This window comes from Haliotis rubra, unplaced genomic scaffold, assembly GCF_003918875.1.
Source record: "Haliotis rubra isolate DU_JTF1 unplaced genomic scaffold, ASM391887v1 Scf338, whole genome shotgun sequence".
Classification (NCBI taxonomy): domain Eukaryota; kingdom Metazoa; phylum Mollusca; class Gastropoda; order Lepetellida; family Haliotidae; genus Haliotis; species Haliotis rubra.
Window position 1 is genome coordinate 937,871 of NW_025767011.1, and position 72,089 is coordinate 1,009,959.

Consider the following 72,089-nt stretch of genomic DNA (forward strand, 5'->3'; position numbering starts at 1 on the left):
AAATGTACTGTAAGTCCCCATGGTCCCTAGTATGGTGATCTACCTTCAGTAGTTAGCAATCTACAGCCTGTTTTTATATTGTATTGTCATTTCTAGTTCCAATATTTTAGATTTAATTGCTAGTTTTAAATGGATATCTGTGATACACTAGTTGTTTTACTGTTCTTCGTCAACAGGTTTTTTAATTTCTAACTTTATTCATCTTTAATATAATTATAAAATGTTCTCGTCACGATATGGCTGAAATATTGCCGATGTGACGATAAATATTAACTCACTTTGATTTCACTAAAATGTGTGAAAATGAAATTACATGAACCAAGTAATTCACATGGTGGAAACATATGATCATCTTGCCTGAGCACAGGTAACATGAAGGTTTATGAACCGTTCATATACATACCTATGAAATCCGGTATGATACATAAATATCCAAGGTGTGTAAATATTTGCAAATTTGATATTTCACATGTGTTTCTCCACCTAAGTAAATTCACATGTTTCCAACCCGAGGAAACTTAGAACGAAATCGGAAATTTCAGCACCCATTGAAATTCAAAGGAATGCTTTGGAAATACTGTATGATCATGTATTTACAAGGGTATCTGTTTTGCAATTCATGTTTGGAAATCCCTGGCAATCCGGTCAGGGCATACATGAACGAGGTGCATGTGCATACCAACATGTACGATGAGCATATGTTTCAAAGGTATAGATTCATATGAAATATATGCCCGAAGTTAGGAAATATGTGAAAACATACGTAAATCCGGTCATGGCACGTATTTCCTACTGTATTTACGTTTATTTCAATGGTTTACTATCGGGCTTTTGGTCCTGTGATGCTGCGCAGCTAACAATATGAATCAAGCAAAATGGCTATATTTGTTTGAATAATAGTTATCGTTTATCATAAAAGAGAATGAAACGTTGTAATGATTGTAATAATGTATCTCAAAGATAACCCCACAAACGGGTAATTCGTGTCTTATATATCAATTACTCCACGAAAGTTTTGTTAAGATAAACTGATTACTAAACCAAATTAATTACTTTGAATACTTCTTAGTCCTTTCATGGCTGGTTTGTCCGTTGTCAACGAGGGCGATGGAGACGCCATTGATCCGCCATCACATGACCGAGTTCTGTCTAGAAGAAACGTTTGCGCATCGCGGAGGAGAAGAGGTTCTAGTTTTCCCGAAGCATACGGAAATTACCGAGGTCTTGCGAATGATCACTTCTGAAACAACGTCGCCGATTGCACAACTAAATCTGATTGCAACCAATCATGAATTCTGAACATTCGCACGATGAAAGGGCCGTATTGGAACAGAGGTTCGCAGGCAGATATGACAAGTAACTTCTGTGTGAAGAGAATGCGGGCAGTCATGCCACCTATATATTTCGAGATATTTAATACGATGGCTGATTTAAGCTTTTCTGTGGGTATCATACTCTTTCGCATAAACCTTATGAAATACAGACATGCACGAAGCTAATCTATAGATGAGACATATTCGACACACATGAAAAAGCATAAATATCTGACATTGAGATAGCCCCTTATACCTGTAGGCAACACATGCATTTCATGCCAGGTGAGTCGACGGTCCGTCGTCATACCTAGCTGAGCGACCTAATTACCGTCTACAGTCTGATCTATTGTTTTCAGCAACTGTTCGAATTTTTCGAAGTTTTGCCCGATTTTACGAGTAAGCATGCTTTTCTGGATATCTTATTAAGCATCCTACTGAACGTCCAATTAGGCCGATATGGCTTATTTCAACACATGCTATTTGCAATTGTGTAAATTGTAGGGATACAGAGTAAAAAACCTAAAAGCAGTTTTTTAGGAAAAGTTGTTGAATGTTAATCGTTGATGTTATTTGTTATTATCAGGTATTGTCCTTACGGCGTTTCTGACAACTGAGAGATAACATTTGGTGTTGTACTGTACTTAACCAGCCCCGGGGCGACAGCGGGACACGACACTACAACACTACGACAGCACGGCGACAGACACAACAGTACGGCAAGGCAATAGACATTACAACACAGTGAGGGTAAGACACGGTATTACTTAAAAGCCACAGACACAACAAAACGGCAGAGCAATAGACATTACAACACAGTGAGGGTACGTCACGTTATTACATCACAGCCACAGAACGTCTCGAAGAACTGTTAACTTTTACTATTATGAGACCTTACAGAGAGTCATTTCATCATCATATAAGCCGATGTAGTTAAAGCGTTCGCTCGTCACGCCGAGGACACAGGTTCGATTGCCCACATGGGTACAATGTGTGATGCCCATTTCTTTTGTCCCCAGATGTCACATGGCTCGACCTTGGGTAATATGAATTGTTGAAATATTACTCAATGTGAAATGCAAGAAGATCCAAGTTTCTTGTCATCATTGACTCTATATTAAAACCCCAATTCGGATATCAGACTATCAACAACGGAATGGACAGTTTGAAGGAGTCAAACCCAAAAGGCAAAACCTTTTTGAATCAGACATAATGAATATACCCCCAATACCATTTATGTTTGAAGTTTAAAGAATATATTTATTTTTTTAAAACTTTCTTGACTAGATCGATTAAAATATCTCTATATGCAAGTAAATTATATGTTTATCAACTACAATTTCATGTATACTGAACGAGGTAAAGTTTTTTATTAAAAGGTAATATGAAGTTTATTTTGTAAGAAACATTGCGATATCTTAGCTTTTTGTGAATAAAGTCAATTTTTGCCAAACTTGTGAAAAAATGGATTTCGATTGCCGCCCGATATTCAAACTAAAACTGGATTTTACATATTGCGTTAATTGTTTATACATTAGGTTTAAAATTGTTTTTTCATTTTGCGTTAGGTGTTAAAGAAAACCACTTGTCGATTTTTCCTAATTGGTTTGAAATAACATGCATGCTGTAGTAATGTTTCCATTAATGACTGTTGACAGCAATCAAAACATATTTAAAATTGTTCAAACATATATTTGTGAATCAAAACGATTTCTTAATTATTGCAATTGTTCCACTCTTTCCCATCTTTCTGTTCTTCTCTATCCATCTTGTAGAATGAATGTAAATAATATTATGTAAATACTTTGGAGAGGGTGTACTAAGTTGTATAACTTGTACCCAATCCTTTTCTCATGAATAAAATATGTTTAAAACAATGTTTCCAATTCTAACTCATTGTGTATTGGGGGTTCGAATTAATTGCAATTGGTACCTGGCATTGAGATGGATGCTCTGGCGATTCGACTTCGGACCTAGCAACTGATCTAGGAGAGAGTGCCAGTAGTTATGATTTGACTATGTATATGAAACAACGATGGACTGTTTTAGGGGATACTGGAATGGTTCCTAAATGCATGCATCTTGACCCACCATAACTTCAACTTGCTGAAACTCATGGTGCCCTACAAATTTTAAGGCTCCTATAATAATGTACAGCTATCTGGCTGGTTGGCTGGCTACGTTATGTAATGATAGTTTTGGCCCAAACTTTTTATGATCCATTGTTATTGCGGGAGTAACAAATATGGTTAGAATGACTGTCTCTGTCTCCCTATCGCTAGGTGTACAGCACGTATAGATAAGTAGCTCACTCGCTCATCCCTGTCAGAGGTCCTCATGGTGTGAATGTAACAGAGCTGGATTTACAATACCGAGGTCCCGAGTTTGATACGTAGTCGCAGCCGAAACGTTTGCGACTTGGATGTGATAGTGACAGGAGAATATATAGGCCCAGTCACAGTAACATATCATACTACAACTAATAACAGACACACACACAAATCATGAGAATTATTCAACAGTGGGCGACCTGTGAGGGACTGTGTAGTGAGGTACGATCATCAACTCCTCTCTGACTAATCCTCTCGGCAGTCTGTCTTTCAAGTAAGACAAGTTCGGTTCGCCATCTTTGATGTCAACCAGGTCTACGTTGTACGTTTTCATAGACCATATCGGATCGGTGGCGCGTTTTCTGCTGTCTCCCTAGTATTCTCCTGGCTGGTACAAGTACCTAATGCTGACCCGATCCGGTCTCTGTTTTATCGTGAGATGTGCTGCTGCCGACGACGATTCAACAGATTTCATTTCTATGGCTTCGACGGGTCTCTTTTCGTTTCTGTTTTTTGGGGTCTATTAAATCCTGTGAGTACTGATATGAGAACAGGCGTTTGGCTAAGGTGCGATTGAATCTCTTGATGATGGCTTGGCTGCAGTGAGCTCCGGCCACACCTCGTCTCACCTGGACTTTGTGTTTGGCCAGCATCTGCGACACAGCTCCCATGAACTCGCGTCCGGGATCGATTTGCAATAAGGCAGGCCAGGTCAAGCGACTGCGTTTGTAAATGCGTTCAAAGGCTTTGGCAACTTCATTCAAATCTTTGGTCGTCAACGGTTTGGCTTTCTTGCAGCGACTGGCGACGTCGACGATTGTCAGGGCGTACTTGTAGGTTTTGCACCTCACCCTGTCGTGAAGTAGAAACAGGAGGTCGGCTTGGTGGATGTGATTCGGTGTCGAAATGTCGAATTTTCTTCTCAGGATGTACCGAGGCGCCGGCAGGTTGACATGCCTGGTGCTTGATGTGCTTTTTCACCAATCAGAAGGCTTTTCACCATTCTGATTTCGTCCTCGTCTGCTTTCTTGATGGAATACATCTTGGGTCTCAAGCCGACGTACTCAGCGATCGGCGGGCCAGCGCATTCGTCTTTCATCTTGCCGAGCACTTTTTTTGATGACTTGGCTGTGCATAGGGTGATCTTTAAGGAAGTCGCTGGTTTCGTACAGGTGCATGTTTTTCTTCATGTCCTCGTGCATGATCCTGGTGTGAATTTCCATCAGCAGGGAATCTGTGTCCGTGTACAGCACTTCGCACTTGTCTCTGTACTGTTTCTTTAGCTCGTTGTAGTAGAAATCGTATATCAAGTGTTTGGATAAGTTGACGATGCTCTTCCCCACGTAAACAGGCCGGTTGAATTGGATGTGGTTTTTGTTCATATGCAGCGCTGCCAAGTCGTCGTTGAATAGCTTGCTTTGGTTGAACGTCGGGCTGGCTATAAGCTTCCTGAGTTTTTCTTCCTTGCTGGATCTGACCAGCTTCACGCTAACACGTTTTCTCAACTCGTCTGAACACGAGTCTGTTCATGAGCTTGTACAAGTCGCTGGTGGTCAGCTCTCATAAATCCCTGTTCGTTCTGACTTTGATCGAACTGGAGCGCCCTGTGTATTTTCGTGAGTTTCATTCTTAGCGACAAGTACAGTTACAGGTTACGATAGTGAACGACGTATTTTGTCTTGTTCATCAAGTTTGGCACGAGATTTTCGATGTTAGCCAGCTTATTGTTTCCAGCAAGTTTCGTTGATATTCGGACATCCAGTCTGGGTTCACCATAAATCGTTCGGGAGCTAGTGGAAAGCTGTTGTGCGATTCGTGTAATTCTGCTGGGTATTCCACGTCCGCTTTGAATATGTAACCTTTGTTCGAATCCATCACGATGCTATTCACTTCGATATTGGATGGGCAGACCCATTCTATTCCCCCGGTGGGTAGATACTGACTCATGGCCCAGTCATACATGATGTTGGTGTCGAGATAGAAGATGTGTTTGGTGGGTTTGCTCTCGATTGACCGGGAACATAATTGTTGTTGGCTTTGGCGTACCGTTTGGAGGTCATGGAAATCCCGCCTCACAGGCCTTTCTCCACAATCAAGTGCATGTTCGTAATCCGTGAATAGTTTCAGTTCCACGCTGGTCTTTTTCGACAAGGCGTCCCAAAAGAGACTGGGGGGTGTTAATATACCAGCTGAGTCCAGGCCATACTGTTTTGAGCACGTTTTCCTTAATATCTGGAACAACGTCGGCCAGCAGCAGCACGTCCGTTTTCAAGTACAGGTCGTGGTAGTCACCTAAATGTTTACAGCCCGGTTTGTCCCACACGTTGACGGCATGTGCATAATCGTCCGGGGTGATGGCCGAGTCGGTTAAGTTGCTGTAAAAGTGGTCAATGGGAGGTAATTTTGTCTTGTCAAACTTTGACCAATCGTCCATGTTTTTGTAGGGGTAGACGCCCTTCCTCAGCAGCAGAATCATGAATAAATTGATCGTCTTGCATAGTCCGTCATTTGGGAGGGAGCTGATCCTGTGAATGATCGTCGTGTTCCCTTCGTGTCCGAAGACGTTATGGCTATGTGTTTATTCTGTTTTTCGATTTTGGTGATCTGGGAGATGGGAGTGGGTTCCAAATGTGCGTTGGCCGGAAACAAAGCAGATCTGATCACTACCCGCATGCAATCGTTGCCTTTGTTTTTGCCGTTGACCATGCCTTGTTTTTTCTTGTAGAATGGTGGCAAGTCCAGGTATGATCCGCCTTTGAACGGCATGTAGTTCACTACGTCCGAGTGGTTCACTACGTCCTGCTCACGACCCCAACCCGAACCCATGTGTGTGTAGCATTCCAGCGATTCTAGTATTTTTTGCAACGAGGTGTCGATGGACGCGTCAATGGATTCGTGTTGAATTGTGACTTCTTGTTTGCTTCTGAAGTAAGGCTGGAAGTGCTCGGTGGTGACGTCCGTCTGCTGTTTTTCCAGCGACATTTTCACCTTGAGTTGAAATTTGAGGCTTCCCAGATTGTTCAGTTCCTCGTCGACTTTGTCGGTGACCAGCCGTTTGATGTCGTCGACATCTATGTTTTTGTCCAAGTCCAGCCTCCAGCCTCTCAAATACTTACTTCATCCGCTTGAACCGTAGTCCAATGGATTTGTGTTTCTCCAGCGGTTTGACAAGCTTTCCTCATGCGCGAATAACCTCTGAGCCAACGTTCCTTCACTTGAAGCTTGAGTTGTTTCACCGTGGGGGTAGGAGGTTGTTCGTCGACATGGTTTTTCATGTCGAGCAATCTCAACAGCTGAGGTTTCTTCAAACAGGAGTAACTGATCACTCCACGTTCTTTTGCAATCCATTTCAGTTCTCGAACAGTAAGCATTGTTGCTTTATCCATATGCGAAGTCAAATCTCTAATAAGTTTTGATTTTCGCTATGTTCATGTGCGAAGTGAAATCTCTAATAGGTTTGATTTTTCGCTATGTTCAGATGTGATGTCAAATCTCTAATAGGTTTGAGTTTTGACCAAGCACCAGGAAGATCAGTTCCTGGTCTTTCTGTTTCAGGGAAGGCGCGTAATACTGAGATACGTTGGGTTCGCCGCCGAGAGGTTCGAGTTGTTTGCCAGTGAGCAGGTGGCATTCTTGCATGGCGTCGTTGACATTCTTGAACGTTTTGGTGGCGTGGCTTTCGCGCGCATGTTGGTCATTGCTGAAATCTGTGCTCTGCATGCATTTTTTTACCTCCTCGGCTTGAGCGGCCTGCAGTTTCTCTCCAGGGTGTGACGTTTATTTTATGTTCTGCTTCGATTACGGGTGTGTTGGAAGTTTGTAATTGGGAAAAAAGGTAATTGCTGCCGGAAAATGTGAGGGCATTGACTAATGACACCGCCGACGACCATTGCTATTGTGGCCATCTTTAATGTTATTACGATATGTTTTTTATTTCAATATGTTTTCCGGAATGAAGCCTTGCTTGTCGCAAGTCCCAAGTCAAACACGAGCATGCCCATGTCTTGCAGGTTGAAATCTAGCTTGGGTGCCGGTTGTTTGGTGATCATTTTGCTCAATCGAGCGTAGCCTATGGCCAGACCGCTGACCATGAACGGCATGATACAAGTCATTGACGAACGTTTTTCCATCAGTTGTTGACATTTTTTTTTATAACATGATGTGAGGGTTTACTTCTAACTGAGGTGCAGGTACCGCTGCCCGGGGTGGTGGTGGTGTCGGTGTCTGTTTCAATTTGTACAGCAATGCGGTGATGACAGTGGTAATGCATGCTGTAGCCGCTATGGTGTACAGGGTCCATTGACGAGTTTTTATTTTTTCTGCTTTTTAACTAACCAGGCTTTGCAACCGGTGGTTACTTTTTGGGAATCTTTTTTTCTGGATACGGTATCAATCACTTGTTGTTGTTCCTCCATTGTCATCAGTCGTTGTTCGGGGACAGAATCCTCCTCTGACATCTTGTATATTGTTATCATTATTTTCTTCTTTAAATTGACAATGCTTTGCTGTGATGATCGCCGCGGTCAACAGAGCCAAAAAGATGTTGTATCTGTGGAACAGACCGCAGCTGATGGTGCTCAAAGCATGTTCGATGAACGGATCTTTCTCGAGATCTTCCCACAGGTGAAGTTGACATTCCGGCGGAATGGGAAGGAAGTATGACGCCAATCTACCGGCATAGATCTGCATCATGACCAACCCTATGGTTTCCTTCATTTCGGCGGAGCGTCTGGCTTCGTATCTCGCGTACAGCTTGTCGACTTCGGGGGGCATTTTGTGAATTTTATCAGGCGTGTGGTAGCCCCCACCCAGGTATTGTTTGGCTTTGCCGCTGACCGCGAGCACCACCAGTCTCTCTCGCTTGTCATTGTCATTTTCATTATTATCATCATCCAACACTTGTTTGAGCAGTTGGTCGCACTCCATCTTATAACAATAATGTCGCAATGCACGCGAAACACATCGAGATGAAAGTCAAGTTGCATACAATGAGAGTTTCGAACATCGTTTTGCTTAAGGTTTGCTAGAATTTTGCTAGAGTTTTGCTAGAATTTAGCTTAAGCTAGCAGACTTTATATGCTACAGGCTGGTTGTTTTCAACAGGAGTTTGGTGTGTTTTGTTTTGGCGAGCTGTTTCTTCTCTCTCGTTCTTGTTCTTGGTTGGTCGGGACCACGTCGTTTTCTCGCAAGCAGTCCTCGAATGAATCCCTGTCCTTGCAGTGAAACAGGGCGACCCATCGTGTCTGTTCCCGTAAATCTTTCAGCACCGAGTTGAATTTCTGTGTCAGAACCCGAACGCTGTGCTTTGTGTGTCGGCCCGAGAAAGGTACGACAGCGCGTCTCGTTTTTTAACCATCTCCTTGTTGGCACTGCTGTCGTCCAGGATGAACAGCATTGATTCCCCTTTCAGCTTGTCGTGGTAAGCGCACAACCAGTTTTGCAAGCGAGTTCCAGGATCGACTCTGCGTAACGTCCGCTTCTGTCATCACCCACAGTCTCTCCTTGTAGGTCTTGTTCACCCGTAAAGTGGGACAGATAATGACAATGTAGTCGAACACGTCACGATAGTAACCTTCCAGCATGTCCAGCATGAATGCCGTCTTGCCGCATCCTGTCTGGTAAATCAATAAATGGCTTGCATGAATCTTCCATTGCCTATATTGAGTTGCGCGTCCATGATCATGTACAAATATGAATTTAACTTGCTGGCAGGTTCTGCGCCTTCTTGGCGATTTGGATGGTGATCCTCTCGCTGCCGTTGTCGATGCAACGTCCGCTGCCATGCAGCCTGTCATCGTCCGTGGATCGCATGTCCAAACACAGCACGTAATGCTTTTCCAGGTAGTCACCAATCGTCACGTAGGTGAAACCCAGTTCTTTGACGATGTCGTTGACTTCAGACGAGTGTCACTTGATGGCTGGTAGTCACTGCTGATGTGCTTGCATGCCTTCACTGAACAGTTGGATGGGCACACCTGCGTGATCTCAGGATTTCAAGTGAGTTCGCTGTTTCTTCAAATGGCTCGTATGTCTTTCATTGATCAAGCCTGCACCTTCAGGTTGATGTTCCGAAGTGTCTCGCTGTGAAGGTCGTCCTGTGTCGCAGCATGCAGTCGTAGAGGATGGACAGCTTTCCAGAGTACTGTTCCTGTTATTGACGTCCGGGTTCAAGCCCAACTTTTGATCATTGATGGCGATGACTATTACGTTGTTGTAGCCCACCACTCTGTTCACCCTCAGTTGCATATCACTCGGAGCCATGTACAGTCCCATGCGGAACACGTAGTCCACTTTCGACCTGGTGTATTCCAGCGCATTTTCATAGCATGGGATGGTACTCGGCAAATCGACCGGAGATGCGATAGCATCCTCAACATTGGGCACAAACTGTTTCTGCGTGTCGTAATCCGTCCCTTCATGATGATGATGGTAGAACGCGTTTGCATCTGCGCGTGCAGCAAGGCCCACACGTACGTTTGAATCGAATCGTTCAATCGACACCAGCATGAGTAAACCCTTTCGAAGTTTCCAATCGTCCGTGGGTCCCTGCTCAAACCTGCAAACGCGGTAATCCTTGCTGTTGTTGAAAGCCATGTAATCGTCCTTCCACTCGTTATTCATGACATACCGCATTCCATCCCTTGTCCTGAGGAATCAGGGCACTGATCTCTTTCAAAATACGTCTGATCTGGTAGTACATGTGAAACGAGAACACGGATTAACTCAGTTTATCGCGACGAGTGTCGTTCAACGTCACACCACACCTGGTCATCGCCCACCACACGGCAAACTTCAATTGATTCTGCCAGAACTGCATCGGGTCGTTGAACCAAGCGTGTACCGTTTCACATTCAACACCAAAAACCTATACTTTTTAAATACATTGATAAATCAAGTTCAAAATTATAAACCATCCTTTGCATCCACCACGATATTCGTTTGCATCAATGTAGCAGCACTTGTATTATCACTTTTAGGATAAAACACTCCCGGCGTGTACTTGGGTGTAGTAGACATATTGAATGTATATTGTAGTGTCTTGTATTTATATATGTAGCATGTTTATCATGCTCCCCGGAATCACGAACAGTGAGTCCGTTCAACTGATGCCTGTGATTGATATCGCGTCGGGTCAGCTCAAAGTCGTGCTTTGGGATATCATCTACTACCCACGATGGACTAACATCAGCGGAAACAACTACAGGCTGTTCGTAAACGACAACATCAACCAATTAAGGGACGGCTACTACAGTGTGTGCTCGCTGAAAGACGAAATATTCAAACCCATGGGAGCCAAACTGAAAATGAACGACTCAAACAGCACGGGCGTGTTGGTCAATAACGGAGAAAACACTTTGAAACTCAGCTATTGGCAAGAACGCTCGAAACATGGAACGAAATAGAACTGAAAGCCACCGTGACCGGGACGAAAATTACCCGACCTTGCTCTGTACCACGAACTGTGTGTTCATCTCGATCAGCTGAGCATGACGGACAATGCTCGAAGTGCCCGCCAAAAGCAGCAGCGGATCCGCAACAACATCAGCACCCTAAGCGATTTTGTCAACACCAAAGGAGCGGTCAGCAATGAGCGGTACGACATCGTCCGCAATGAAGAGGTCAAATGGGCGATTTCCATAGCCTTTGACGGCAAGCTGTTTGACCTGAATGACGTTGAGACCACGGTCATCGCTTGAAACATGCCTTACACTTTCGTATTCATCGAGGACAACAAATGGGTCTTCGTGCCGTCTCGAATCGACTGGATCATCAACATCACGCTAGGCTCTCCCCTCATTTTTATGGAAAACAAATACCACTACCTAAGAGAAGTCATGAACGAGGGAATGATGCTCGTGGCTTACATCCCGATGCAAAGACGCAGCATGATCCTCAGCCCACTCTCGCAAAAAATGAGCATACACGCTATCGGGGAAACCCGCGATGCAAAACGTAAGTTTGCAAATGGTTTCGGAATTCGACAAATTGGTCAACATCATGGAAAATCTGCCGCTGAATTCAACGCTGATCATCCAAGTCTTCCTCGGTGAACCACCGTCGGCATTGCGCGAAGTCAAAATGGTGAGAGGGATCAAACTTCGGTGGTCCGAGAAACAAAAAACATTGGTTTGCTCTGTTTATGTGGCGGTGAGCGTGAAGGCGTAGACTAGCCTGCAGGGAGTCACCGTTACTGTGGAAGACACGATATGGCACGCCAAAAGTTTCCTACCCGACAACATACATTTCATGGGCTTGAAGTGCACGTCCGAGAATTTATCCGAAAACCAATCGTAATACATTATATAACTATATGCACACGCGCGCACACACACACACACACACACACACACACACATGCACACATGCTAGATGAACCAACGACCCACCGTCACGCTAGCTGATCTCAGGGACACAGAGGGATTCGATCTGCCCGGCGAGGAGAACGCCTTGTATGCCAACGTGTACAAAAGACGAGAAGTTGTCTTCGAATCTCAGTTGAACTGGATTATTAATCTTGTCCTGACCTACCCCTATCTTACCATGGAAAATAATGGTTATATCATCCCGCTAAAAAATAATGGGTTACTGATGGGGAGGTTTGAGCCTGGAACAACGTGGACGTACGTAGTACCATTACCAGATCAAACGGCTAATATGTTAGTCCCTGAGGGGAAAAGCACAACAGTATTTTTAGTGTATCCAGAATATACTCATGTGCTGACACGTGGTTCAGTGTGATACAAGGTTCCACACTTATGATCGAAGTCTTTCTTAGAAATGCTCCTGGAGTAGATATAAAACTTCTGATTGGGTTAAAAATACGCTGGCATGATTGCCATCAATGAAAACGTTGTCGTATTTGCATACAACCAGGAATACCCCCCACTGCAAACCTAGATATCATGATTTTTCAAGGGGATCTAATTAAACTCGAGACCATTTATATACACGAACACTTGTTCCTCATCAGCTTAAAGTATATTCATCAAACATTGATGGAGGACCAATTAAATACTATTTCATGAAAAAGGCATACATGTATACAGAGAATGGGACTGTACCCGGTCATGGATGAAGTGGCAAAAACACTGGAAACCGTAGACGGGTTTCGTTTGAAACAGGTATGCGACATCAAACAACAACGGTCGGCATTGCATAAAAAATATCACAGGGCTGTAAATTCTGTGGACGGTGTGTCGACACCGCACTTATGGCAACCAGCATGGTATTAGGCACGGCAGGTGTCGGGTTGTTATCCACCATCGTGGCCACACCCATGGTGCTAGGCATCGAAATAACAGCCAGAGTGGCAGGGTTGACGGGATTGTCCCTTAAGTACGTTTCTCGCAGACTGGAACGTAAAGCGTTGAAACACGACAAAATTAGAATTCTAGCCGAAGCAAAGTTCAACACAATAATCGACCATATTTCCACCGCTCTCACCGATAGCAAAATATCGAAGGAAGATTTTCATTTGGTGCTCTCAGAAATCACCAAATACCACAGAACGAAGCAAGGATTCACAATAAATTGTTTCGCAGACATCAACATCATGTAGCCAGCCAGCCGGTCGTCTGTACAAGCCAAACTGAGACCGAGACACACACTCACACTGCGACTGGCTCACAGCGCTCACTCAGTGCTACTGAGATGGGCAGCGAGGCGAGCCCGGGGAACTGCCGAGAGCTGCGGGGTGATTTAGATTCAGAAGGCTCTCGCCTCGCTACTTTATAACAAGTACGACAATACTTTGGATAGTTAGCCTTTCACCAGACAGACACATGCTCACTAAAATGTGATTATTTCCTAAACTATTCAACCGATTTTCATGAAATTTTGCATGCATCTCAACAGTTGCCTACACTATAAGAAAACGGGATTGGAACACTCTAGATGACTTCATTAGGCTAATTAAGACTTAATTACGACATTACGTTGGACATTTAGCCTTTTGCCAGACACAATGCTCGCTTAAAAGTCATTATTTCACAAACAATTCCAACGATTTTCGTGTATGCACATCCGCGAGTAGTATACACAATAGCGGAACGGGATTAGGGAATTCACAAGGGCTCAAGTTTTAAAAATTGAGCCCTTGGGAAGGACCAGTTCCCGTTCCGCTATTTTGTATACTACTATAGTACAACACGCCATTAACCACCTTAAAAGAATCCTTATTCCGGTACCACCTCATATACGCACATTTCTCGAGGAGCGTGCGCTCCTTGACAGGTACCATATATGTCCCTTCCGAGAGTTGTTTGATAACAGAGAAAGTTACCTTGTCCATAATGCCAATACCTTTCCTGCTGCATTTTACAGAGATCAGCAACAACAGGAACACCACGATGTATCCGTGTGTTTTCATTGTGACAATATCAACGTGGGTTTTCCCGGAAGATGGAAATCAATTCGAGGTTGAAAGATCATAACTGTCATTCCAGAAGTCCATATTTTGGATCGCATGATTTTACGAACGTTTCAATTAATATGTATACCACATTATTTACTCGAAATTATCAAGTAATCCCTATTTTATCATGATTTGTTGCACTCAATTTGTGTAATTTGAGGCAAAATTAAAAACACACTATTTGTCTGCCTACCACAAAAAGTAACTAATACATTAAGTTAAAAGGTACAATTTTTAATGGGACATGATGAATACAAACCACCTGACCATTTGTATAAAAATATAACTATGAAGAATACAATGATTTCTTTTGATACGGTCGAATATAGATTATGATATAAAGTATCTCTATATCATATAATTATCGGCTTAACCTTGATGTTTAATGACCTTATAGATCAGATTTAAATTAAATTGGAAATGAGGTTAATTTTGACAGAAATATTGCAATATCTTAGCTATTTTGAATATTCTGTTAATCTTTTACAAATTACGTTTATGTTTTTACATTTTGCGTTAGGTGTTTACGTATAGCCTTAAAGACATTTTAACATTTTGCGTTAATATTTTACATATTGCGTTATTTTCATGTTTTGCGGTAAGCTTTTACATATTGCGTTAGTTTTTACATATTGTCTTGATTTTGCATATTGAGGTTGTACAACTGTACGTAACACTATGCACAGAGATATAGTGTGAGAGCTATAGGGAGACGGTGGTTTTGATAGGGATCTCAAGGCGGAGAATGTAAGTGTAGGCATATTTTATCTCTGAAAGTAATTTGGCATACAAGAATTATTGGATCAGTAATTCTGATTTCTGAAGAGTAGCAACTGGTTTTGCCCTGTTTTAACGAACTCTGGTGTGATAGCAGGACCCGCCAATAAACCATTATACGACAATACGACAGGGAAGTACAGTCTATCCAACCGTCACAGTAACGAGACAGTTTGATAGATTGGTAGCTGTTTTACTCCGAACTCAGCAATATTCCAACTATAGGGCAGCGGTCTGTAAATAATCGAGTCTGGACCAGTCAATCCAGTGATCAACCGCATGGGAAATGTACCACACTATTGGGATACGATGTCAATCAAGTCAGCGAGCTCTGACCAACCGATCCCGTTAGTCGTCTCCTACGACAAGTATGGGTTACTGAAGACCAATTCTAACCCGGATCTTCACGGGTTATACCAATGGCACAGATCTCAATCTATAACAGTAATTTCTGTCGTTACCAAATCTTACAGTCATCACATCTCCCTTGTGTTTCCCCATTCGCTATCTGTTCACTCGCTGTAACAATGTTACAATAAACATGTTGAAATATGTTGTCTGTTACCACTAGCAACGACCAGAAACAACATGACTTAGAGTTCGTCAGTATGTAGACATTGCTTATTATAATTGTTGAAAACCAAAGTAGAATCTGGGTTACATAGGTTACATAGGTCCGAGACATATTTATCATACGAGTCGATGAGTATCTTCGCTGGTTTGTTTTATTGTGTGTGATTTTAACCGAGGACGTAGGACACAATGCTTAAAGTCAGCCACTGGAATGTCCGTCTTCGGGATGCAGTCATATTCTGTGATGTTGCTGCACGCGTTGTTAAAATGATTCTCGTTATTTTAAATAAGTCAGTCCATCATTGAGCAAATATGGACATGTTACAAGCAAGTGTAACAATTAGGAAAATCTGTAATTAGTTAGGATTCTACTGAAATCCGTGTCAAACACATCTGGTGTGTTTGATTCTTTTGGGATGCCAGCAGGACAAAAGCATATATGTTACAGTGAATATGTAAAACCAGGAACTATGTATAATCCCTGAAATATTCAATGATTATGTATAATATCTGATTCACTTTGTGATTATGCATAATCACTGATATTTTCAGAGATTATAGATAATCACGGAAACATATGCTAGAATTTTAAACATATTCTTGTAAAGTGTGAGGTACTTTCATCCAAAAATGTGGAATTATACTTTTGTATTAAGCAGGACTGATACTTTTCACCAGCCTTGTAGCAACAGTTACAGCATCTATTTGCCTGGCACCACTCGACCCAAGCACAAATGCACTTTATAAAGCCTTGTGCACCGCAGGCTTGAGAAGATAATACTGATATGCGGACTCCTTAGTTGATGATTCAGCTTCCAAGAATTCACTTATGGTCTTTTGATATCCTTCTCTTGGAATCAATATTCGCTTGTTGTAAAATTCATACAGGTGACCTCTGAAACAGAACTCTCAGACTTTTTAGATGTGAACTTTTCTGAAGTGCGGTTGTCATTTTATACTGTTTCGAATTGAACCCTGTCCTCAAATGAGTCAATCTCAAATTCTCTCATCGGCACAACCCATTGTTGCCCTTGTTGAATGGATAAATTCATACAGGTGACTTCTGAAACCAAACTCTCGCAGAGTCCATTTTAGATGCTCAGTTCTCAAATGAGTCAAAAGCTCAAATTCTCTCATCAGCAAAGCCCATTGTTGCCATAAACATCTTACAATCACACTCCGTTCGTTATCGGTAAGAAGGAATTTTTAATTCAATTACCAGAAGTAGAAAACAAACAAACCCAATTCCTCCTTGCTGAACTGACCCTTTCAGCCCAGCTTGCTATTAATGCATTGTTTTTACTCAAATTAGTCAATCTCAAATTCTCAGTAATGAAGGGTTTTTAATTCGACTCGATTCTTTATTCAGTAAAGACTTGGGCTTTATGCCCCTCGACATAATTTTACACTGTACACAGGAAAGAATATTGTTTTTCACTGAATTATACATAAATTTTACATTTACAAAAGGAGTGAGTGAGTTAAAATTTAACGTCAAATCGGCAATATTGCAGCCATGTCGTGACGAGGATTCGAATAAGAAATAAAGCCGTATTGAATAATGTCAAGTTATAAAACCCTGTCAACGAAGGACAGTAAAATAACTAGAGGATCACAGATATAGATATAAAACTAGTATGAAAAACTAAACACTTTTAACTACAGAAGACAATACAATATGAAAACAGGCTACATATTGCCCATAACTGAAGAAAGATCACCATACTAGGGACCATGGGGATTTACAGTACATTTGCTTCCTGCATGGACCCAAGCTGGATTTATATCATCCCTACAGCTACTAACAATCTGAGTTAACTTCCAATCATAAAATATTTATTCATTTACAAATCATTTAACAAATCTAATTCTTTTAAAAATGCAATAGTTAAATGAGAACTTATATTATTAAAAAGATCCTTCATAGTTTGTGATTTGAAATAGTTACCCCTTGTGATGGAATATTCAACACATTTAAGCAAGACATGCTTGAACGTGATTCTTTCATCACAAGGGATACAAAACGGAGGATCTTCACCTTTCAATAAATATTCGTGAGTATATCTAGTATGGCCAATGCGATATCATCTCATAATGACCTCTTCAAAACTGGACTGACAACCAAAATAGGTGTAACAGATATAGGGTTTTATTTCATGTAATTTATTGATACGTATTTTGGTGTCCCACTCCTGCATCGGATCACGGATGTTAATTCTAATGCTAGCTTGTAATCAGAGAATGGAATAAGAAGTGGTATCACTCATTTGTTGAGTGCTGCCTTAGCAGCAAGATCGGCCATTGTGTTCCCAGAAATGCCATCATGGCTAGGTAACCAACAAAAGAAGATGTCGCATTGGCCAGTAGCAAAATCGTTATACAATTCAATAATTTCTATTATAAGTGGATATTTACAAGAAAGATTTTTAATGGCCTGAAGGCATGAAAGAGAATCGGAAACGATTATGTATTGTTTATATTTACGGTGTTTATTAATATATTTACGAGTTGTTATATGGCGTTAGCTTCTGCTGTGAAAATAGAGCTGTTGTTGGGCAATCGAGAAAATATTGTTTTGGATCCAATGACAGTGATACAAGCAGCTGCGCAGCCATCCTTGGACCCATCTGTAAATAAGGATTTGTATGTATTATATTTACTTTTAAATTGATTATACTCTTCTTTATATTGTAATTCGTTTGTTTCCGATTTTTTTAAATGTTGTCAGTGTTAGATCAACTTCTGGTGTAACCAACTGCCAAAGAGGAGAAAAAAGCATACGGGAAGGAGATATATTTTCTAGCTCAATGCCAGCAGCAGAAAGGAAAGGTTTGACTCTTAGTCCCAGAGGCGGAACAAGAGTAGACTTTTTATTGTATAGATCCTCATAAAGAGGATTAAAAACACAGATAAATGCAGGATATGATTCATTAGAATATAGTTTTGTTATGTACTGCAAGGATAATTTTATATGGCGTTCTCCAACAAGACGTCGACACCCACTACATGGACGCCACGTTCTACTCCTAAGATCTACACAGAGATCGACCAGAGACTCACAAGACTGAAGGACCAACTGACAACTGGAATCATGACCCCCATGGATTTCCTCTCAGCTGCTGGACATTTGATTAAGTTGGCGCAAATGACTCAAACAGCTTGAATGACATCAGAAATGTATATTTGTATATTTGTATGTTTGTATATTTGTACATTTGTAATAATTCATGTTGATTAATGATGTAATATATTATTTAGAATGTAATGTAATGTCATCTCAATTAATAAATCAATAATATGTAAAGTAATGTAATGTGATTTTGTGTGAAGAAATGAAAATGATGATATAATTAAATCCTATAAAATGTCATTTAAAAGTCTGTGTTCTGTATTCACTGTAGGCATTAGAGCACAATGACGTGGGACCTACCACTTTAGTGAAAGGGTAGAGGCAGTACAATTTGTAACCACTGGTGCGTAAAATTGTTTATTTAAGACTGTAGGCGTTATTCCCTGTAGGCATTAGTAGACTCCACCGCTCTAAATATAAGCCTTCACAAACAGGGGTCGGAGGCTTGTTTGATCAATCCACAAGTTTTGATAATGGTATCCCGCCGTGATATTGATGGAAAATATCAAAGCTGCGTAAAAAAAATAAACTCACGCGCTCAATAACAAATACAGAAGAATGTATGATACAGTTCAAACATTGTTTATTTTACAGAATATTCGAACACAGTTACAACTGTATTCAATACGGGCTACACACACTATTGTGACAATAAACTAAAGCAAGCACATTGTCTTTCACTTTCAGTTTAGACTTGATAAGACATCCTCGAGTGACAACGAGTACAAAAATAGATTACCGTCATAAATATTCCGGTTTTTAATAATATGCAAGTATGCTAGTTCACAGGTTCACGTACATTGAGTAATATATCCGTGAAATCACATGCTAGGAAATCACTGCTTCGATGACCGTCAGAAACGCAACCTTTTCTATTTACAGGTTCATAACTTTATTCTCAGTCGTGGTGTATTTATACAGATAAATGGTCTCGACACATATGTATCTAATACATCCTTTCATATGTATTCATGCATACGTTGTGGTCATTAGTGTTAATAGAAATAAGCTGTTCAGTGAATCGTAGTAAGGTAATGCCTATAGTATATGTCCCTCAGTAAACGTTACCCGTGACGGTCCGGGTTAGAATGTAACTTCAGTAACCCATCCTTGTTACTGGGCGACTAACGGGATCGGGTGGTCAGGCTCGCTGACTTGGTTGAAATATGTCATCGGTTCCCAATTGCGCATATCGATGCTCATGATGTTAATCACTGGATTGTCTGGTCCAGACTCGATTATTTACAAACCGCCGCCATATACATGTAACTGAAATATGGCTGAGTGCGGCGTAAAACTAAACTCACCCACTCAGTCAGTAAATGTGATGCATGGTATGCTTATGGTTTTCCAGCTTATAGTCATGTCTCTAGTATATATTTATAGTGAGAGTTTAGTTTTACGCCACTCTTAGGAATATTCCAAACATATCACAACGGGGACACCAGAAATGAGCTTCACAAATTGTACCCATGGGGGGAATCAAACCCAGCTCTTCAGCGTGACGGTATACATATTACAACCAAAAAGTATGGGAACACCCTAAAATTTGATAGTCATATAAATATGAATGTGGTGAGGTCATATATACTCCAAGGTTAATGCAACTTTTTGAGTTCTTAAGGGGCACTTTAATCGACATGTTGGAACATGCAGTGAATCAAACTGATTCAATATTCGTTGAGTTTGAGTGAAATGAAATATCATCCAAAACAGCGAAAGACAAGGGTGCTGAAACACACCGGCACCATGTTTGATTCAAACGCCCAAACACAACAGCCTAGTCCATGTGGAAGACAGACTTTCCATGAAGCTTGTGGCAGCGGTTGCAGCTTGTGGCAATGTTTGAATCAAAATGAGTACTATATAGTTGTCCGACATAGAATAGTATTTTCATTTATCTTCACTTAAACATCAGCGTTTGGAAATGGAACCAGACTGTGTGGTGGTAAGACAGAGGAAATGTGTTGAACGTGACAATGTCAAGCTGAGTATTAATGTGATATTAGCAATATTTAGGATGAAGTCGGTTGCGTTTTTCCTTTTTTTGTGATTGGACTCTGCAATGCTCCCATTTATCGTAATGGGCAAGTTCATCCTCTAGTTCTTGATTGTGGGGCTCATCGATTATAATAATAATAATAATGTTAAAATTTGTATAGCGCCTGAATCCAAGGTTTGCTCGAAGGCGCTTGGTCGAATGCCCTGTGGAAAAGAACTGTTTTTAGTTCTTTTTTGAATGGAATGATGTCTGACAAGTTTTTCAAGTTTTCAGGTAGTTGGTTCCATAACAGAGGACCTGCTTTGGCGAAAGCTCTATCGCCATAACTCGCTCTGCGGGTAGAGGGCACTACTGCTTGTTTTGGAGAGGCTGATCTCAGGGTTCACGATGGTTGATACCATGACACTATGACTTTGTGTTGGCATGCTAATGTGAGAAGAATAATACTCTGCATTTTCTCTTGGCGTTTCAGAAAAATAGATAATTGGAGATACAGTTCACTAAAAGAGTAATAAAAATGGCGTCCCTTGGACAACCGAGCCACAGCCATCCACTTACTTCGTCTAGCCAGACAGGACCTTGCAACTTTGGATCAGGTGAGTTGGAGTTTAAGCGAGGACTGTTCAGTCACTGGGGTATGTACGACGGTAAGTGTAGTGTGACAAAATATTAATTCAAAATTGTGTGTTTATCTCTTGTTGGATGTTGAATACTGTGTCAATAATATTCGAGGAATATGACAGCGGTCTGTAAATAACCAAGGCTGACTCAGACAATCCAGTGATTGAAATTATGATCATCGATCCATGGAATTGTGGGTATTCCAAATTTGTACATACAAATTTACAAGCAAACATGCTTGACGTTTTGAGATCTTAAGAATTAAGATGCGAATCTAGTATTCCGTTAGTGAATGGATATCACAATGCAAATGTCTAACCTGTGTAGATCTTGTGTTTGTCTGTTTGTTTCTTGTTGAATGCTGTATCATCACCTGTGAAGATCCGGGTTAGAATTGGTCTTCAGCAACCCATGCTTGCCGTAAGAGGCGACTATCGGGTTGGGATAGTCATGCCTGCTGACTTACAGACTCGAGTGTGTTTTACTCGACACCATATTCGCTACTTTAGTAGATTTTCTTCCGCTCCCGTCTGACTACAAAACATCCTGCTTTATAGTATTCTTTTGTCTCCAAGTTCCAAGCAAGAGAAATACATTTGTATCGCTAATAGTTGTGTTCCTGTGGCAGCCATGATATAGTGGAGTTCCAATGTGTTATTAACCACGGACTACATGTTATGAGTGAGATATCTGTTTATTTCCATATCTTGGTGGAAGAAGACACTCTGTAATAACAATAATATACACGATATACATAACATAAAATCACATTATTATGATGAACATGTCATCATAATAAATATAGTGCATAAATGTGCCTATCAACGATCATATACAGGTATTACGCGATACAATATAACACAGGTGACTTACGTTATCACGTGATGTTTACAGTGATATACAAAATGAGTGTTGCCATAAAAATATATAGTATAATGATTAATTAGACTGCAGATACCGTACAAAGAAACATATCCTGTGGGTGACCCGAGAGTGTGTCTGCACATCCAGCAGCCGGACAGTCAACGCATGCAATAATCCCATATAAGTACCACACATTGATCAATCTTATGTATCAATCTTACATGATACAGAAAAAAGTTACCAAACAAGAACTACTAGCCAGCATATTGACTGGACATATAGAAAACAACCATAAGCACATTCATACAAGTTAAATGGTATATTGTGTATTGCCTTTTATTTTGTTATCATGGGCATATTTATACCTATTTTGTGTAATGATTAATATTATGGTTCAATTTACTATGTATGTAACAATTAAAATGTATAATAACTAACCTTTGATTCTGAACTATAACTTCTATCCAGTACTCATGCAATGAAAGTGTAGTACAATTAGTTAGTAAGGTGGCGGGTGGCATGCATATTTGAAATAAGACCAATTAACTGAGAAGCTACTGAAACAAAGATGCCAAAGACAATAACATAAAAAAACTAATACAAATACCTTTAAACAGAAAATAAGCCAGCCCTGTGACACAGAACTGTACCTAAAACACAAAGACAAGAGGCAGCTGAACTGACAACTAATTGCAACTTAAATACATAAAGAAGTCGTCGTCTGCGAGACCACTATATCCTGATATAAGATAATGATGATTAGTTACTCATTTACGTACACAATATACAACCACTTAATTCATCCCTGTTACATTCCTACTTTCTTTACTTGATGAAATACCCCACAAACGTAGCCCTACTGAACATGCATGATGTATGTGAATCGAATCCTTCGACAGTTATTGTACACAGGCGCCTTAAAAAGTTCGATTAGAAAAAAATAAAATGCAAATTAACATTCTTCCCGCCTTTCATGTTTTTTGTCTATTTATTTATTGCGGTCTTACCTTCACAAGCTCGGCATGCTAATATTTGAAATTACCCCAGTTCCCATCCCGGGGAACGAGCATTGCTCTGAATAAGTGAGTGAGTTTGGCTTAACACGAGTTTCAACAGTATTTATCTCTCAGTTACATCACGGATTGTCAGTTCGATGTAGGATGAGCCACCAATATAGGTTTCTGGCACGCTCAGGGGACGTAACTCCATTGCGACGACTGAGCTACCCGTGATCCCAGTTCAAGATGACTGTATAGGTACTTGTCGAGTGTCGCAATATCGCGTTCTCACGTTCTTCTGTTTTTGAAAATAATTGCCTTGAACTGTATGGGCAATTGGCACAAAATCACGAGAACGCAAGATTGCGAGATGTGTCAAGTGTCGCAATCTCCCGTTCTCGCGTTATCGTGTTTTTGAAAATCGTTACATAGGAATGTATGGGCAATGGGCACAAAAGCACGAGAACGCGAGATTGCGAGATTTGTTGAGTGTCGCAATCTCGCGTTCTCGCGTTGTCGTATTTTTGAAAATCGTTACAGAGAACTGTATGGTTGATTGGCACAAAAGCACGAGAACGCGAGATCGCGAGATCGCGAGATTTGTCAAATGTCGCAATCTCGCGATCTCTCGTTCTCGTGCTTTTGTGCCAATTGCTCATGTACTTCTATGTAACGATTTTGAAAGGGACACTGATCCAGAGCGATTAATGGTTCTCGCCAACAGTCTAATTACAAATCTTAGCTGCAAGCTGGTCAGTACCTGCTCCCCCGACCGTAACGGACTGGGGGACTTGGTTACTGTCCACCTTGGCGGAATTTCTTCAACATAAAGAGTGGGACGTTAGGAAGGGCGGATGCAAATATCAGATGTCGTTATTTGAAAATATCCCCGGTAGTTCTTATAAAGTACCCCAGCAGTGTAGGCATTTCGTATTTTCTAATGCCTGGATTTAATGTTGTCATGTAAAGATATGATGTCTATTACCTATGATATTAAAAACATTGAAATATTATTGGAATCCGTAATCTAAACAACCCCACGTTGACATTGCTAGAAAAATCTGAAAACTGACTTGGGTAAATAGGTATATACAGTTTTTAACTTAAGTACACAGCAAATGCTTATGTGTATTTCTTATGCAACAATGACGTTCCGTTTGTATCCTCAAAACAGTGTCGGCCATAAGTTTACTACTACTACTACTACTACTACTACTTTTATACTACTACTCCCCAGCTGTAACCCGTGTTTGGTGATATAAAACCTACACATGCTATTTGTCACCATTCACTTCATGTTAAGTGAATGAATCTATAATAGATATCATTAGTGATAATCAAATCTTTATTTCCAATACTGTGAGGCCACGGGCCTATAAGTACAAAAACACCTCATCTGTGCAGACATGAAACATAATGATAACAATGAAAGCATGTACAACATATACAATCTTGATATGACAAAATTGATTTCCTTTCTTCGAATGCATAAAACAAATATTTAGCACGTTTGAGTGGCATTTTAGAAGTTGAGACGTACAATATGGAACACGTTTTTTTATGGATAACAACTTTCTTTGCTTGACAACGGTACAAGAATCTGTATCGAAACGTCGCACTCACGAAATAAAGAAGTTGTTATCCATAAAAACTTGTTCCATAAATATTTAGAAGTATTCAAGGAAATGTCTACATTTTTGAATGATAACAACGAATTAAATTTTAGCATATTGGGGGAAACATAGAATTGCAACAAAAGATATTTACGTCTTAATTCAGTGTAGGCTGGACAGATAAGTAAGAAGTGATATTCATTTTCAATTACGTTAAAGTTACACATTTTGCATTTTCTTTGTTCCCGGGGAATGTTAACACCACTTAGATTACCCGACAAATGTTCCCATTTCGCATTTCTCGTGTATGGAGTAAATACTCAACATTATAAATTGAGGTCTGATGCGACAAATGAATTACATGTTATGTAATATGCCCATGGAAGTGCAGGAAGAGGAATTATCACCTGAATTATAAAAACAAACATCGATCAAAGGATTAATCGATAATACGCTGATTGATTAATTACTTTTATCTTGCACATTGGGATTTGTCAAAAGCTAGTGTTCATGTAATGCTACGTTTACACTAGGCCAGGATTATGTCCATCTGGCGAACCAAATGTCGTAGTAGATCTTCATGATCGTGGAACATTTTGTACATTTTTCCCAAACTTGACGCTCTTTTCCGATTTTATAAGCTCTGATAGGATCTGTTACGCATTCTTACGACTGGATATCCGATCAGTTACTCTTCAATGAAGTTGTGTTGCGATTATTTGACGATCTGTTGCGATCATTTCACGATCTGTAGCGACTTTTTACGACCATCACGATTTGAGTATACGATCTGTTGCGATTTCGTACGCTTTGAAACGTTCATAACGATCTGCTGCCTTTTGTTACCGTCTGTTTAGACAAAGAAGGGAGATTAAACACGATTGTAACACTATTCTCGGACAGCATGAGTTACTTTGGAGCCCTTTCCTTTCCCCTGGCCCTTTTTCGATCCCATCTCTTAAATTCGTGATAGATCGGGGACGCTATTCGTAGTACAGCGTGTTAAAAAGTTCATAGAATGCATCGAATAGTAAAACAAATAGAGCGAGATATATTGTGTACAAGGTGACATAGAGCAGGAGATCTTAATAGAATCGTAATAGATCATAATATATCCTAATAGATCTTTATAGAATCGCAATGTTAGAATCATGGGACAATGGAAACTAACATCTGCCTGACTGGTACTCGTTATTACGATGTATTACGATCATCCAGACACGTCCCATTGCGCTTTTCCACGCTTTTATACGATTTTTTCCGATGCTCACACTCTACTACGCAGGACCGCTTTCTGAAGCGATAGCTTAAACTATAGGCATGATCGTAGCCAAATCTGAATATGTTTAATTTTTTTGCCACGGTTATCAAGATTCTTCACGATCATGGAGATCTCTTGCGATCACGACGACTTGGATCTGGGATCTCTCACGCTTTATGAGATGAGCTACGATTTTCAAAATATATCCGCATCGTGGCCTAATCGTGGCCTAATCTCGGCCTAGTGTAAACGCAGCATTAGTAGATTTACTAATTTATACTGAATAGACCCTGCCGTAAAGTGCCTATGTAAAAAACAAAGTCCTTCCTTCAAATGATTAACCGCCAATTAGTTCATTGATTGCTCATTATTGGCTAACTAAATTACCTTTTTTTAAAAATGGCGGACATCATCCAATTAGTTGCCAGGTGTTCTATCTTGGGTGACCAATGAGACTATACACCGGTGTGAAAGACCTTAAACGATATATCGCTTTTTCGCATATTAGACTGTTAAAAGATACATGACATGGAACAGGATTCTTTGCTAGCTGCAGATGAATGGCATATCGTGCCTTTATGTGGATATTGATAGATACATTCCTCCAACATGGTGATAGCCTGGCATTGTTTCTGTAACTTTAGTCTGTTGTAATTTTAATATTTGCATTTAACACGTCACAATTTAATTCTGGACTCACAAAACCCCCTGAAACTCTCCGCAATGTGGGCACTTTCTGACAAGGGATTTGACAAAATTTAACATGCAGCTGTTATGAAGATATGCCAAGGATATGAATGAAAAAGGATATGAATCAAAACTTTAAATTTAAACTCGCTCGCCCATGGGCGAACAGTGGCCATGTTTTGGAGATTGTAAATGAATGAGTGTATGCTTAAAAGAATCATGACACAAATTTCAACTCATTTTGACTTAATTAGGCTAATTTAGAGTAATATTAAAAAATCTCGCCCATGGGCGAGAATGTTTAATTTCGCTCAGAATTCATGTTTTAGATATTGTAAATGAATAAGTGTATGTTTATAAGTATCATGACACAAATTTCAACTCATTTTGACTTAATTCGACTAGCTTAGAGCGATATTAAAAAATCTCGCCCATGGCGAGAATATTTATTTTTTCTCAAAATACATGTTTTTCCATGTTTTGGAGGTTGTAAATGAATGAGTGTATACTTATGAGTATCATGAAATAAAACCCAACTCATTTTGACTTAATTCAGCTAATTTAGAGCGATATTAAAAAATCTTGCCAATGGGCGAAATACATTTTGGCCCATTGGCGAGGATATTTACTTTTACTCAAAATACATGCTTTCCCGTGTTTTGGAGGTTGTAAATGAATGAGTGTATACTTATGGGGACGGTGGGGTAGCCTAGTGGTTAAAGCGTTGGCTCGTCACGCCGAAGGCCCGGGTTCGATTCCCCACATGGGCACAATGTGTTAAGCCCATTTCTGGTGTCCCCCGCCATGATATTGCTGGAATATTGCTAAAAGCGGCGTAAAACTAAACTCAGTCAGTCAGTCAGTCAGTATACTTATGAGTGTCATGACACAAATTTCAACTCATTTTGACTTAATTCGCCTAACTTATAGCGATATTAAAAAATCTCGCCAATGGGTGAAAATCAATTTGGCCCATGGGCGAGAATATATACTTTTACTCAAAATACATGTTTTTCGATGTTTTGGAGGTTGTAAATGAATGAAAGTATGTTTATACGTATCATGACACCCATTTCAACTCATTTTGACTTAATTAGGCTAATTTAGAGCGATATAAAAAAATCTGGCCCATGGGCGAAAAACAATTTGGCCCATCGACGAGATTATTCACTTTAACTCAATATACATGTTTTCCCGTTTTTTGGAGGTTGTAAATGAAAAAGTGTACTTATGAGTATCATGAAATAAAATTCAACTCATTTTGACTTAATTCAGCTAATTTAGAGCGATATTAAAAAATCTTGCCAATGGGCGAAATACATTTTGGCCCATTGGCGAGGATATTTACATTTACTCAAAATACATGTTTTCCGGTGTTTTGAAGGTTGTAAATGAATGGGTGTGTACTTATGAGTATCATGAAATTAAATTCAACTCATTTTGACTTAATTCAGCTAATTTAAAGCGATATTATTAAACTTCGCCAATGGGCGAAAAACATTTTGGCCCAATATTTGCTTTCACTCAAAATACGTTTTTTTCCATGTTTTGGAGGTTGTAAATGAATGAGTGTATGTTTATAAGTATCATGACAAGAAAATTAAATTGTTTGGACTTATTTAGACTAATTTAGAGCGTTATTTAAACAATCTCACCCATGGGCGAAAAGACATTTGGCCCATGGGCGAGAATCTTTACATTTTCTCAAAATATATGTTGAAGAACAAATAAACTTTGTTTGTACTCTTTTAACCATTACATATGAAAGATTTGTGGTTAGTCTTATGCGGAACACCAAATTCCTTCTTAAAAAACTTGTGGTTAATTAGTACCGAGCGATTAAAAGTTGCCAAAAAGTCGCCTCCTTCACTCTCGCCCGCCAACGAAACCACAGACAGGTTACGTAACTCTGTCGCGAGAGCACTGCAGTGACGTCATATGAGGAAGGATTTTCAGTTAGTTGTATATAAACTGTGTAGCAATCTCGTCATTTCGATGATTTCTCGACATCAACGAAGACATGTCGAATCGTTGCGTTGTCGTCAATTGCTCCCAGGGGTCGGGCGATGGTGTCACCATGCACAGATTTCCAAAGGACCCCGCAGTTCGTGCTAAATGGGTTATGTTTGTGAGTGCGAAGCGAGCGTTGTGGATGCCTGAAACGATATCTTACTTGTGTTCAGATCGCTTCACGGAAGTTAAAGAATCAAAACTACTTACTAGTTGTAGTAAAATATGCATATGATTGATGACCATAAAGATTTTCCATGACACAACTAGTAACATAACGATTTCTTCCACGGAAGCGAGGTTCTGGTAAATGTCTTTAATCATTAAACACTTTGTGTAGGTAACTTCGTGATCAAAGAGAAATTAATTTACCTACTCAGATTTACTCCATCTCCGAAACTACAAGCTACAGTTTCAGAAATAACTCTGAAATTACAGTCGAAATGCCCGTTATGCCAAACCCTTTCTACCCGACACAATAAATTTATTGAATGCCCTACCAAATTCCAAAGAGTCATGCAGTCTCAAAGAATTTTAAAACCTAATTACAAAAACCAAAAACAAGATTTATATTGATCTTAATTATGGCTCTTGTTCTTGTCAAATTGTTCATTGCTGCCTCAGGCTCGGATCTAGCGACCCAAACGCCGATACGTATAACAGACATTTAATAGACAGTGCACGTTGCTCTGGTGGATATCAACTACCCGTTATAACCTGGATAATTTTTTGAACGGAAACAAAGAGTTTACTCCTTGTGTAAACCAGAAAATAGTTGAATCCGTCCACGATTATATCATCACAACCTTCCAATTTTCACAGGGAAATACTGAAATTAACTCAACAACCTTCTCGTGATTGATTTATATTCCTACAATAGCTTGTTAGACACACACAACTGTAAGTCTCTAATTATGGCTACTTAGCGAATATTTGTATTTGATGTAATCTGTATATATTTATATGCACTTAAAAATATATTTATGCAATAGTCAATATCGATGACGTCACATCCTCCATTTCATTTTATATTTTATGTTGCATGGGAGCGGTGTTAACATAAGCAGTAATACTTCACCAATCCCAATTCATTTTCATAAATAATAATAAAATATGTTTAAACCAAAATGACTTTCAAACTTCATTATAGTCAATAAAAATGTGCTATCATAAATACATATTCTTCTGAAAGTAGTAGAGTAAAGGACAGTCCGGGACCAGGTCCAACAAAAGCCTCTGCAAAGCCTTATTTCACAGATAAGGCTTTAGTCGGACCCTTAGCTCTTGCTACCATTACCCCTACTACTTTCCCAACCTATAACAATTTCAAGCGCCCGCGCTGCTTAACCGACTGAGCTACCGGGGAATTGCATCATCTATGCCGTGTTGACAGGAGGTAACACTGTACCGTACGGTACGATCAATAATTCTTCTCTTACAAAACCCCTCCCTGGCCCATCCCTCAAGTAGGATAAGTTAGGTTCGTCGGCTTTCATATCCACTTTATCTATGTTGTAAGTTTTGACTGACCATATAGGATCGGTGGCTCGCTTACGACTATCACCCTCGTGTTCCCCCGGCTGGTATAGATACCTAACTAGGGCCCTGTCTGGTATCTGTTTCTCCTTCCCACGCAATGGAGCGGCCGACTCTGCAACTATTGATTTTAGTTTTATAGCGTCTGCCGGTTTCTTACCGGTGAGACGGGTGACTTCATGGTTGATTGCCGACACCACCTTAGGTAACCTCGTGACCCATTCAGTCGATCGTTTTCCAGGGGTGGCCATCTCCCTAGCATACTGATGTCCGAATAAGCGCTCAGCCAAAGTCCTATTAAATCTCTCAACTATGGCTTGGCTGCGATGGGCTCCGGCCGTGCCACGCCTGACCTTTGTATCGTGTTTGGCTAGCAGTTGTGACACGGCACCCATGAACTCCCGCCCGGGGTCAACTTGCAGCTCTGTTGGCCACGTCAGCGGACTGTGTTTGTATATGCGTTCAAATCCTCTGGCTACCTGGGCAGAATCTTTCGTGGTCAAGGGCTCGGCTTCCTTGTAGCGACTGGCTACGTCCACTACGGTTAAGGCATACTTGTACCTCTTATCGTGGGGTAGGAACAGTAGGTCTGCCTGGTGAACGTTATTAGGTATGTTAATTCCAAACTTCCTTCTAGGCACGTAGCGTGGTGGCGGCAAATAGATCTGCCACAGGGCTTGTTTTTAAGCCACGCTTTGGCTTCCTCCGGGGGTACTCGCGCCATTTTAGCCAGCTTATCTACAGCGCTAGCTCCTTTCCAGTACCCACGCGGGCTATAGTAAATAGCCTCAAACTTTCTCTGGTTCCGTGACATGTCGTCCCGATATTTATATCTATGTTCTTGGTTCAATTTTCTCATGCCCATACGCGTACGTGTTTATCCCATCAATAGCTATCCAACGTTTAGTATCCATAGGCGACAGGGACGTCTTGTTTATAGTCAGTCCGTATATCTTATGCCCATCACTTCTAAGTGTGTTCATTTTATGTTTAAAAGTACGGGTCTTGAACAGGGCTTCCTTGAATCTGGCGTGTTTGATGTGTTGTTTCACCACGTACTTCTTAACACCCTTAGCCTTCCGGATCTCACTATTGTCGGCTTTCAGTATGGAGTACATCTTAGGCCTCAACCCTATGTACTCGGCTATGGGCGTGCCAGCACACTCGTCCTTCATCTTACCTAGGACCTTTTTATTTACCGTGCTGTGTATGGCATGGTCCTTGGGGTAGTCGCTGGTGTCGTACAAATCGAGGTGTTTTTTCATGTCCTCGTACACATCCTCGGTTCGAATCTCCATCAGCAGGGAATCCGTGTCAGTGTACAGCACTTCACACCTGTCGTCGTACTGTTTCTTAAGCTCGTTGTAGTAAAAGTCGTACATCAGGTGTTTGGATAAATCGAGGATGCTCATCCCCACGTAAACAGGTCAGTTGAATTTTATGTGGCTTTTCTTCATGTGTAGGGCAGCCAGGTCGTCGGTGAATATCTTGCTACGGTTGAATGCCGGACTGGCTATCAGTCTCCTGAGCTTGTCTTCCTCATTCGACCGAACCAGCTTCACGGTCACGCGTTTCCTCAGGTTCTCCATAGTCTTACCAAACACCGAGTTGTTCATGAGCTTGTAGAGATTTTTCTCAAAGTCACTGGTGGCAAGCTTTCGGAGGTCTGTGTTCATTCTGATGTAGGGCTCCATCCATGGGCTCTGGTCGAACACGAGCACCCTGTGTATTTTGGTCAGCCTCATACCCAACGACAGGTACAGCTGTAGGTTGCGATAGTGAACGATTTACTTGGTCTTATTCATTAAGTTGGGCACGAGTTTTTCAACGTTTGTCACCCGCCCACCTAACAAGTTATGTTGGTACTCAGACATCCAGTCTGGGTTAACCCTCATACGTTCGGGGGCCAGGGGGTAGCTGTTGTGTGATGTGTGTAATGCCTTGGGGTACTCCAAGTCAACCTCGAGGATATAACCTTTGTTCGAATCTGGCGCGATGCTCATAACATCGACCTCGTGTGATACCCATTCGAATCCCCCTGTGGGTAGATACTGGCTCATAGCCCAGCCGTACAGGTTGTTGGCATCGAGGTAGAGAATGTGATTGGTTGGCTTGCTCGGGTCGTAGCCCTTCACGTATTGATTATTTGCTTTCGCGTATCGTTTGGTTGCCATGGAGATCCCACCTCGCAAGCCTTTCTCAATGAATAGGTGCATGTCATAATCCGTAAGCAATTCCAATTTAACTCCGGTCTTTTTAAGCAAGGCATCCCACGACAGACCTGGGCTGGTGTAATACCATGCGGGGTCTAGTTTATACTGCTTGAAACATGTCCGCCTAAACGTCTCAAACACGTCGGCTAACAGCAGTACATCCGTCCTCAAGTACAGATCGTGATAGTCACCCAGGTTCTCACAACCCAGTTTATTCCATACATTAATAGCGTGCGAGTAATCGTCTTGGGATATTTCCGAGTCGGTCAGATTGCTGTAAAATTCTCTGATGGGGGGTAGTCTGGTCTCGGCGAACTTGGTCCAACTATCCATGTACTCATAGGGATACACACCCTTCCTCATAAGCAGGGGTCTAGTCTCGGCGTCTGTGTATCGATCGGTAATAGGGAAGGTATCGTTGGCCTTGACCAGACTGTCTAATGAAGACAATAGAAATTGACACGAGTCAATGAACCTAAGACCGTTTAAGCTGAAGGAGATGTATCTCTCCATGTTGTTGGGAATGCATGTTATATTACCATCGATTTTCGCGATGGCCTGCATGATTAAGTGAGAGTCGTACCCTCTCAAGTTGTGAAAGACAACGAGAATGTTTATTATTGTTTTATGTTATAGGGTTGATTCTAAGCTTGAGGTTACACGCGCTGTGAGCGGCGCCTCTATACTTACCGGTTACGTGACAGTGATCTCTTACCGAATCACCGTTAAGTGGTGAGTCGCACACGTGACAATTAGTGCTACAGGCGTGAGCTAACCGGTCGGCTTGGGTCATACGCATGGGAGTGACTCTATACAACGCGTTCCTAATAATTTTTTCTTCCTCCTTTCAGCCGCGTCGGGACCCCTGTACACTACCGGAGCTTTCGTTTCCCCGTCACAACGGACGACCACGTATCCAAACCCACAGGCTTCATGCTCCTGTGTTTTGAGTGTGGTTAGGATCCCACCTGTAACAGGTTTGACCAAGGCTTCAAAGTCAGCGTATATGATATAAGGCACAGACATTTGGTTCTTGTGGTTGTCGAATTTTAGTATATTGTCACCTTCCTTAGGCATGTCGACGCGTATGGCCGTCTGCCCCACACCTTGGCAATCCTCCCGGTGGGATTCTAATAAATCAGCTCGGCTGAAACCGTGTAGGCATCGCACACAAAAGTGTTTTTTCCCATCGTGTTTCGACTGGTCGTGCAACAACCGGCTGAGATGTTTTATCCACGTGTAGTGATACTTTTCACCTCGTTGGATCATGAATATATTGATAACTTGGACCCCCAACACTGGACTGACCCTGTGTACTATTGTTGTGTTACCTTCGTGCCCAAAGACATTTATAGCTAGATTATTCTGTTTTTCTACTTTAGTGATCTGGGATATGGGGGTTGGTTCATCTATACCATCCCAGTTGAGCCCATCATCTTGGGGATAGCTAGAAAGCCTGTCTGAATGAGTGTCAGCTGGAAACAAGGCTGACCTGATAGCTACCCTCAGGCAATCGTCTCCTCTATTCTTAACGTTTACCATAGCCTGTTTTTTCCTATAGTAGGGGGGCAAGTCTAGGTATGACCCGCCTCTGAACGGCACGTAGTTAGCTATGTCTAGATAGACATTATCGATTTTATCTACAGCCCACCCGGACCCCAAGTGTGTGTAGCGTTCTAGGTATTCTCGTATCTGCTGAAAACTGGTATCGATCGATGCGTCTATGGTCTCTATATGGGTCACGACCTCTTGCCTACCTCTGAAGTAAGGCTGAACGTACTCAGTGACCCCTCCCCCAACTTGCTTATCGAGTGACATTTTAACTGTGATCTGAAACTTGATACTTCCCAGACTGGTTAGTTCCTGATTTATTTTATCAGCTATCAGTGGCTTAATATCTGTAATGTCTATGTTCCTATCAACATGCATGCGCCAGCCTTTCAAATAGTTACCTACAGCGCGCTCAGTGGGTACGAACTGTAGGTCAATAGCTCTATTCTGCCGTAACAGTTCTACAAGCTGTGGCTTTCTCATTCGGGAATACCCACCTAACCCCAAATCACGAACTTCAGCTTTCAATTGTTTTACAGTGGGAGGTTTTGCTACGGGGGCATGTGATAACAATGCGACTAACCCGGCTCTCCCCAGGTTTGAATAACCCGTGAACCCAAGCTGTTTTGCTTGAGCTTTTAATTGTTTTACCGTGGGAGGGGCTTGTATGTTAAGTAATCTCAACAATGCTGGCTTTCGCATTTGAGAATACCCAATAACACCTCTCTGTCTTGCGATATTCTTAAGCTCGCGTATAGTAGCCATAATTGCATACACACCTAAGAGAATTAATGTCTAATTGGACCACCGTAAGGTAAAAAATCAAGATACACCTTATCGATTATTCCCTCGACCCACCCGGAACATGCGCAGGTTTTTGTATTACTTGCAACGAGTCATCAACAAGTATATCTATATCCCCATGCACATCTACTCGCCCCCATCAAAGTAATTCCAAGTGTGCCCAGCCCATGGCACATCAAACCCTACTTTTACCATGATTGTAAACGAGCACCCCTTATATAGTTCACTAACAATCATGGGTTTGAGGGCACTAATATCTATACTTTTCCCCACATCCATCTGCCAGCTTCTCAGACAACCTTCCCTGGGGTCAATTTCCACAAACATAGCTATACGTATGTGTGTATAATCTCTAATTGGGTCACTACACTGCTATCTTGAGAAGTCGCCTACGTTCTTTTATGTAGGCCTTTTTATTCTCGTAGATGAGGTGATGTCTGACTACGTTCGCTCCGTGAGCTTTACATAGACAGTAGTGCCCTTTAACTCCTATACCACACACAGAACACGAGTAGTTAGGGCTTCCCATGTGGAAACAACAGTATCCCTCATTCCTACATTTCTTACCGCAGGGATCTGTCTTCCCCATAAGAATGTATTCGCATCGGTATGGAGCAGGTCTCATGTTTAGCATACTTATATGAGTACTTAGTCTAATTGTTTCGCAACCAACGCAGTCGCCGCTATACCCAGCGCTATGAAGGCCAGTTCACGGTCCATTTGCCCCTTGGATGGTGTGTAGTACTGAGCGAGTGTGGGTTTATTGAGTGGCTCCAATCGTTTACCAGTTAATAGGTAGTATTGTCTCGCTGCGTCGTCGACATCGTGGAATGTTTGAATGGCATGGTTTTCACGCCTGAGTTGTTCGTTAATGTAATCGATCCTCTGGAAACGTTTTTTAGCGTACTCGGATTGTGCAGCCTGTAATTTCTCAATAGCGAGATCGTGCCGTTTTCTTTCGGCTTGTATTTCAGCCGTGTGTGACTCTCGTAGTTTCGAAAAGAGGAAATTACTCCCGGAAAATGCTAGGGCATTCACTAACGCCCCACCGATCATCATAGCAATCGTGGCCATCCTATATTTACTTCATGATATTTTCAGGTATTATCCCTTGTTTTACTAGGATGTCTTTTGTGGCCATCGCCATACCAAGGTTCATTATGAGCATACCCATATCCTGCAGGTTGAAATCTAGCTTGATAGTAGGTTGTTTAAGCACCATTTTGGTCAATGAGCGTACCCTACGGCTAGACTGGCGACCACGGTGGCGTGGTATGCGTCGTTGACGAACGTTTTCCCCTCAGACATTATGTATATGATATAAAAATATATATTTTATTGCATGATATGCGGGTTGACCTCTAATTGTGGGGGTGGGTCTCCCTCCCCGGAATCCTTTGGATTCCTGTGTCGTGTATATAACCACGAGATAGCCACGGCAGCAGTTGCGCATACAACCAACAAGAGTCGAGACGGGAGGGTCACCCTGATAATTTTATGTTGGTTACACCACCGTTTTTTTACCGGCAGCTACTCTCTTAGGATTCTTCTGCCTGGTGACTGTGGGAGGGGTCACCTCCCTGGAGGTTTCCTCCAGTTGTTGGGGTGGGGTCTCCACCGTCTCCTCTGAAGGGGTCTGGGTCTGTGCAGCATCCATCTATACTATTATTATTATTTTTCCTCTCAAATTGACAATGCTTTGCCGTGATAATCGCCGCCGTCACCGGGGCTAACAACATACCGTATTTGTGATACAGCTCGCACCTGATAGAGCTCAAGGCGTGTTCGATAAAAGGGTCTTTCTCGAGGTCTTCCCACAGGTAAAGTCGGCGCTCCGGGGGAATGGGAAGAAAGTACGACGCAATACTAGTGTATATCTGGGTCATAGCCGAACCTATTGTTTTTGTCATTTCTGCACCGAGCCGGGACTCGTATCTAGCGTACAGCTTATCGATTTCTTCGGCTGACATTTTGTGAATTTTATCTGGAGTGTACTCCCCAAAGTAATGTTTGGCTTTGCCACCAACAGCCAACGCCACCAGTTTCTCTCGCTTATCATCGTCCACTCGTACCGACAATTGTTCGAGCAATTCCTCACACTCCATCTTATAATATGATAAGTAAGTTTTAGTTTTAACAATATAATATACGATATAAGCGAAACACAGAGAAATGAAGGTTAAGTTGCACACGACGAACACTTCAAATACCATAGCTATAACTAAATGCTAAGCATTATACTAAGCATTGCTAAGCTTTGCTAAGAATTTACTAAGCATTGCTTGAGCATTGCTAAGCTAAAACACCCTATAGGCCACGGGTTGGTCGGTCTTGAGCACGAGCTTAGCGTGTTTAGTTTCAGAGAGCTGTTTCTTCACCCGTTCCCGTTCTAATTTGCTCATCACATCGTTCTCTCTCAAACACTCTTCGAATGAATCCCTGTCCTTGCAGTGAAATAAGGCCACCCATCGCGTCTGCTCCCTGAGGTCTTTCAACACCGAGTTGAACTTCTGCGTTAGTACCCATACGCTGTGATTTGCGTGTCGGCCGGAGAAGGCCAGGTACGATAGCATGTCTCTCTTTTTTGTTATCTCGCGATTAGCGCTGCAGTCATCCAGTATGAACAGCGTAGACTCCCCTTTAAATTTCTCGTGAAGAGCTTTCAACCAATCCTGCAGGCGTGTTCCCGGGTCGACTCTGTGTACGTCCGGGTCCGTCATCACCAAGGCCTTTCCGTGTACGTTTTATTCATGCTCCAGAGTAGGGCACATGATAGCGATGTGGTCGAACACATCCCTGTAGTACCCTCCAACATATCCAACACGAAAACGGTCTTCCCACAACCAGTCTGCCCACACACTATGGCGCCAGGTGCAAATCAGTAGGCAATCAGAGGCAAATTAATAGATGGCTTGCGCGAATCTCCCATTGTCTATATTAAGTTGCGCATCCATAATAACGTACAGATATAATTTCAACTTGCCAGCGGGTTGAGCCTTCTTGGTAATCTGGATAGTAATCCCTTCAGCTGCCGTTATCTATTGCGGCGACGCTACCGTGCAATTTATGTCGTCATCCGTGGATCGCATGTCCAACCATAAGCGCACTTGTTGGTTAGGTATTCACCGATCTGCATGGAGGATAGGTCCAGGTCTTTGGTTGCGTATGGGTGTTGTTTGGCCGGTAGCTTTTTATCTCATCCCACTGCTGGTATGCCCTCATACCATGACTGAACAACTGGTTGGGCAGCCCTCGATGGTCACCTTCACCTTTTCAATCTCGGGGTTGAAAACTTCTGCTGCGTCCCTCCGGAATGGCTTCGTAATCCCCTCCACGGGGACGACCAGGATGCCTTTCATCGATCGCGACGGCGTTCAGGTTGATATTCCACACAGTGTCGGCTCTTATCCCGCACGCGATAGATCTATGCCTCAACGCGATCGTACCAGGATGGCCACGTTCCCCGAGTACCGGCTTCGAACCTGCCTGGCCAGCTCAGGGTTAGTGACCATGTCGAACTCCAGAGAGATGTTGTCTATGGTGTAACTGGCCTCATCACCGTTCGGCGTACGCACTACTTTGCTGTAGTCGTTAAACGTGAGTTCGTATTCAAGCCTATCACCCAGCTGGCGGCCTGGTAAAACGGCGCTGCGTGTTCCGTGAGAACAACTCGAAGTCGAGCGGAGCGCAGAACAGAACCTGTTCCCGTACGCTTGAGCGATGGCCTTTTCACCGTCCGTTATCTTATCTAACTGATCTTGCGTGAAGGCATACCCAATGCGCGACCTGGTCGATTTGCTGATGCCCTGATACACGTCATTGACGCGTTCTCCCTCGCTTTTCCATAGGTCCTTGTAGCAGTGAAAAACGTCGCTGTCGTCGATGCTCAGCACCTCGTTACCGGTGATCTTGATGGTGGTTTCCTTGATGATGGCTCGACCTACGTTCCGCACTAGCTCGCGTTTGTCGTTGTCGGAGGTCAACGTGATGTTGAACGCCAGTCGAACAGTGCCTGGTACAATGAGATCATTCGTGCCAAGGTTTGGAAATCTAACCAGCAGCGTTTGATTCTGGTCTATCTTGCTGGGATTGTTGGTGATGGTCACCGACTGGCGCACGGCTTTGATACCTAGGGGCTCTCTCGATCTTCTGAAAGGATCTAGTTTTCTACCGTACATTGTTATATAAATGAAATATATAAGTTTTAATACTAAATAATGGCTGAGGGCGGTCATGAAGACGTACCTATGGATGATATGTTGGATGATAGTGTCCAGGCATTCGACGAGCAGGAGACCTGATTCACTAACACCTTAAGTGCTGAACTTATACAGCCAGCTGTCAACGATTATTACAACGCAGTTGAAAATAGAGACGACATCAAGCCGTGGGGGAGGGACTATTCCAAGTTTACCGTCGATAAGAAGGGCACGCTGCGATTGAAGGCTCACCCGGGGGTCGATCTCATAAAAAAAGATGGGAAGCCGTATGCTTTGTCAACACTCGGCAGTCGTCCTTGTGGGAGCCAACTGCTCCGCGATGAACTAGGTTTCGTAGATTACGGTGGCGCACGGTCTAAGCTTCCCATTCAAGATCTGCAAGACGTCAGGGACGCCACATCGGATCAAGACATGACTGATAACATTGAAAAGCTGTTGGCCACCTATCACAACAAACCCTTACCCGGGTTCGAATTTACCGTTCGGGAACTGCGGGGGCTGGACAAGGCCATGCAAACCATTCGTGGGCATCTAGTGAACAACACGGCCAAACTGGACGCGATAGACGACCACATAAGCCCATGAAAGGTCAAACTTCGGTGAAAGCGGAGGACTGAGTCTCTGAAAGCCACTATCGAGGAGGCGAATCGTGCTTTGGAAGATGAAAGGAAGACCGGCTAGAAACGGCATCCTCCTTCCGAGACCAGCTTCGATCCCAGGTCAGCCGTGCGCGGGAAACCGTTGATCGAGTCCTCCACCAAGACACCACGTTAGCTGAAAGGATTCGGATCCTGTTCCGGGAGCAAGGGATCACCATCGCCAGCATTCTGACTGCATTGGGCTTCATCATATCAACCCTGGTGGTGTCACTGACAGGGGGTACCCCCACAGGCGGCAGTGGCAAACCAAGTGGTGGGGGTGTCAAAGCCTGGATAAAAAAACTAGGGGAAGCCCTGGCTAAACTGGCTGGTAAGGCCGCCGAAGCCCTGCCCGGCATCCTGGGTAGTATAGTCTCGTGGCTGCTGAGCGCTCTGGCTAAAACTGCCACATGGCTCAGTCAAAACCTGTGGGCAGCCATCGTCGCAGTAGCGGGTCTGGTGTACGTAGCGGCTAAGGAATTTTTAACCAAATAAGTCCCAAAGCGACCCCACCAACCACCAGGGCCGTTTTACGGTCGATGTGCTGCTGATTGGAGGCCTGAACGTGTGCAGGCTGTGTGTGTGAGGGTGTTTGTTGAACCCTAGGCTCCTGGGGTGGTGTCACTATACCCGTTTCACCGGTCGTGGGTGGTGGGACGTGGGGGATGTTAACATCGAGGTTGACGCCCAACTTTTGACCCACCGTGGCTATGACTATTTCGTTGTTGTAGCCCACCACTTTTTTTACTCTCAGTTGCATATCGCTCAGAACCATGTACAGTCCCACATCGAACACGTAGTCGACTTTCGACCTGGCATACTCCAACACGTCTTGGTAGCGTTTGATGGCACTCGGGAGATCAACTGGAGCATTGATAGCATCCTCAACGTTGACAATAAACTGTTTCTGAGCGTCGTAAGCAGTCCCCTTGCCTAAGATATTGGAACGCGTTTGCGTCTGCGCACCCAACAGCGCCCACACGTACGTTCTAATCGAGTCGTTTAACCTGATTACCCCGGCACGAGTGAACCCTTTCGGCGTGTCCAGCATGAACTTTTTCCAGTCATCTTCCCCCTGCTCGAACCTCCAGACTCGGTAATCCTTGATGTCATCGAATGCCATGTAACCGTCATCCCACTCGTTGGTTGTTAGGTGATGATACGACTCGTATCCCCATTCTTTCAACTTCTCGCTGGCTTCCACGAGGGGCATGTTGTGAACGATGGGGATACCCAACCCGTGGTTCCGGCCCGGCAAACGCCAATCCGTCTTCGGGTTTAGTTCAAATTCATTGCATATACGTTCGTAGGCCCGTCTATCGTACTGGTTGTTTACTGCATTCCACGCCTTTTCCTGTGGGAGCGGGGCGCTGATCTCTTTAAGGATATGCCTGACCTGGTAGTACACGTGAAACGTGAACACAGACTGACTCAGCGGTCCAATCCGAGAGTCGGTCAATGCCACACCACACCCCGTTGTAGCGCACCACACGACGAAGTTGAGTTGATTCTGCCAGAACTGCATCGGGTTGTTGAACCAAGCGTGAACTACCTTAGCGTTAGTCACCGAAACCTTATACCGGTCGAACACATCTATGAACTGGGTGTTGAAATACAACCCATCAGCTACCACGATCTTCATGTTTTAAAACTATTATATAATGAGTATATATACTCTAACATGTACATAACACTTCCAGGAATAACTAGCGGCGAGGCCGTTCAGCTGGCGCACGCGATCGATAACACGTCGGGTCAACTTCGAAAGTCGCACTGTGCGATATCACCTACCTACCTCGATGGACTAACATCAACGCTTAGCAACAATAAACTGTTCGTAGGTGGAGCTCGCATAACCAGATAACTGGATCGGATACTACAGCGTGTGCTCTCTAAGCGATGAGGTCTTCAAACCCCTTGGAGCCGAACTCAAGATGAACGACTCAAACGGCACAGTGGTGTTAATCAACAACGGAAGAAAATCCTTGAGGGCTCGAGTCGACCATTGGCGAGGACACTCGGTATGCAACCTGATGAGATAAAAACAACGGCTACCGCCACAGGCACCTAAGTTACCCGACCTAGTACCGTACCGAGAGCTGTGCATTCATCTCAGCCAGGTGAGCACAACGGACAACATCTTCAAGGGGCCACCCTTCCACTATACTGAGAGTCAGACCGGTGAAAGCGGAGAAATACAATAACGACGGTAGAACCGAGTCGTTTTCACCCGGCAAGTATAAGAGGTTAATCCAAGGTAACATACCTGAGCTGATAATATCGGGTGTTAGATATAAATCATAATCTCGTGAATATAGGATACCTCAGCGTAACGCTGCACATAAAATGACCAGCGCACAAGGTCCCGGAATGAAGTTGAAAAATGCACCAATGTGGGGATCTCCGACCTCAGGGACACACGCGGATTCGGACGACCCCGAGTAGATGGTAAATTTGTACGCCTTGCAACTGAAAAACAGCATTTACAAAGCGGCGTTGAAGTCCCTCCGTGGTACTAGCAATCTAAGCGATATGGTAGATACCACAAGAGCGGTCGTCAACACTAAGTACACCCTTGTCAACACCGGTGATGATAACTGGATAATATACCCATCGTTCGGTGGTAAACTGTTCGACTTAGACGATGTTGGATGCACTACCGTCGCCGAAACAAGCCATATACATTGCGTCTTCACTGGCGATGACAAGTGGGTGTTGTTACCCCGATAAGACCGACTGGTTTCTCAACATTAGGCTCGGCTCCCCCTACGTGTTCACGGATAACAAAGACAACCACCTAAATAAAGTCGTGAACAACGGAACCCTGCTCGTGGCTTACGTCCCGACTCAGAGACGTAGTGTAGTCATCAGCCCACTAGCTAGTATGGCAGCCCACATGCTATCGGTAGTAAAGCGGTATGCAAAACGTGGTATTGCAGTTGGTGTCTGAATTCGAAGGCGTGGTCAGGATACTGGAGAGTCTACCGTGAACTCAACACTGATCATCCAAGTCTACCTAGGGGGAACCATCGCGGGCTGATGTCGAGATAGTGAAGGGGTCAAACTCCGATTGGGGAGACAACAGCAGTTATCATGTTTGCAGCGTTTACGTGCTTGGGTGGGTGTATCGACTCCAAAACCAGTCTGCAGGGTGTCACCGTGATCGTGGAAGACCGATATCACTAACCAAGATCTTTCTACCCGACAACATACACTTCATGGGGGTGAAGTGCACCCCTGAACTATTATCAGAAAACCAGTTGGAAATTATATCGTAATAGTATTATAACAATGTCTTGGCTTTGCCCCAACACTACGCTTAACGACCTAGGGGATACGGAGGGATTCGATCAGCCTGGTGAGGAAGACACCTTATACATCCTACACTTGAAAGACAACGTGTATAGACGGGTGTTGTTATCAGATTTTAAAGAGCCCAGATGGATAATCAACTTAACCCTCACCTCACCTTATATCACACTTAAGGAACGTAATTATATCTCTGAAGTTAAGAATAGCGGTGCCTTGCCCGGGTGTTTCATTCCGGCCCCTAATACAAAGATTTATTTTAAATTGTCGCCCACTTCGTTAGTAGGAACACCCGAGGGTGAGTTAAGGTATAACTGCTCCAAGGATATAGAGGCTCCGACTATGATACCAGGCTCCACACTCATCATAGAAGTCTATCTCACTAGAGCTTATAGTAATAATCTAGACCACCAACTTTTACCCGGGGTGACATTACACTGGATTCCCCATCCCCATGGGCTGACTGACTGACTGAGTTTGGTTTTATGCCGCTTTTAGCAATATTCCAGCAATATCACGGCGGGGGACACCAGAAATGGGCTTAACACATTGTGCCCATGTGGGGAATCGAACCCGGGTCTTCGGAGTGACGAGCCAACGCTTTAACCACTAGGCTACCCCACCGCCCCCCATCCCCATGGGCAACATTACCGTATCATCATACAAACGGACCCCTCAACGGGTTCTATAACCTCCTCAATAAGCCCCTCCAAGGGGAATCGTGAGGGTGTAGAGTTACCCATTAAATTCTCTCCTATTTTCATACATGATTACTTATACCTTATAAGCCTCAAGTACGTTGATCGGTTATTAACTGATACCCAATTAAAATATCTTTTGTAATATATATTATAGGATGGGACTGTACCCAGTCGTAGAGGAAGTAGCGAAGACCCTGGAAACCGTAGACGGGTTCCGCTTGAGACAGTTATGCGATGTAAAACGCCAACTAGAACAAGACCGCGACACGCGGAAAGCACTATATAAAAAGTACCATAGAGCTTTCAATGCCGTGGACGGGACTGATACTACCCTTATGGCAGCCAGCATGGGACTAGGGGCGGCCGGTGTTGGGGTGTTAGCTACCATCGTGGCTGCACCTATAGTGCTAGGTATTGAAATAACAGCTGGGGTGACAGGGGTGTTAGGCTTGGTTCTTAAATTTGTATCACGCAGACTGCATCGTAAAGCATTGAAACACGACGAGATCAGGGTTCTGGCTGAAGCAAAGCTGAACACAGTGAGTGAGCGTATTTCCACTGCACTCACTGACAGTAAGATCTCAGAGAAGGAGTTTCGTTCAATCCTCTCTGAACTCACAAAATATGACAAAATGAAACAAGAGATTCGATCCAAGTCACGTAAGTCTACTATAAGCGAGGACGAGAAAAAGAAAGTACATAGAACAAGGGGTGAAAAAAGCCCAGCAAGCCTTTATTACGAACACCAAAGAGATCATAGGCGATTCACATTAAACTGTTTCATCGAGGTCAACGTGACATAGTGTCATAGATAAAGTGAAAATGAAAGCAGACGAGCCTACCTGAGGAGCCAGACAGAGGACTATTGATCGTACCGTACGACACAATGTTACCTCCAGTCAACACGGCATAGTGTCATAGACGGAGCCCACATTCACTTGAAATTGTTACAGGTTGGGAAAGTAGTAGGAGTAATGGTAGCAAGAGCTAAGGGTCCGACTAAAGCCTTATCTGTGAAATAAGGCTTTGCAGAGGCTTTTGTTGGACCTGGTCCCGGACTGTCCTTTACTCTACTACTAATTGATAGAACTCTGGATCATTCGTAGATTGTTGCGAAGAGGCATTTTTGATAATATTTTCAGTCACCACTCGATCCTGAACTGGGTCACCAGTGTTATGCCCGTAGTAAAAAAACGATGCTTTTTCAGTGCTTCTATATTCTCAAATCATCTACTATACAATATCACGTCATACTGTAGTTAGGTAACTGCTACTTGTAATGTTTTAAGTGCCTAGAGACTACATACGATGATGATTATGAGTTTAAAGTCGGCTTCTTGTTGACACCAATGTCGCCGACGGGGTAGGTAGGAGCTAGAGTAATAATTAATATCTCTATAATAAGGAATAGACCGCCATACCGATAAAAATGTAAATGGTGGGGTGTTAACTAAAGTGAATTTGGAATGAAAACGATTACAAACATGTTAATAAAAAACATAAAAAGCCGTGATTATGAAAAGAAAAATTAATGTAGTTTGATTTAATTTGATGAGAAGAAATGGGAAATAGAACTAAACTCGATTAATATAAAGTTTATAATTAGATAGGGGCACCATACACCCAGAGATGTAGAATGATGGGGTGTTAGACTTAGAGAGAAGAGAGAGAGAAATGTCCTGGCTAGAGACAGAGATAGATAAAGAGAGAGAGAGAGAGCCGGGAGAGAGAGGGAGAGAGAGAGAGGATGGAGAGGAGGGAGAGAGAGAGAGAGAAAGAGAGAGAGAGAGAGAGAGAGAGAGAGAGAGAGAGAGAGAGAGAGAGAGAGAGAGAGAGAGAGAGAGAGAGAGAGAGAGAGATTTGTATAGCATAGTGGGAGCTTGTTTTGGAAACAGTTAAGATGTTTATAATTAAATAATGGGTAAAGAAAGAAAAAGGGGTTAAATTGGGGGGGGGGGGGCAGTCTGAGCGAGTGTAGTAATTGAGAGGCAGTAGTAAGCTTGGTTGAGTGGCCTTGACTGAGGGGCTATGGGCGGCCTTAGACGTGGAGTTTGTTATGGTTGGTGATTGAGAGGTGGCGGGGATCGGTGGTGGCTGGCGGCGCGCGGACCTCGGAGGAGACAGTAGTTATTGGGAGGTAGAGTTGGTGTGAAATAATGAAGGAATAGAGAGGTGGGGGGAACCTCTGAGAAGACAGGTGGGTGGAGAGAGAAGTAAAGCTATAGATGGCTTGATAGTGAGCTGAAAGGGGACCGAGATTGCTAGGTTGAGAGGTGGGCCGGCCCATGGGCGAGCGAGTTTAAATTTTGAGTTTTCGCCAAAAAAAATTTCATTTTTTCATCCTTAGTATATATTCATAACAACTGCATGTTAAATTTGGTCGAATTCCTTGTCAGAATGTGTCCACAGTGCGGAGAGTTTCTGGACTTTTGTGAGTCAAGAATTAAATTGTGACGTGTTATTTTGTTTTTATTCATTTGTTGTAGCATTCAACAGAATCATTTTTTTCGCCGTGAAGCCGCACAGTAATAATACAACATACACTAGGTCGCACTTAGGGCGTGTGTGTGTGAAACATGATTTACGTTGGCAATCTATAAAATGTCTAGATATTACAGTGATGTTATATATTCACTATAAATATAAGAAGATCATGTGCTTCTTATTAAGTTTGAAAATTCATTAAAACATATGATAATAACCTAATTAGGATTATAAAACAAAATATACAAACATAAATTGACTTCGTTATTTTTCAGTCCTTACATTTTTACCATTGGCAGATGGTTAAACTTCAAATGTTTTAATTTGTTAACATCATAATGAAGATTGTGCATGTGGGTGGCACAGTTGACACATTTCCATGTAACGATTTTCAAAAACCCGAGAACGCGACACTTGACAAATGTTGTGAACTTGCGTTCTCGTGCTTTTGTGCCAGCTGACCATACATTTCCATGTAACGATTTTCAAAAACCCGAGAACACAAGAACGCAAGATTGCGACACTTGACATATGTTGTGATCTCGCGTTCCCGTGCTTTTGTGCCAGCTGCCCATACATTTCCAAGTAACGATTTTCAAAAATACGGGAAAGCGAGAACGCAACATTGCGACACTTGACAAATCTTCCGATCTCGCGTTTCTTCTGCCAATTACCTATACAGTCATCTTTGACTGGGATCACAGGTAGCTCAGTTGTATGAGGCGTCGCAATGGAGTTGCGTCCCTTGAGCTTCCCGAAACCTATGATAGTGGGTTTCATCCTATATCCAGCTGACAAGCCGTGATATAACTGAAAGATAAATACTGTTGAAAATCGTGTTAAGCCAAACTCACTCACTTATTCAGAGCAATGCACGTACCCCGGCCTGTGAAATGGGGTTTATTTCCAATATAAGCATGCCGTGCTCGTGAAGGTAACACCGCCATAAATTAAAACACAGAGTTTAAAAGGGTGTCAGGCCGGGAAAGCCACATTTCAAATATGACTATTGCCGGGAAGGCCACATTTCAATTACATGACTGTAGACGATAAAGCCACATTTCCAATAGATTAGTTAATTAATGGATAACCGTAACCGGTAAAAGATTGTCCCCATGTATAGTATTGTTTCCACAAGAAACGAACGATCTTTACCTACTCACAAGCGTGGTGTTTAGGAATACCGGTAAAAGACTGTTCCTACACTAGACGCCAAAAGAAACGTTAAGAAGATTGTCCCCATGTATAATATTGTTTTCAGAAGAAACGAACGATCTTTACCTACTCACAAGCGTGGTGTTTAGGAATACCGGTAAAAGACTGTTCCTACATTAGACGCCAAAAGAAACGTTTCAACACCAACCCGCCCCAAAACATGTCTTGTTTTGTTAAATACGGTAACCTGTTTGAATCACTAAGCATGTCTTGACAGCATTTTTGCGTCATGCATTTTGAGTCATGCACCAGAAAAAAAATGGTGATTTTCAAAAAATTCCAAAATTGGAACCATGATATTTCCAAGGCATGGACTTTTTTGGAAATTTAGGAAGGATTTTACGACTACTTCTTTCAGTTTCTTCTTTCCCCAAGGATCCTCGTGAGTGTATAGACTGTGTATTCGTCCTCCTAGGAGTGTATTCGTCCTCCTATGCGATCAACTAGGAACCAATTCTATATATTAGTATAACCAAGGAGACTATAAGACGTTGTAGATTACCCCAGGTATAACTTCACTCGTCTGCATCCTTGTTGTTCTAGGTGTCAAAATTGATATTGACTGTCATATTTGCCCTGATGTGGCTAGCATTTTCCAAAATACCATTTTAAGTGTATGTTTTACTTATTATCCACAGAAGCGCAAATAGTTTTTGACCTGTCATGGTTTGCATAAACACAAATTACATAGACCTACGTTACATCATTGAATAAATAAAAGTTTACCGGACCCACTGACTGACTGGACAGGGTTTATTACATGTCATAAAAGTGAACCCTTGCCAGGGAATAATAGGTTTATTGTAGTAGAATACATTCTTTAATGGCACCCTCTAATTAACACCTGTCACGAGGGATAGACCGTTTGGGTGGTTTATCATTGCGAAATCAACAGTCAACAGACCATGAAATGTTGTTTTAAGACTGTAGGCGAATAGAGAACAACCCGTTTGGGTTTGTGGTCAGAGACGGTGTTATGCAGTTGGTGTATTCACGAAATATCATGAACTTGATAATAGATAATTGATTATATTGTCCACACACGGGCGGACTGGGCAAAAGAACCCAAATGAATTCCTTCTTAAAAACTTCATAGTGTAACTAATTAATTTGGTCATATACAATAAAAGGTGACTAAATGTTTAATTTTAGATCACGTTAAATAATTTCTAGAGAAATCACTACACACGTTCATATCACAGATGATTCCAGAGACAAATAGTTTATGAGATTCTATTTTATGAAAAGCTAGTTTAAATTCCAAACAAACCAATCTGTTCCCTAATGCTCAGGAATTATTACCACTTACATGAAAATAGTTTGAGATGTCGACTCAGGACGCCGACCTTTCGATTTTTATAAGGCTCAGGACGTTGACAAGGGCTACTCTTTGAAGTTTGGGTGTTAATTTAGCCCATGGCTAATCTCATGTTACGTGCTATTACAAGCTGGGGGTTGATGGAAGTGAACACATCGCACACGGAAGCCGACCGTGTAAAAACATGATTAAAACAATCATATGATGAACACATTTAAAAGGGCACTGATCCAGAGCAATTTCAGCGCACTGGTTGTTGATTTGGTATTGTTTTTCTCCCCTGAGTACCCGGATGATATCCCAGTATTTTCGATGGGTTCGTGACCTTTGCTGCGCCACCCGCATGCGCAATTGATCGTATAGGTATAGATTGATCAACAAAAATGAAATCTTTTTTACTCGATAATAGTTCAATCTTCATTTTTATTATAACATATGAAAACAGTTTGAATTTTAATCATCTGCCAGTGGTTAAAAACGTCAGGACTGAAAAATGTATGTCTTTATATTTTGTCTTATAGTCCCAATTATTTTATTTCCATATTTGTATGCATTTTGAAAACTTAATAAAAAGCATACGATCTGCTTATACTTATAGCGTTTTTATAACATGACTGTAATATCTAGACATTTTATAGAATGCCAACATGAATCATATTTCACACACGCCCTAGGTATGGCCTAGTGTATGTTGTCTGTCTCATTACGCTACACGGCGACAACAAATGATTCTGTTCAATGCTACCACAAATGAATAAAAACAAAATGCAAATATTAGAAATAAAACAGACTAAAGTCTGCAACAATGTCAAGTTATTACCTTGTTTGAGGAATGTATCCATCAATATTCACATAGGTTTAGCCCCGATTTTGATAGCCTCCAATTTGACAGTGAAATTTCTCACTTCTGTAATTGATCTAGCTAGTTATCCGAATTTTGACAATGAACTTTGGTACACTTGTTAGTTCTTCTCGTGCCAGTTTTTTTACATTACTGGTAAGCATATAGGAACCAATAGAGCTTTTGGTCTGATGTGTTTGCTGTTTGTCCCCTTCTCGGACAACAGTCCCATTTGCTGTTAAAAATTCAACTGAGGCTGTTTCAGGCACTGACATCCTCCATATAATGGCACCATTCCTGTTGGCAGTTCGTCTCAGATGACACCTATATCCATCCAGCAACAATTCTCCACCTGGTCTCCTACCATCTAACTTTTTGTACCTTTCTCAGCCATGATGAAATACGATAAGAAATTGTGGATGTATATGTGGGCATATATACTTTGCAAGTAATTGGTAAAGCTACTTCTCCCATCCTGCTCATGACGTAACCTTTTTTTAAATATTGCATTCAAACATCTCAACGGAAAATGCTGCTTCTCGCATCCTTTTCTCTCAGTTGATTGTGGTATTAGTGTTCAAGAATGTTACTTGTTCTGTACTTCTCTCAGGTGATTGCATTTACATAAGTACCCTTAATTGGTGCAGCTAATTATCCCAGGTTTGAGAGCGAAAGTTCGCGAATCTGTGACCAGGACGCTGTCAAAAATGAGACACTACCTCCACATAAAGAAACAATATGCCATTGATCTGCAGCTGACAAAGAATCCTGTTCCATGTCAAGTGTCTTTTAACAGTCTAATATGCGAAAAAGGGATACATCGATTCAGTTTTTTTCACATTGGTGTATAATCTCATTGGTCATCCAAGATCGCACACATGGCAACTAATTGCATGATGTCCGCCATTCTTTAAAAAGGTAATATAATTAGCCAATAATGAGCAATCAATCCACTTGTGTCTTTCTTGGCTTGATCATCTCCTCCCCACCCTCCCCACCCACCCGTACTATTGTCTTGCTAATTAACATGGTCTGGTGATCATCTTACGCCTTAAATAAACAACTTACGCCTTAAACAAACAACTTGCCCGACTGGCAAAGAGTTACACATCAACTTACTGGCTGTTAATACATTGAAAGAAAGATGTTGTTTTTACACAGGTACTTTACGACAGGGTGTTATCAGTATAGATTAGTACATCTACATACATAAACACTACCTTTTGACAAATCCGCTGTGCAAGATAAAAGTAATTAATCAACCAGCGTGTTATCGGTTAATCCTTTGATCAATGTTTGTTTTGTATCTCAGCTGATAATTCATCTTGCTGCACTTCCATGAGCATGTGAATGATGACAAATAACATGTGTAGGTTTATACCACCAAACACTGGTTACAGCAAAGGGGGCAGTAATCGCTGAATTGCATGCAATGTTAATTGCCTGAAAAAACTTATGGGCCGACACTGTTTGAAGGATTACGAACGGAACTTCATTGTTGCATAAGAAATACATATAAGCATTTGATGTGTACTGAAGTTAAAATTGTATATACCTAAGTAAATTTTCATTTGTCATAAATATAATATGATTTGCGAATTGACGGGACATCAACATTTCTCGTAACTCATACGTTTGGACCAAAGGTCGATAGAGGGGAGTTTCCATGTATATTTTCACGCCGTTATCAAGATAAAAGTTACTACAACCAGGTGAATAGAAGTATATATGTATAGTGACAAGCAGCAAATTAACAACAGGTAATTCAGCAAGTAGCACGTCGTTGGGGCCAACAGGAGAGTAAGATCAACAAGTCTAAATCCACTCCATTGTCCAAGTGATGGAATCAATCAACATATAATCAGCTTGTTTATCCTGAACGTTGTACATCGAAATGCCGGTCTATGCAATAAACAGGGAGTTGTTATCACGTAAGGGGTATGTTTCGTTGTGTATCCCCATACTGTTTACTGCATTATAAGTAAGATCTGCTTCACTTTGCGAATGACCAATCTTTTGAAGTTGATTTAAGTTCTACATTAGTAAACTGCTACCTAACAGATTGATCTCAGATTAAAACATCTCATTCAAAATTCGTGTTTTCTATTTCAGGTACTAAGAAATACTGATTTTTACGTATTAGATATAAATCTATCGGTACCAGTTTGACGTGTCTGGTCATGAGTTAACTAACATAGTGATTATATATTTATGACCTTACATGTGTCATTCACACGTCATTTATGCCATTATAATGTTATCTGATCCATTTCATCATACAGCATGTATTTATTGAAAAATGTCACCGTTCCAGTTCCTATTGAAGAGTGGAATTAATTTTGTTCCTCAAGTGTTCCAACCAATATAGTCATTATGGTTACAAACGGCCTGATTTTAATACCTATCAAGTTAGATGTTATACACTCGTGTATGCACACACACCCACACAAAACATCCGTAATTTGTGAATTGTGTTCGGACGATAAGGAAATAACTAATTTTATAAGAATCACTATATAAATTATCTTCCTTTACTCTGAGAGAAGCATGGCATTATTCGTTCATTTTTTAATAATTCAACTGCATAAAAGAAGGCATTATAAAAAATGTGAAACAAACTTCCGTATACTACCATTTCACTAACATTGCGATATTGACCATGGAATAATGTTAAATTTTAGTCTGTTTTCACTGTCATAATATGTGAGGTTCTCATTCACACATACATACAAGCTGACAGCATAACACAAAACAATATGCAACCAACCCAATGTAATACAATACAGTTTTCACCGCCTGTGCATACCACACTGTTGACAAATCTCTCAGGTGTGTTAGAGCGATAATCACATCGCGACATGATTAACAAACCTACAGCTCAGCAGATTTTAATAACTTACCTTTTTAAAAAGAAAAGCAAGATTTATGGATGTCAACTTCTTTATTGTAATAACACGAAGTTTCGGAGCATATGCTTGCTCCTTCATCAGGTGAAAATCAGGTCACAGTAATGCATTCCACTTCTTAATGCCCATCAACTTCCAGAGGCTTCTTTAAGAGGCATAAAAACTTGATAATTAACAAGGCAGTAGGCCTTGTTAATTCGTGACTCTTAACTGTCTTGACTCACTCATCAATCAACAAGGGATTAGATCCTGGGGCGTGCAAATAAGAATAATTTACCATCACCCACCAGTTATCTCCCCTTGTGGACATTTCCAAAATTTTTGACAATCTCATATTTCCAAAATTGGAAATGTCTTGGAAACATCATCTTTCCAAAATTGGAAATGTCTTGGAATCATCATATTTCCAAGACATTTCCAAGCTTGTAAATGTGGACCTTTTTTCCAGTGATGTATGTTCAGTGGCAACAGTATTTTAGCGGCACGCCTTTATGATAGCGCTCCAGAGTTACCTCCCTTGACCGGATGTTTATGTGTTGACATCGTCGTGTCGTATGTTCAACATGTTTCGAGAAAGATCTAAGTGTTTAAAGATACAGCCATGCTTGCTGGAAAGTTCGAGAATCTGTGTCAGTAGATATAAGGGCTGGCTGTTGTGTGGTGCGACACGTAAGGACTGAAACACGGACTAACATACGGAATTATATGGATCTTTCACTGGAGTTGCCCATCGTTGTTTGCCTCGGCTTCGTCCTTCGTCACATCGCCATCGTCTGACCCTGACACTTCGTGCCTGACTGCTTCATTTGTAAACAAGCTCCATTTACAATATCTGATCTCACTGTGATTACCAAGACTCTGGTGAGTTAATATTATAGATATGTGACCCATAACTTTAGATTTGTGACTCAATTGCATTGTATTAGAAATCTGTATTGTGATTCATTGTAGCTTGCTCATTGTTTGCTCAATATATTATTGAATATTTTAGACTTGTCTGTGTTATATTTTGCTGGTTCAAAGGGGATTCTTAAACCTTTTGTCTCACGGCATTATTTAACCATAACAATATGTATGATCTTTATTTACCTTAAATGCTAATTCATATTCATGCTGTGAAAATGAAACAGTGAATCTTATAATATATTGTTGTTATATAAACGTCATGATAATAACAAATTGCTTATATTGTTTTTAACAAGAGTTTATAATATGAATAAATAAGAATGTTTAAAATTGGCTCTTTGAAACGCGTATGAAAACCTACGAACCTGAAACTGAAACTGGTAACTGAAACTATGTGGAAACTATGTCGGATTGTTGGTCACTGAAACGCTTACGAAACCTCTTGGAGTCTTAATAACTGAAACCTTGTAGAAACCTGATGGATTCAAAGTTAAATGAAACTCAACGGAAACCTGTTGGAGTGTGGGTAACGGATATCTTGCGGAAACCCTCAGAGAGTGGGTATTTTAAGTTTCCCTCATTGCGGAAACTCACTGTAAAAGAACTGAAAATCACTGGATTCTAGGTGGAAACTTAAGTTTCAGACCACTTTCCATCAGGTTTCTACAATGCTATTTTTGCTGTGTTTATCACTCACTGACGTTAATATATTTTCCAGCAACCGGACACTTTCATGTTTTCACTTTTATAGGACATTCATATTCACTATTTCGTTTGTTAAGTTATATTTAACTCGTTGAGGATTTTTAAAATCATAGGAAATTGTAACAACGGGAGCGGACTTATATATGTTACAGGGAATGTGTGAAACTAGTGATTTCACGTAATTCCTGAAAGAGTCAATGATTTCGTGAAATCCCCGTGACCCCCAGGGATTTCATGTATTCCCTAAAATTTCAAGGGATTTCATGGAATTACTGAAACATTGGCTTAGGGATTTCATGAAACCCCTGGCAGCCTTTATTGAAACAGAGAACACCAAATTTATGATGCGAGTACAGAGTATATGCTGATAAGATTCATTTGTTGGGACAAGATAGCTCTCTTATGACACTGGCTATTACACTTCAGCCCCATGTTAAAACATTTACAACGTCTCGATTTACACTGATTAGGACAACAGTTACATATCTGGAAACCCTGACCACCACAATTCGACTCGGAAATGACAGCAGTCCGGAGAGGTGCTTCTTTGTCCATTGTCACATCATTCATGGAGAGTGAACAAACCTTTGAGGACTTCACGCCCGGTCTATAATTGTCATTAACTTGATCGTGATGCATAACTATACCAAGAATGGTCCTAGGGTCACCTCTTCCACTGTGCATGTTTGGCATTTCTCGTGTCAGGAGTAAGTACTCGCCATCATAAAGTAAGGTCTGATGTGACCCGTATATTACATGTTATGCAATAAGCGCTTGGCAGTGCAGCAAGGGGATTCATCAGCTGCGTTTAAAAAAATTGATCAAAGGGTTAACCCTTAACACACTGATTGATTAATGCATTGTGTCGTAAAGTCCCTCCTCCTTTTTTCTTATTATCAATTTTTGTAGCATTCAGCAGAAACCATTCCACTTCATTTTTTTAACTGTTTTGTGCGTGTCTGTGAAATATGATCAATGTTGGCAATCTATAAAATGTCTAGATATTACAGCCCTTTTTTGTTCACGGATTGTTTACTTTTTATGAAGTTCCAAAAATGCATACAAATATAATGATAAATTCATTAGGATCATAAGACAAAACTATAAAGACTTTTCACTGACTTCGTCTTTTTTCAGTCCTAAAATTTTGTATGTTTGGCGTATGAAGTTAAACGTCGAATTGTGTTTATTTGTTACCATAATAACAAAAGTAACAACCACTTCCGGGGAATGGCTCTTGATCAGTGTCCATTTAACTACAAACATTAATTCACACATTCACTGATATCCTAACAGGGAATGTGTGTAATGGAACACCATTAAAATCAATAATTTTAGGGAATACATGAAATCCCTGGGGGTCTCGGGGATTTCATGAAATCACTGACTCTTTCAGGGATTACGTGAAATCTCTGGTTTTACACATTCCCTGTACATATGCACCAACTTACACTTCGTGTATGTAAATTACATAGCATTTTCAAGCTATGTCATAATTTTGCTAAATGCTACTTGGGGAATGAAAAGCATGACAGAAGCATGACCACAGCACTACTAACATGTGCATGCGCTTTGACCTTATGATATTACGCATGCGCAACACAGCGTCTAAAACACAAGATCGCGAGAACGCGAGATAATGAAATGTCGCATTCTCTCGTTCTCGTGATTTTATATTTGACAAGTCCAGATTGCGAGATTTGACTTCATGTACAAATGTCGCATTCTCGCATTGTCAACATTTAACAAAAAGTGCTATGTACCAAAAACACGAGAATGCGAGATTTTTGCCAAGTCGAGGCTCCGTTATGTCCCAATGGTGCAGTTTTCGCCAGGTGCCGTTTTGCTGTGGTGACGTTTTAGTTTGAACCCATGCACACAGGACAAGAGCGTTTTCTCCAACATGGAACCCCCGTAATGTTTTAGATGGCAATGACACAACAATATGGTGGCCTTGTCATTAGAAAGGAATATGTACATCTTTTTATCATAACCATCGAAATGAAATATAGATGACGACATTCCCGACCAACAAAGCGTTCGTATCTTTTGGACCTGTCATAACTCTATAGTTCATCATGCATAGGCTTACGAGTGTTGTAGAGCTACGAACGTTTTGTTGTTAGGGTGAGTGAGTTAAGATTTAAAGTCACGCCGGCAATATATCAGCAATATAATGACCCATATTATTGATAAATGAAAATGCTACTGAATTACATAACATGTCAATGTATATCTATTTAATTTATACCTAGAAAATCTGTTTTAATTTGGTAATCTGTAAATACATACATACATACATACATACTACCATTTGTATAGCGCCGATATCCAGCTCAGCTCAGCTGCTCAAAGGCGCGCTTTGTTTTTCCCTCATTCACTGGATGTCAATCTCAACGGCACATCGTATTGTCAATCTCAACTCCCTGGGGAGCATACAACTCTTGCAGCCACTAGGCGCACCGAGTTATTGTGGCATTCCCATCCTTACGAGGTACCCATTCACAGCTGGGTGGACTGGGACACATAGTCACAGTACTTTGTCCAAGTTTTACTGCACGTTGCTGTACCCGCAACTGGGTGTTTGCACGGTTGTGTATGCAAGTTGATAATGGAAGTCACGCTATTTGCGGCAGGTTGGCATGAAATAACTATTGTCCTATTGTCTGCCTACTAGCAGAGACTTTTATAATGCGATAGTTTGTTACATTGATTTATCTGACATGCGATATCAGGACGACATAACACAGTGTAAGAGGAAGGCCAACTGTAAAGAGCTCTATCAGATAGGAGATCTGTATGTAGACGCCAGTGATAGGAAGGAAAATGTTGGTATATTTCGTGACTTGGCACACCATAATTATCGAGTACGAAAAACGAAATGGAATTGAGTAGTAGTACAATGGGTGTTCTGCATCAGATGCGGCTTAGAGGCTTTTCTGTGGGAAGGAAGCCCTCCAGCCCTCTTAAAAAGTAGCGCAGGTGTAGCGAGAGGCATCCCCCCGATGTGGCTCCAGCCTAGACGCAAAGTTCCGAAAATTAACTGATCGGGAGTACTGGTGGTGTGATGGTACAGCGTAGGACTTGAAATCCAGCAACGCGAGTTGGAGACGGGGCATTGACAGAAACTTTTGCAAGTGAATCAAGGACCGTCGTTGCAAGGTTAAACAAGATGGCAACGGACCTTAGAAACGGCGGACCTACATGTCCATCGTCGCTAAGGGAAACAAGATGGCGACGGAGCATAATAACGGCGGCCCTACATGTCCGTCGTCACTTAGCGAAACAAAATGGCGACCGAGCATAGCAACGCCATCTAGAGTATTGAATACGTCAAAGTATTGAATGCAAAGCAATGTAGTGACGGGCACACAGCCGTATTAGGGCTGCTGGCTGGTTATAGCGAAAGGATGTTTGAAACCAGTTTATAGCTGAAAACAATTTTTTAGAAGCCACTATCAATTATTTTTAAATCGGGTTACATCTTCTTGGAAAGCAAACAGGGTTTGGATTTAAATTTAGCCTTAATATTCGGCGACGACTTAATGGAGTGGGTCTGCCATGAATTCCTTGAAGTGGATTAAGGAGTATAGGACATTGCATTCTCGGGTCTCGAAGCTATAATCCACTGACGTACCCATGAGGCGTTGCAACCGTTCGGTGCCCACGAGACCTAAAATGTCGTACAGACTGGTGAATTTCCCTCGACTTATGACTTGAAGCAGGGCAATGTAAATATCGAGGCCATGGACGTCCACCCCGGTGCATCTGAACAACCGTTTCTCGGTCAATCTCCACATGTATGAGAAACATAAGATGAATCTTTAATAAGGGGACAATACCGTGTCATGAGGGACAATTTGTAATTCCTCTCGAACGAATCCAATACGTGGTCGTAAACCTCCTGGGAGATATGGGATTTGGTCAAGTTCCTGTAAAATCAGTCGATGGGAGGTAATCGGGCCTCGTCAAACTTAGACCGATCGTCCATGTACTCATACGGGTACACGCCCTTTTTGTGCAGCAGAGGTTGAGTCGACTCATCAGTGTATCGATGCGTGATGGTGAAAGTTTTGTTGGCCTTGACCAAACTATCGAGTGATGACAGGAGGAACTGAGCACTATAGATAAATCTCAGACCGTTGAGCAAGAAGGAAATGTATTTCTTCATGTTGTTGGGGATGCACTTGATATTGCCATCGATATTCGAGATGGCCTGCATGATCAAGTGAGCATCGTACCCTCTCAAATTGTGGAAGACCACGGGGATGTTGATTTTTGGGGGGTTGATTCTAAGTTTTAAGTTGCACGCATTGTGAGCGGCACCTCTGTACCAGCCGGTGATGTGACAATGATCTCTCACGACATCCCTGTTCAGTGGGTGGTCGCACACACGTGGCAACGCTGAGCCTTTTCGTGCGTCATATCCATGGGGGTAGGGTGTGATAGTTTCCTCTTCACGTTGTAAGAATGTGAGAACCGTTTCGGCCACGTCGGGACGTCGGTAGATGACGGGAGTATCCGTTTCACCGTCGCATTGAACGACCACATACTCGAACCTGCAGGCTTAGTGTTCTTGTGTTTTGTACGTAAAACTTTTTCCGGGGATGGCGCGATCTGGTCGACCTGTTTGATAAGCACTTTAAAGTCGGCGTAAATGACATAATGCACGGGCATTTGATGTTTGTGGTTGATGAATTTTAAGATGTTTTCATGTTCTCGAGGCATGTTGATTTGGATCACCGTCTCTATCACGCCTCGGCAATCCCCCTGGTGCACTTCCAGCAGGTTGGCTCATGTGAAGCCGTGCAGACATCATTCGCAGAAATGTTTCTTTTCTCTATGCGTCGACTGGCCATACAACGGTCTTTTCGAGAATAACCCACCAATCCACCACTTTTAACAAGAGCTTTGAGTTCGCTGACGGTGGTCAATATTGCTATATCCACATGCAAAGTCAAATGTCTAATCGATTTACTATATCCACATGCAAAGTCAAATGTCTAATTGGTTGTTGTTTTCAAAGGGAGATAACTCCATCAGCCTTCTCTTTTGAACCGAAGCGCTCAAAAAATCTTCTTGTTTTAAATATTTATTCTGAGGAGTCGGTTACGTTCGTTGAGATAATCTTTGTTTTTGTCCTAAATCAGTTGGTTTTGGATCATGTCTGCTCCGTGGGCATTATAACGCCGATAATGACATTTCAAACCAATCCTGCACACTTCGCATGTGTAGTTCTGGAAACCCTTTCTGATGGACATCATGTGCATGCTGCAGTACCCCCTCAGTCCTGCATTTCTTGTCGCAAGTCTCGGCTTTCCCCAGAAGCACGTATTGACAACAATACGGAGCGGGTCTCATCTTCGCTTTATGCACTTAGATATATTTTAGTCTTATTTTTTGGCAATCATTACGGTGACAGCTAATCCTAAGGCCACAAAAATCTGCTCCCAGTCTTGTTGTGACGTGGAAGGGGTGTAATACTGAGAGAGGTTGGGTAGGTCGCCGAGGGGGTCGAGTCGTTTGCCGGTGAGCAGGTAGTATTGCTGCATGGCGTTGTCAACGTCTTTGAACATTCGAAGGGCGTAGTTTTTGCGTTGGAGTTGGGCATTGATGAAATCGATTCTTTCCATGCCTGTTTTTGCGTACTTGGCTTGCGCAGCTTGCAGTTGCTCTAAGGCCAAATCGTGCCGTTTCCGTTCCGCTTCGATCTCGGCTGCATTGGATTTGTGTAATTGGGAAAAGAGATAATTGCTTCCCAAAAAAGGCCAGGGCGTTGATTTATGTCCTGCTGGCCATCATCGCGATCGTGGCCATTTTTTATATCACATCATGACTCCTTACTTTTATATGTTTTCCATAATGATGCCTTGCTTAAAGGTCACTTGCAACGTAAAACACAACTTTGCAGATTCTGATACCTTTCAGTATGGACTTACAGAAACAAATCATCAAAAATGAAAATTCAACTTATAAAGTTGAAAAATAACGCAATGAAAAAAAAACGTGCGAAATTGGAGTTGAAACGATTCACTAATTTTCCCCCAGTGCTTGGGGGAAAAGTGGTTTCAACAGCAGGGCTGCGCTGCGCTGGGCAGCGCTCATAGCACATGCGCAGTGAAATAGGTTCGCGCAGCTAGGGGGAAAAGTGGTTTCAACAGCTGGGCTGGGCTGCGCTGGGCTGCGCTCATAGCACATGCACAGTGAAATAGGTTCGCGCAGTTTGGTTCACTACTCGTGTCATTCCGGCAAGCCGGATGGCATTCACAGAATGAGTTGAGTAGTTACGAATGGTAAGCGGGTTGTCCGGTGAATACTTGGTGAAGGCTTTGGTGTGAGCTATTTTTCTAATGTTTTGTTGATATTTCACAGGCGCGAGCTTTTTGTATGTTATGACAGTAGCTTACCGATTAAACCGTTTATATAATTTCATTTGTTTATTTCACCACACGTTCCTAATACCGAGTCACTTTCTCAGTTCAATACTTAAAAGCATTGTCATTATTTAGCGTTGACAGAATTTCTAACTGTGATAAAGATATGTCGTTGTCACAGACAAAACTTAATGTCTGTTTGATTGACACCTATGTGTCTGCCTGCCTGTCTGCTAATGACAATATTCAATACACAGCTTCAACCACATGCAATTTGAACTTAACACCTATCAGGCTATACACCATAACCAAAACGCATTGATTTATGGCCCGAGTTTGGTCTCTGTCACATTATGTAATTACACAGACAGGCAGGTGTGATACTTGTACACATGACATGTTATGATGTCTGTTGATTGCAAAATGTTATACACAAAAAAATGAGCATGTATTTACAAAACCCAACATCTCTACACACGATGAGCCGTGAGGGCATTGGCAAATGAACAAGCCGTTACACTTGAGTACACACCCACCCGCTCTGGCTGGGTTTGGTATCCCGGCTGCTTCGTTTCTTGGGAAGTAAACCCAAGTACAAAATATTGCACTATTGATTTGCGATTGTACGCTTATAATTTCGTTTACATGTTTTTTCATAATCAGCAATGTATATTATGTGTCATGAATAAATGATAATTGTGTTTTAATTATGTTTGATTTTTTGGTTGCATGTGACCTTTAACGAACATGTGACCTTTATCTCTTTGGTGGCCATTGCCAGTCCCACGTCTAGCACGAGCATGCCCATGTCTTGCAGGTTGAAATCGAGTTTGGGTGCTGGTTGTTTGGTGATCATTCTGCGTAGCCAATGGACAGTCCGGTGACTACGGCGGCGTGATAGGCGTCATTGACGAATGTTTTTCCGTCAGGGTTAGACATGATTATAACATGATGTGTTGGTTTACCTCTAATTGATTTGTTATGGGTGTTGGTGGTGGTGTCGTCTTTTTGTTTTGTTCATACAGCATACACCTGCAGTGATACCCACGACAGTGGCTGCCACGGCGTAATCGACGGTGGGGTAGGATTCGATTTCTGATGCCTAGCCGATGCCCCTTTTTTACCGGTGGCTGCTCTTTTCGGATTCTTGGGTTTCTTCGTGATTGTATCAATCGCTTGCTGAGGGGTTTCTTCCTCCACAGGTGTCTAAGTCGTTTTGATGTTCGGCTTCGTCGTCTTGTATATCATTAATCGGGCATTTATGTTTAAATTGACAGTGCTTCGTCGTAATGATGGCCGCAGTGTTTGGAGCTAAGAACACACCGTATCAGTGATACAACTCACAACTGAGGGTGTTCAAGGCGTGACCAATAAATGGATCTTTGTCGAGATTTTCGCACAAGGACGGTCAATGTTGCGGTGGAATGGGAAACAGAGACGCGAAGCGATCACTGTGTAGAATTGCGTTAGACCGGCCCATGTGTTTTTTTCATTTTAGCACCGAATCAGGCTTCGTATCTTGTGTACAGTTTATCAATGTCTCCCTCAGACATTTTATAAATTTTATTGGTGGTGATGTTTTCATCCAAGTATTGTTTCCCCTTCCCACCCACGACGAGGGCTACGAGTCTTTCACACTTATCCCCGACGCGGGATATCATTTGTTCCAGCATGTGGTCCAACTCCATCTTATAGTACATCAATCGGGTTTTAAATCTAATATAATGAAATCCGAAACAGAACAAGATGAATGTCAGGTAAAACAACACGGCAATTTCAAACGTCCTCATGGGTTTTTTATGTATAAAGGCTATACATTTAATTTGCTAAATATTGCTAAGCAGTTTGCTAAGCATTGCTAGAAGTTTGCTAAGCATTGCTAAGCTATTTACTACAGTCCGTTTGAGTCAGAAACGGACCGATGAATTGCAAATTTTATCATTGTACAAAATTGCCACATAAATATAAATAGTACACATGTTTATCATTTACTAATACCCAACAGCTTTTCTATATTTGAAAATTTTCCGGACTCCACCAAAAAAGTTGTTTAAGAAACGATCATCATTGAAAACGCAAAAGTGGTTATCTGTCGTGGCGGGGTGAAACCGCAGAAACGGAACAGCCACTATCTCGTCGTGCACGGGATACACATTCCTGATGAAAAATGAGGTTGAATGCTGACGTGAAACAGTTGATGAATAAAGTGGACGATTTTTTCCGTGCTGAAGCCGAAAGGGGCAAACCATTTTATGCCATTAATAAATTCCGTAAGCAGGCAGCAAATGCTTTAGGAGTAACATCAAGGGTACTGACAAATGTTCTTGAACACAAACATTGTGAGGATGATGCGAAGAAGGTAGGGGTCGTGTCAAATCACGCAAATTAAAACATTTGGACAACTTTCAAAAGAACCTTGTAAGGCAGTCTATCAACAAGCTCTATTCTGAAAACAAATACATGTCGCTGAAAATGTTTAAAAGCATTTGGAAGCAAAGAACACGACCTCAGAGTATCAAAGTACACACTCTGGCAACTCTTACACTCTTTCAGGTATCGTTATAAGAAAATTTCGGGGGAGAATAGGTCAGTACTCTGTGAACACCCTGATATCGTTCACTTGAGAAATAATTTTTTTTCAGGGTTATAAAGAAGAAGCGCAAGGAAGGGTTCGAGCTAGTGTACTTGGACTAGACCTGGGTCAATGCCTCGCACCCTGCCAGCAGTCAGTGGGTACCCGATGGGGATGATAAGGGGTCACGTAGAGAGCTGCCTCTAGGGAAAGGAGAGAGACTAATCATTCTCCATGCTGGTTGCTCCAGCAAAGGCTTTCTCCCAGGATGTGACTTGGTATTCAGGGCAAAGTCCACAGATAACAGAGACTACCATTCCGAGATAAATGGTGCAGTTTGCCTGGGTTAAAAAGAAGCCTTTATCGTAATGGACAATGCCCCATACCACAGCGTGCAGGACCCCAACAGTAAAGTCCCGACATCAAACAGTCGAAAAGTTGATATGATATCATGGCTCGACAAATTTCAGATCACACGGCCTTCAAAGGCAACAAAGCCTCAGCTATATGAGATAATAAAACCCCACAAAGGTGAACCTTTCTACAAAGTTGACAGTTACATAAAAAGTAAGGGTCACGATATTCTGCAACTTCCACCCTATCACTGTGACCTTAACCTGATTGAAATGATATGGGGTATTAACAAAATCACGACTGAAACTTGGCAAAACTTTGTCAACAAGGTAGCTAACGTCATTGAACAAGGTTACTGGTCACTGGATGGCTTACAACAGGCAACTGTGGCACCACTTGTCACCCCTTTAAGTCGTGACTATGACACTACGACGGACGAGGGACCAACAGGTCTCCCGGGATAGATTTTGAGATGTCCCCCGCCATGACTGGCTGTTCCGTTTCTGCGGTTTCACCCCGCCGCGACAGAAAACAACTTTTGCGTTTTCAATGATGATTGTTTCTTTAACAGATTTTTGGGTGGAGTCCAGAAAATTTTCAAATATAAGAAAGCTGTTGGGTATTAATAAATGATAAACATGTGTACTATTTATATTTATGTGGCAATTTTGTACAATGATAAAATTTGCAATTCAAACGGACTGTAAGCGTTGCTAAACTATTTGCTAAGCATTGCTAAGCTTTTTACTAAGCGTTGCTAAGCTATTTACTAAGCATTGCTAAGCTAGCACACCGTATAAGCCACGGGTTGGTCTGTCTTAAATAGGAGTTTGGCATGTTTCGTTTGGGCTAACAAGGTTCTCACCCGGTTTGGTGGGGATGACATCGTTTTCCCTCAAACCTTCCTCGAACGAATCCCTATCCTTGCAGTGAAACAGGGCGACCCATCGTGTCTGTTCCCCTGAGGTCTTTCAGGACCGAGTTGAATTTTTGCGTCAGCACCCAAACGCAGTGTTTCATGTGACGTCCCAAAAACGCTAAATACGATAACATGTCTCTCTTTTTGGTCATCTCCTGGTTGGTTTTGCAATCGTCTAGGATAAACAGCATCGATTCTCCCTCGAACTTTTCGTGAAAGGCTCGCAACCAGTCTTGTAAGCTTACTCCCGGGTCGATTATGATGATGCTTTGTGGCGAGATAAAGATTATGTCGAGCCACCGTATTGAGACTATTCCAAGTTTTTGATCAATAGGAAGGGCACGCTGCGATTGAGAGCGGATACGAAGATCGATCTCATGAACACCCACACGAGAAAACTGCTCTCTCTGTCGACTCTGGCCGGAAAACACAGTGACGAATTAAACCTGCGTGATTACGGTGGTGCACGACCCAAACAACTCCCGCCCAAGGTTGTCCAAGATCTGGAAGATGTGAGGACTGGACTCAACAATATCACCGCTTGGGACAATCTGAGAGACGTGCCCCAACGTGCCAAAGAAATGTCGGACGACATAGAAAAAATATTGCGCACGTACGTGGACGAACCCTTGGCCGGGTTCGAATTTCCCCTCAGGGAACTGCGAGGGATAGACAAGGCCTTGCAAACCATTCACGGATCACTCATGGACAACATGGCCAAAATGAAAGAACTCGACGATCGTATGGCTTATGAGACAACCAAACTCGAACAAGCGGATGATATGGACGATGACATCAGCAGACGTCGGATCGATGAAAGTCTACATCAATTGCGAGACGAACGATCAACCTGATTAGAAGCTGCATCGTACAACCGAGACAAGTTTTGATCCCAGAGAGTGTTGAACGAGGACACCACTGGGCCGACAGGATCCGAACGTTGTTCCGAGAGCAAGGGATCACCAGCGCCAGCGTTCTGACGGCTTTGGGCTTCATGATATCGATCCTCGTCTTAGCGCTGATGGGCGGTGGAGGCGCCGGAGGTCAGAGACTGGATTAAAAAACGTTTGAAATCGATCGGTGATTGTTGTCGAAAATGGTCACGTGGCTCGGTCAGAATCTGTGGGTGGTTGTCGTTGGGGTGGCCGGTCTGGCATACATCACCACTAAAGAACTTTTATCCAAATGAGGCACACCCCGACCGCGATCCTGCCGACCACAATCGCGGTTTTGTGATCGAGATGCTGCTGATGTTTGGCCTCCTCGCGTGGTGATAGGCATGGTGGTGATGGTCGAATGCTGGGCTCTGGTGCTGGTGGCAGTATCACGATCCCCGTATCACCGGTATTCGTGGGCGTTGGGACTCGACTCACGTTGACATCGGGATTGATGCCAAATTTGATCGGCGGTCGCGATCACCACTTCGTTTTTGTAGCCCAACACTTTGTGGATCCTCATTCACATGTCGCTCGGAGCCATATACAACCCCTAGCCGAACACGTAGTTGACTTTCGACCGGGACTATTCCAACGTATGCTGGTTACGCTTGATGGCACTCGGTTAATCCACCGGTCTAGCGATGGCATCGTCGACGTTCGACATGAACTGGTTCTGCGCGTCGTAAGTCGTCCATTGACCCACGATGCCGGAACATGTTTGTGACTGCGTGCCAAGCAGTGCCCACGCGTATGTTCAAATCGAATTGTTCAACCGGATTGAGCCAGCACGAGTAAACAAGTGTCCAGCATGAACATTTTCCAATTTTCCAATGCCAGAACATGTTTGTGACTGCGTGCCAAGCAGTGCCCACGCGTATGTTCAAATCGAGTTGTTCAACCAGATTGAGCCAGCACGAGTAAACAAGTGTCCAGCATGAACATTTTCCAATCGTCCGCAGGTCCCTGCTCAAACATCCAAATGTGATAAAAACCTTGCTGTCGTCAAAAGCCATGGGATCATCTCTCCACTCGTTACTCGTGGAGTAAGCATTTGCATACGTTTTACCACCCCATTCTTTCAACTTCTTGCAGGCTGATATGAGTGGCATGTTGTGAACGATAGGAATACCCAAACCGTGATTCACGCCTGGCAAACGCCAATCCATGTTCGAACCGTTTTCGAATTCATCGCAAATCCGGTCGTAAGCCCGCCGATCATACGGATTGTTCGTCGCATCCCACTCCTTGTCCTGCGGGATCGGGGCACTGATTTCTTTTAGGATGCACCTGATTTGTTACACTGATTGACTCAGCGGACCACGACGTGTGTCGTTCAACGTCACTCTGCACCCCGTCATCGCACACTACATGGCAAAATTGAATTGATTCTGCCAGAACTGCATCGGGTTGAGAAACCAACCGTTTTGACATTTGTAACTGAAAGCCTATGCTGTTTAAATACATAAAAAAACGAGTTCGAAAGTAGGAACCCTCCTTGGCATCCACCACGATCTTCATCTGCGTGAAATCATCAGCGCTTATATTATCGCTTTAGTATAAAATACTCCCTGCGTGTACGTGGGTGTAGCCATATTGAAAGTATATGGTAGTATCTCATATATATGTAACATGTACGTCACGCTCCCGGGAATCACGAATGGCTAGCCCATTCAACTGCAGCATCCGATCGATCACACGTCGGGGGACGTCGAAGTCGCACGCTGCTCACCTACTACCCACGATGGACGAACATCATTCAACGTCAAAGGGAACACCAGGCTATTTATCGATGGCAAACGCCACGAGTTGTCCGACTGTTATTACCAGCGTGTGCATGCTCAACGACGAAATTTTCAAACCCATGGGAGCTAGCCTGAAACTCAACGAATCGAATGGCACGCTGACGTTCATGTCTGGGGAAAAATCCATCCGACTCGATAAAGCTTTGGCGAGAACGCTCGGGTTGCTGTCGAACGAAATACGACCTCGAGAGACTGTCACAGGTTTGAAATTACCGAACCTCGTGGTCTATGATGACCTGTTCCTTCATCTCGATCGGGTAAGCACGATGGACAACATTCAAGGTGAACGCCCTTCCATGCTGCTGAGAGCTGTGCCGGTGAAAAGGGAAAAGTGCAACAACAGAAGAACGGAATTGTTTTCGACCTTGCAGTACAAAAAGGTAACATGGGCAAAATCACAGAACTCAAACTATCCGTTTTAGATATAAGACATAAACCCATACATATTGGCTATCTAAGCATAACGTTGCACATCAAACAACCATCAAACAACCATGACTCAAGCCAGGAACGGTCATGCGAGTGAGAAAATGTGCCAGCCTAGCAATCTCCGACCTCGAGCAGAAGTCCGTGATGGTGGTTTTGTCTTTACAAACCTTGTGTATTGTATTTTCAAAATTATTACTAAATAGGATAGCGACCTCTCTGGAGTTCGATTTAAATGGAGCAATAACGCATTCTAGTCCCCATTCGTTTTTCTCATCTTATTGTCATCATTTTTAGAAATATGAATATCTTGCAGGCAAATTATAGAAAATTGTTTTTCTCTATATAGTTTCAAGACTTCTTTACGTTTTTGCTTCTCTGCTAACCCTCTGCCATTGGCTGATACTACGTTAATGTTGTTATCTATAGCCATAAGTTACATGATTTGAAACAATCGAGTAGACTATGTAGAAAAAACTTGTACCCACTGAGAGAATTTTCTATTTTTAAATAACAGAGAAAACAAAAGAATAAAAACAAAGAAATATCCAAGGTTGCCATGCACTTCAGAAAAAGGCCCTGGTTACCCAGGTTACAAAGAGAGTAATCATAAAACTCCAAATGACATCATTACTGAAACCAGAGATGCTGTTAAAGATTAACACTGGGTATTAAGGTCTCTGTGTAGGGATATTCTTTAAATCATACTGATACACCATAGCAATAGAAATAATAAACATATTGATATTTGTAACTACTGCACAAGCAGACCTGAACCAAGTACTAACGCACTCACGCACTAGTGTGTTAACTTTATACTTGCACGGAAAGCAGGTGTCTCGCTCTGTGGCGTGCATATATGTTAGACACTGATGAGTAGATCTACTGTTCATGTATATTGGCTCGTGAGATATAAAGTATAGATATGTGTGGTAGTGATAAATATACATTGATGCAACACGCCTCTTTAAGTGATATTCGTGATTCGCTATATATTATTTGATTTCAATATATCAATATATGTATCTGCTTATGCGTGTACCGATACGTTCAAGTAGGTGACAGTTGGTGCGGACCTGAGAGGGTTCATGTGTTTAGCTTCCTGTGTGTGGCTTCCTGTGCTCGCAAAGTTAGCCGGTTCAAGTTTTATTGTAATTTAAAGGTCAGACTGTAATCATGTGTACATGGATTGGTCGTTGATAAGGTTGAGCGTGGTGGCGAATGTAGTGTCACAAATGGTCAGCTTCAGTTGTTTAAAGGTCAGACTGTAATCATGTGTACATGGAATGGTTGTTGATAATTTTCAGCGTGATGTTGAATGTATAGTCACAAGTGGTCAGTTTCCGTTATGTAGGGAGAGAAGTGTCTGACCGGAATTAAACACAGGAAATAGTAAGCAGTTGAGGACTGATGGTCACTGAATATCTCAAGTAGGGTGTCAAGTGGTTGCACAGTGATGGAATGATTTAGCATTTGTCATGTATATTACTGAATAACAAACCTTGATGTGTAAAACTTTCCAGTGCTTTTACTCAACAATATAAACTTTACTCTCAAATAGCAAACCTAAAAAAACATCTTATGTCCATGAATGCTATATATGACACTTATTTGACATCATGTGACACATAGGTTACTCACATGCCGTTAGCCGCTCTTATCCACAGACAGTACGATGAAATACTGGTGTAAGCTTCTTGTGACTGTACTGTGTGGGGTATGAAGAGGTTAGGACCTAATGGTGTTAAGAATTGTATTGTAGGTTAAATGACATAGAAGGATTATTTATCAGTTGTAAAACAAAGATTTGTACAACGAACAGTTGTCTCATGTCAATCCTCCAGCAATGTATTAAGTGAGTGAGTTTAGTTTTATCTTACACTCAGTAATATCCCAACTATATGGTCTGTAAATAATCGAGTCTGGACCAGACAATCCAGTGTTCAACAGCATGAGCATCGATCTACCCAATTGGGATATGATGATGAGATGTGTCAACCATGCCAGTGAGCCTCACCACCCGATCCTGTTAGTCGCCTCTTACGACAAGCATGGGTTATTTAAGGTTCATTCTAACCCGGACCTGCACGGGTACAATACATTAAGAAACAAGAGCGATATACAGATTTCATTGTTTATTAGCTCCGTTTCAAATGAGTAGGCTTTAGGATAGGAGCTCTCCAAAATGTCTACTTTACATCTTTTGTCTTATTGCCCTTCCTCATCGTCCTGTCCTTCACTCTCTACATCAGATGGCATGTCTTCATCATCATCATCAATTACGTCTTCTACCCAAGATTTATATTGGTACAGTTTGGAAAACACGTCATGACACAGATTATTCGTGTGTTGTACTCGTTTCGGTATTCCTTGTGTCTTTGGACCCAACTGCATATGATACAGGTAAGTAATAAATCGGGCATACGTCTCTTTATACGTGCTCCAGATGAATTTCTTCAGTTTGGCTTGTATCATGTCTTTGTGTAACCCTCATTTCATGTACAGCTGCCGTTTCTCATCCTAAAAGTCTTTATTCAGCTCACGCGTACGTGAATACATTTGTCTTATACCTTGCTCGAGATAAGCTATGTTATTTTTCCTGTTGCCGTGTGTGACATCGCTTAACGATACAGCATCATCATCATTATCATTTTCCATTTCAGGACATTGTTTATCGTGTAAATGTCTTTGCAAGTTGTGGTTATTGCTAAACAATTGACCACAATAGTCACAATCTGACAGAGGACGTAGTTTCTTCACAGCAGAGAAGTTGTCGTCTTCCTCCCACTTCCTTTTAACTTGGGGTATTCCAGGTAGACCCACTGAAGACTTTTCAGGACACCAGTTTCTTCTGTGTTTTTGCAAATCATGCACGTCTTGAAACACAAGTCCACATTCATCACACGATGGCATTGTTGGGAGGTTATCTTCACACATCTGCTTACTCAGAACGTCTAACTCGGACTGAATTGTCCTAGCTTGGAGGCCTCCTCTTAAACTGAATGCATTGGGACAAAGTCGCAAATGGGGAGGTGTTTGTTGTTTTAGATCAACCAACAAGTATCCATAAGGTTTCTGGGTAGCCCTTTGAAATTGCTCCATGAAATGGTCTGTGTTACCTGGATACATTTGCCTCGCCAAAGTCATGATGGGTTGTTGAACACAAGCAGAAAATGACAGTTTCTTCGTTGTGTAGGAACCTTACTGTTATACAAATTCTGGTTCAAGGCTATCACTGAGAGATTACGATGATGACTTCCTTGGGTAAAAAGATCTGTAATGCGTGGATCTTTGCTGGCAGTAGACATTAAGACGTTGAGGATAACCACGTTCACAACACTGGAATGCCTTGATGAAATTTAATGTAAGGATAAACACAGGCTTGAATGGTGTTATACAGTGGCTGCCATCGTTTGTAGAGCCATATAATACATTCAGGATAAGGTTTAATGTTCATTCTTTCTAGAAGCTGCTTCGCTAAGTAGGGTTTCCCACAGGAGGGTGGCCCTGAGACGATCTTGGTAAATGGATGTAGGAGCCTAAATTCTTCCAATGACTGGGTAGTACTTTCTGATAAATGTGGTTGCACTGGTTGCATCATTGGTGATGGTGGTGGTGGTCTGTGTTGATTCCTCAGATGTCTAAGCATGGCATCCCTTCTGCATGGTGGTCCGAGTCTAAATGGTAGGGAACCATGTCTACAGGCTGCTTTTTATCGAAAAAGTTGTCTCGTCTTCCGTTTCTTCATTGGAATCTGGGAGGAACTTCCAGCATTAGATCCCCCTTTCTTCTGCATCTGAATAAGAGCCAGGGCCTGTTCCACCACTTGTTGAGTAGGGGTAACAAAATTAATCTCAGGTTGCTCTGAGGTTTCTGGTTCTTTTTGTTTTTTTCCACTCTGGGTCTTACAGTTCCAAATATCGATCCACAGACATCATGGAAGATTTGTCTCCTCCACGCATTACAGAATGATAAGGATCTCCTTTCCCTTCAGCCTTGAGCATGTAAAATCGTGTCCATTTATCAGCATCGGGTACGAAGAGTTTGTATTGTGGATTATTCATGATGAAAACGGGAGCGACTTGAGGTGATGTGTGACTGTCACTGGTCTGCAGCTAAATGAAGCTAGATAGCTCTCGTGGCCTGTTATATAGATGTCCATGGTTTGAATTGACCTTTCATGGCTTGGTGTAGCTTTCAACATCACTGCCAGGATGTTTTGAATGATCATACATGCTCTTTCCCCGGATTGACAAACTAAACCTAACACAGGTGTACCATATGTACTAAGCCAATGCTCTATCAAACAACCAGGCATTTTGAATGGCCTCATCTCTAAGTGCATTGACAAACTGTGGTTTGAAAACAAATGCTACGATAAGCATGTAACTGGCAAAAAGACTCTTCCACATACTGTCTGTCCAAAGGGGGTGAACTAATCTTCGTAACAGCGCTAGGTAGTTATTTCTATCATTTTTCCTCAGGAAACGACGCCTTTCATATCGAGTCACAGGTAATCTTCCCTTTAATAACCTATTGATAATACCATTGACGGAAAGAATCTGTTCTCTGTTCATTTCTAAGATGTCTTATCGAATCTCCTCAATGTCTTGAAACATGAACATGAACCTTAATAATTTGTAATGTTTCAACACGAACCTAGCCATAATTCTAGAAAAACAAGCTCTTATCGTGGTTGGGATCTCAATGAGATTAGTATTTGAGTAAACCTCTATTTATATAAAAGACTATACATAGTGAGTG